Source organism: Lactuca serriola, chromosome 2, assembly GCF_051521515.1.
Source record: "Lactuca serriola cultivar US96UC23 chromosome 2, Lser_US96UC23_V15, whole genome shotgun sequence".
Lineage (NCBI taxonomy): Eukaryota > Viridiplantae > Streptophyta > Magnoliopsida > Asterales > Asteraceae > Lactuca > Lactuca serriola.
This window is the reverse complement of record NC_136409.1, coordinates 232,660,003-232,732,091: the sequence shown is the minus strand read 5'-3', so window position 1 is coordinate 232,732,091 and position 72,089 is coordinate 232,660,003. Positions and strand designations below refer to the sequence as shown.

Sequence of the window (72,089 nt, the reverse complement as noted above, 5' to 3'; positions counted from 1 at the left end):
GATTAGTAAAAAATAATTTTAACTTCGTACGAGTTTTTTAAATGTATTGGGGTGTTCAGCAAAAATAGTTGAAAATTGTAATTTTTATTTATATAAAAATGTTCGACATAAATAATTAAAACTTTTGAAATATATAAAATTACATATAAATATAAAGTTAAAACTGAAATATAATGATGATAAATTGATTCTTTCTAAACTATAGTTTTCAAAAGTTAAAACCCATCTAGATTATAATATCAAATACACCGGTTAAACTTCTGAATTGTTAAAAAAATTATACATATTAATAATAATAATGATGAATTTTTTACAAATAAAGTAAATAAGATTTTTCAATTTTGTAAAAATTTAGGCCAAATATTTTTTACATATTACAAATATTTCAATATTTCAATGTTCTAAAAAGATAATATTATCCTATAATATTAATTTTGATTTATAAATTCATATAATAAATATTTATTATTTATTAGATGAAGATTAATATATTATAAAATATGTTTATATGGTTTTTTCAAATAAATACAACATAATTGTTAAACTATATTTATATTTAATCGTATAAGATAACTTTAATCAAAATAAAGATATCATAATTATTAAAATATATTTATATTTAATCATATAAGATAATGACCAACATTATGGATATGATTTATTTGATTTAAAGTGTGTTTAAATCGATTTGTTAAATGCTAGTTGAGATATCTTTTGAGCTTGGACCTTTTTGCTTAACTTAAAAACTAAAATATCTTGTTGTTGAATGAAGCTTTTTTTTCGAGCTTTTTCTGAGAAGCTAAAATTTAAAAGATCCCAAAAGTTATCTGTTGACCACACCTTATATGCAAATACATGAATAAGTTCAAATAAAGCACTAAATTATATATATATATATATATATATATATATATATATATATATATATATATATATATATATATATCATATTGTAGTAAATTATAGTGTGAATATTAACATATGATTATTTATATATTCAATGTTGAATAATGACATAAAGTTGTATATATAAAATTCAAGTAGAACAATAACATAAATTAAAAACAATGTTCTTTCGTTCTCATTTTATTTGAATCATCTTCTGCAAATACATTATGTACTTGCAACCTTGTTTTCACAATAAGTAGTTAACTGTAACATCCTAAAATGGGGTTGTAAGGTCACACCTTATGATCTGATAAGTCAAACACTCTACACGTTATCTGTTAGCGTTAGCGTATACATCACTGTCAGCGCCAATGTATCAAGTCCATCAGCGACAACGTGAAGATAGTTTATTTTATTCAATCTTTTGTAAATTAGGTAATGATATAGATAACTATAGAATAAATAGCATATCTGATATCCTTGTAATGAGGATCAGTTCTTAGTATAGATTAGATACAATCCCTTCAATCAAGGGATATACTTGTATAAATTAGTATATAATATACATTAAGGTAAACCCTAATGTAAAGAGTTCGTGTTTGTGACTGTCTTTGTGACAAACCTTCTTCTTGGTGAACATAAGACCTTTCTTTGTGAAAGATAATTTGGAGAACTCTCGGTGTTATTTACTTTCTGTTCTTTGTTTGCTTAGATTAGTATACTTTTGTTCTTTATACTTGAAGCGTATCCGATCGATAAAAACTTTCAATTGGTATCAGAGCAAGTTTTTGATACACTCATGTAATCATGTCTACCTCTTTCAATCCAAAATCAACTATTGGCAACAAGATCCCTCCGTTTGATGAACAAAAATTCTCTGCTTGGAAATCAAAGGCCATAGAAGCTCTCGAGTTCATGGACTTTGATATGCTCGACATCATCTACAAATGTATTGTTGCCACTATGCATCAATTATCCAATGATGGTGCATCTGGTAGTAAGTTGAAAGGAAAATTTGTGCCTGGATATAAAAGGAAGAAAAAAGGATGCTGAATCTCGATGTAAATGCGAGAATTGCTATTGGTAACTCACTCCCTTATTTTGTCTATCGTTTGGTTCTAAACTGTTCAACCTTATAAGTGATGATGATTACACTATCATCTACTTTTGAAAAAGAAAACTCCTTGGGTGATAAAGGTAAGTGTCTCATGGCTCAGATCCTTGAATCTCATGCTGACACTTCAATTAACAGTTGCTGCAGACCTTATGACAGAATGGGACCCTACATCAGCGTATTAGGTGAAAAATTCGTTAACTACTCTCCTGTTAAACACATCGAAAAATATTGTAACGTCCTAAAAATAAGACCCAAAAACATCAACATAAATCTCAAAAGGATCAATTGTATCAAAACATCACAAATTATCAGAGTCATCAGGAACATGCAGAACTATATCGTTTGCGCACTACAATCACCCCAAGCTCTTCCTTTTTGCACCAGAAGTACCTGAAACATAAACTGAAAACCATAAGCACGATGCTTAGTAAGTTTCCCCCAAAGATCACATACCACACATATCAAACATGTAATGGCCCTCGCCCGATGAGTGTAACGGGTCTCACTTAACTCGCATAGTGGGCGCCGCCCACTGAGTATAATAGGCCTCACCCTAACTAGCAGAACGGGCCCCGCCCACTGAGTATAACGGGCCTCTCCCTAACTCTCACAACGGGCCCCGTCCAGCGTACAAACATACAAATAAAACAAGTAATGACATATATATTACCCATTAGGCCCCGCCCACTAAGCATACATGCACATGCAAGAGTCACACAGACATCTAGCACCTTAACATAACAACCATGGGTCGACATTGGTGCCTTCGACCCACTAAACACAACGAGGAAGACTCACCTCAGACTGTTGAATCTTACTGATAAATCTCTAGCTGATGGTCCAAAAATCTCAACTCTATCATCATAAAATAACATCCAATTAATAACTGGATTCCAATCCATAACCCCCAGTCTAAATTAGGGTAAAAAGACCATTTTACCCTTTACTTAGCTTGGTCCAAGGCCTAAACCAACTACACTAAAAAGGCCCAATTCCAAAATGGTCACCTAAAGCCCAATTGTGGCCCAATTTCCCAAATTGGGCCCAAGTCCCTTCGTGAGCCTTCATCCAAGTGAACCGAAAATAAAAGCATCAGCCTAAAATAGACCTGATGGCCTAACAAGGCCCTAATCACCTAAAGTCCAAACATGGCTATAACATCCCAAAAATATGGTCCAAAAGTTTCATTTTTATTATAATAATCATAAAATCATTTGTCTGAAAAAAATCATAATATCACTCATATCAAAAGCCAATGTATCGATAACCAAAATATGTGTCACACCCCCAAACCAGATGGCGAAAACGTCCGAGGGCTCTTGTGACTTAAATTAAATATCATCACAATGAATATACATGAATCATAACATAAATCATCACCAAGCATTGAAATGATACAACTGATATTGTTTACATCTAGTACAATGTTTTAAACATTACAATTTCATAACATAAACTGACTAATAGATATCATAAGCAAAACACCCTGACATTACTTGGTACTTATTCTCCGGTTTACCTGTTACCTGAGAATACAAGTTAATTTTGAAAAACGTCAACATATGAAATGTTGGTGAGTTCAAAAGCAATGTTGTGGTAAAATGATTTGGTGCAGTTTGTAAAACCCAGAAAATCCGATATTTTCTGAAAAGATCATTGTTTATAAAAAGTGTGAAGATCCGTGAATATATGCTTGTTGATTTTCAAAACGTGTATAATTGTTGAACTTCTGTAATAATCGCACAAGTGAAAATGTTGAACTTCCCAGGAAAACCCGATGTTTTCCCATTACATAAAACACAGTGAATTCACAATTTGTTATACCGTCACGACGATTGATTATTGATTTTTCGAGTGGCTTTGGATCAATTAGGGTTTGTGAGTCGTTATAATCATGCATTTGGAAATGTCTAGTTTATAACTACATGTTTCGAACGATCCTTAAAGGCGTCGCCCGTCACTACTCACTTAATCCAACAACCATGATTACTTTTGATTAACGCCCTAAATCTGTTTACCTTGATTACTCTTAAGCCTAACAAATGAGGAGAAAGGGAGTACGAAGTCCCGTTATATTCTGTGAGTTATTTAAGCTGTCGGGAATGCGAAAGGCACGTTGGCCCAACTCGCATTTGATTTCTTGACCTTACTAGAAATACTAATGGGCCACTAGGGCCCAATAGCACATTAGAGTTATTGAAAGTCCTTTTACATGAAATCGGGTCATAGGAGTCCCAATAGCACATAAGCATATTCCCTTTGGGCCCAAAGATCATGTTAATGGGCTAGCAAGGCCCAACAAGCATGATTTGAAACTTCCAAGCCCAAATTTTGTAAGTTTGCTCATCGTAGTTATCGCGTATTTATTTAGATGGTTTGGTTTAACGCTAGTTGTTTTGTATTGATTCGAAATCGAATCACTTCGTTTGTAACGATATTTGTTGTTGAGAGTGTATTTGTTTTCCGTTTCGTCATTAGTCATGGGTCTTGTATTTTTTATTAATGAATTAATTTGTTTAAAAGTGGAATTTGACCTTTACACTACCCTTCTTTTATAAAAATAACACTTTTGGTCCTTTTTTTATAAAAGAATTTCATTTTTAGTCCTTAAAACCTTTTCTTGACACTTTTGTATTATTTATTTGATGAAAACACGATTTTAACCCAAAATTTATTTTGTTGACAGCTTTAGTGTTTCTCGGTTAAAACCCCATTTTTCACAACTTTTACAGTTTTGGCCCAAAATCTAAAAACTTTACATTTTTGGTCCCTTTTGATAGTGAAAAGAATTTTTGACCCATAAAATGATTTTATCATGCTAATTACCCCCTGTTTTAAAGAAAGTTTCATTTCATCCCCTAAAATTTATCATTTTTCGCACTTTGAGGCTTATTGGGCCGAAAAGCCCAAAATTAGCCCATTAAGCTAAAAATTTACATTTTAAGTCCCTTGAAATTTCTAATGTTCAGAAAAATGATTATAGAAACTGTTTTGACCTTTTTGACCTTCAAGAAACCGTGACTTGTCGATTTGTACCCCAAGTTTTGTATTTTTGACAATTTAAGCCCAAAAATGGGTTTTATGTTAGAATATGTTCATCATGACCTTATAAGCTATTATTCTTGACTTGTTTAGTGTAAAATAGCTTAGATTATGTTTGTTTCCTTTCTCATGTCATACATCTTGGGTTTACACCCTTTTTGGTAACATATTCATCACAAAACACATGAAATCACACACATACATGCATCAAATCACACATAACATACACATACACATAGATCTACACATTTTCTCGTATTCTCCCCAATAAAACTCATAAAAACCGAAAAGAAAGGGGTATGACGCTTACCTTGAGTTGTGGTTTCGGTTTTGAAGAAGATTGGGAGAAGTTTGGTGCTATTTTCGGTCCTAGCAAGTTCCTTGGATGGATCTCGAACTTAGTGGGTTCTAAGATGCAAGATCATGAATTTGAATGGATTAAGAGGTGATTTTTGATGAAAAGAAGTGAGTTAGATCATAGATTTAAGCACCAACTTACCTTGAATGATGATTTTTGTGGAAGAAACTCCTTAAAAACCTCTTAGATCTCGAAAATTTGGAGAGAAATGGAGAGAGCTTCTTGAGAGAATTTTTGAGTGAAGTGTGGGTGTGTGTTTGTTTGGATTCGGCCGAGAGGAAGAAAGGGAGAAGAAGAGAGAGAGTGATGGGATTGTTGCATGGAAGTATGAGAGCTTGCATGGAAGTCCATTAGGTAAAAATGAGTTGGCACCACAAAGTCAACTCTTCTTTTCTTTGTGGGCTTGGGCCGAAAATGGAGAGGGAAAGAGAAAAAAATTTGGGCTTTGAATGATTAAGCCCATTTTATGGTTAAGTACGGTGATTTTTGGCCCAAATAAATATAAATATGATTTTTATGACCTATTAGGGCTAAATTAGGTTAGTTATGGCCCAATAAGGTCCATTTAGGTATTTTATTTCATTCTAGGCCCAATATGGCCCAAAATATTTAAAATATATGGAAGTGGGTCCAATTAGAGCCCATTTAATAGTTCTAAGCCCAAGATAGTCAAATTGGAAGCCTATTGGCCCATTGGGCCCAATAAGGAAATCCTAGTCCAAAATGGACTTAAACCGGGATTTCTAGGGTTTCCAATTCTTTGTTGACCATTTGCAGTGCTTGTATGAAGTGTTTGATTGAAATTTTGTTGTTATTGAATAAGCATCCTATATGCTTTCACATTGTTGGTTCACATTTGTTATCATTGTTCAATGTTTACAAGGCATCAAAATTCCTAGTTGTGACATCATCCCCCCGTTAGAGAGAATTTCGTCCCGAAATTCTTTTGAAAGCTAGATTTGAGAATGCTAGAATAGATGAGGATACTTCTGCTTCATTTGATCTTCGCGTTCCCATGTGAATTCTGGCCCGCTTTTCGCGTTCCACCGTACCTTCATAATCAGAATGTAACCTTGCTTAGTACGCTTCACCTCCCTGTCCGTGATTTCGACTGGTTCCTCAACGAACAGGAGATTCTCGTTGATTTCAATTTCATCAAGGGGAATGACGAGAGTTTCATTGGATAAACACTTCTTTAGGTTGGAAACATGGAACACGGGGTGTACGTTGTTGAGCTCAGCGGTAAGGGTGCAAACGAGCCGAGCCAGGCTCGGCTCGGTCTCGTTTAAGTTATATAAGGCTCGAGCTTGAGCTCAACTCGATTCGATCTTCCTTGTACTGAACTGGCTTGAGCTCGTAGAGAATTATACAAGCTCGGCTCGGGCTCGACTTGTTTTTTATATGACGTGTCTAAATGAGCTTAAGCTCCGCTCGAGCTCGTTAAGAAGCTCGTTTACTAATATCCTTAATCCATAATTCCTCTAATATGTTTTTAATTTAATATATATATATATATATATATATATAAATAATATTAAATTATATTATAGAAAGGCTCGTTTACGCTCGCAAGCCTAATCAAGCTTAACGACATAGGCTTGAGCTCGAGCTCGTTTAATAAACGAGCTTAATATTAAGCTCGAGCTCGGTTCGAGCTCGTTTAAAATTGATTTTGAGTCGAGCTTTTAACGATCCGATCTCGAGTAGCTCGCGAGTTGCTTGGCTCGTTTGCACCCCTACTCAGCGGGTAGCGGCAGTCTGTACGCCACTGGGCCAATTCGGGCAAGGATCTCGAAAGGTCCAATGTATCGTGGATTCAATTTTCCCCGTTTTCCAAAACGAATAACCCCTTTCCATGGAGAAAATTTTAACAGCACTGGATCCCGACCTGAAACTCCAAGGGCTTTCGCCGTTTATCAGCGTAGCTCTTCTGTCGGTCGCGTGATGCTTGTAGTCGAGCTCTGATTTGAACTATCTTTTCCGTGGTTTCACATATGATCTTCGGTCCCATTAACGCCTTGTCTGATGCTAGTTCCCTCGCTACCTGGGTGTCGCCTACCTCAGCCCAACACAATGGTGATCTACACTTACGTCCATACAGTGCCTCGAAAGGAGCAACTTTGATGCTCGAATGGTAACTGTTGTTGTATGAGAATTCAACTAAGGGTAAGTGGGTATCCCAGGACTTCCCAAAGTCTATCACACATGCACGAAGCATTTCTTCAAGCGTATGAATGGTTCGTTCGCTTTGACTATCCGTTTGTGGGTGATAAGCAGTGCTCATGTCGAGATGGGTTCCCAGTGTTTTCTGAAGTGATTGCCAAAAACGTGAAGTGAATCTACTATATATATCTGAGATGATAGACATTGGCACTCTGTAAAGTCTCACGATTTCTCGAATGTATATTCTTGTCAATCTCTCCATCTTGTAGGATTCTTTTATTGGCATGAAATGAGCGGATTTCGTCAGTCTGTCAACTATTACCCATATAGTGTCTAATCCATCTGACGACTTGGGCAACTTGGTCACAAAATCCATAGTAATCATTTCCCATTTCCACTCGGGAATTACTGGTTGCTGTAATAACCCTGAGGGCTTCTGGTATTCCACCTTTACTTTGGCGCAAGTAAGGCATTTGCTAACATAGGTGGCAATCTCTGCCTTCATGTTAGGCCACCAGTAATGTTGTTTAATGTCCAAGTACATTTTGTCCGAACCCGGATGGATGGAGTATCGCGTCTTGTGAGCTTCATTCATGAATACTTCCCTAAATCCTCCAAGTTTAGGAACCCAAATACGATTCATGAAATAATATACTCCGCCCTCTTTCACCTTGAGATTCTTCTCCATTCCGCGTAATGCTTCGCTTGTTTTGTTTTCCGCCTTCACGACATCTGACTGGGCTGCCCTGATCTGAGTGGTTAGGTGAGATTGGATGGTTATTGTGAGAGTTTTCACACGCCGATTAGAGTACTCTTTCCGACTCAAGGTATCAGCTACCACGTTAGCCTTGCCTGGGTGGTACTTGATTTCACACTCATAATCGTTTAATAGTTCAACCCATCTTCGTTGCCTCATATTCAGCTCTTTTTGATTCAAGATGTGTTGGAGACTCTTGAGGTCCATGAAGATGGTGCACTTCGTACAATAAAGGTAGTGCCTCCAAATCTTCAGGGCGAAGACCACTGCTCCCAATTCCAGATCGTGGTTTGTATAGTTCACTTCGTGTGTCTTTAGTTGCTGGGGCGCGTAAGCTATCACCTTTCCACGCTGCATGAGAATGCAACCTAAACCCTGATTTGACGCGTCACAGTAAACTACGAAATCTTCTGTTCCCTCTGGTAGTGATAGCAACGGGGCACTACAGAGTGCTTGCTTCAGAGTTTGGAATGCAGCTTCTTGTTTGTCCATCCATTTGAAGGGTACGCCCTTTTGTGTAAGCGAGGTAAGTGGCTTGGCGATCTTAGAGAAGTTTTGAATGAACCTCCTGTAGTAACCTGCAAGACCTAAGAATTGGCGAATTTATGTGGGTGTTGTTGGGACTGCCCATCCTTCGATGGCTTTGACCTTAGAAGGATCCACATGTATTCCTTCCTGACTAACAACATGACCCAAAAAGTTCACGCTACGGAGCCAGAACTCACACTTAGAGAGTTTTGCGTATAGCTTCTCAGTTCGCAAGGTTTCCAGGATTTGTCGGAGATGTTGGTGTTGGATTAGATGTCTAAGCCCATAACTATTATTGGTATGTACTTGAACCGAGAGTAGCATGGTCCATTTGGGTTGCATATCATCAGGACAATTTGTTAGGATGGACTTTTGAGAGAAGGTTATTTATGGTTTATTAATATATTATAAGTTATAATATATTAATATGAAATCATATGTTTTAATTAGTATCGATCAAGAATTAATTTGGAATTAATTTAGTGATCAAAATAGACTAATTAAATCTATGGGGACTAATTATGATAATTATTTATATTTATATGTGTTGGGGGTTATGACCCATGTTGGACCAAGTTTATGTATGGATACATAAAGAGTTGGGCCACATGAACCATGGATCATAAAACCCATGGGTATGGATTATGGGTTATACCCATGACCCTTGGAATCCTACATATAAATAGGTTACTCCATAGCCAAAATCACCACTTCTTTTCTTAGAGAAATATGGAGGTGTTTTGGTGCATGGAATTCTCTCTTAAGAGCCACCTTTGTCCTAGGTGTGTTGTGATTCCATTTGAGGCATTTCATACTATTGGTGCTAAGCTATTAAGGCCAAATACATCAAGACTCCAAGCCACATAAAAGGTATGTTTCCCTAACTAGTATATTATATGGTTTATGTCAAATGCATGCTAGTTATAGGTTTAATGCCTTGGAAACCATTTGCATGCATAATTAGTGAAAACATAGATCCAAAGTATTTAGGGTTGTATGTGCACCATAGGATGTTGTATTATACCAAAACCAAACAGTTGGCCATGCTCTTCTTCACTTCGAGAATAAACTAGAATGTCGTCAATGAAAACAATAACAAAGTTGTCGAGGAATGGTCGGCAGATTCGATTCATTAGGTCCATGAATGCGGCAGGGGCATTCTTTAGACCGAAGGGCATTACGACAAATTCATAATGTCCATAACGAGTTCGGAAAGCGGTTTTGGGGATATCCTCTTCCCGAACCTTGAGTTGATGGTACCCAGACCGCAGATCTATCTTAGAGAAGTAACTAGCTCCTTGGAGCTGGTCAAATAGATCGTTGATTCGTGGGAGTGGATAGCGATTTTTGACAGTGAGCTTATTCAGTTCTCTGTAATTGATGCACATCCGAAAAGATCCGTCCTTCTTCTTGACGAAGAGGAATGGAGCTCCCCATGGCGAGAAGCTGGGTCGGATGAATCCCTTGTCCAGGAGTTCACTAAGTTGGCTGGACAATTCCTGCATCTCAGCAGGAGCCAATCGGTAAGGCGATTTAGCGATGGGAGTCGCTCCTGGCACAAGATCAATTCGAAATTCAACTTGTCTTTCTGGGGGTACTCCAGGAAGATCTTCAGGAAATATGTCTGGGAATTCACATGCTACAGGAATGTCTTGAACATTAACCTCTTCCTTAGATTTATCCACTATGTGCGCCAGGTACGTCAAATCTTTCTTTCGCAGATGTTTATGTGCCCGGACGCACGAGATGAGACAAAGATTTGTGCTGGGTTTGTCTCCGTAAATAATTAGGGTTTCATGATTTGGAAGGTGAAGACGAACGGCCTTCTCGTGACACATAATTTCAACATGGTGGGGGCTTAACCAATCCATGCCAATAATCACATCAAAACTCCTAATGGAAACAAGCATTAAGTTTATTCGAAAGACGTGTTGATTAAGGGCTAGGGTACATACGATATAGATTTCCACAGTGGATTCTGTTTTCCCATTGGCCATTTCTATCGTAAAGGTTTCATTGAGCCTCTGGGGTTGTTGTTTTAACAATTGCTTAAAGTTATTGCTCATAAAACTTCGTTCTGCTCCGGTATCAAATAGGATGCATGCATAAGTGTGGTTTAGGAGGAACATACCGGTAACGACAACGGGATCCTAAACCGCTTCTCCCTGACCCATGGTCAGCACCCTTCCTGTTCCTTCATTTCCGGGATTGTTGTTGTTAGGGCAGCTTCGACGGAAATGCCCAGTCCTTCCACATCCATAGCAGGTGTGGCTTGGTCCTGCATTGTTGCCGCCATTATCGGTGTTGTTGTTGTTGCGGTTATTGTTGTTGTTGTTTCCTTGTTGTTGGTTCCGAGGAGGGTAGGTCCTGCAATACTTTGCTGTGTGCCCCTTCCGATTGCAACTGGTGCACTGCATATCCTTGCATTCTCCATTATGATGGAGACCGCACTTATTGCACTTAGGAAGATTACCGGAATAAGGCCTAGGAGCACTTGGAGCAGCTGAGGCTGGAGCATGTGGTGTGGGTGGAACTTGAGTGGTTGCAGCATTAACTGCCACTGTTTGCTGCTTCTTGGATGATTCGGAGCCTTGACGTCCCTTCCTCCTATTGTTCTTTCCCTTTTTGTTGTCATTTTCCTTCTTACCTTCTGTCTCCACTGGCTTCTCACCCTTCTTGTTGTTGTGGTCATACAACTTCTTGGCCAATCTCTTGGCACTGTCGAAAGTTTCGGGATTTGCAGCTATCACGTTTCCTTGGATCGGGGAGGTTAGTCCCCAGATGAATTGTTCGATCTTCTTTCCTTCTAAGGTGATCATGCCAGGGTGTGACAACCTGAAGTTCGTTCCGTCGTCGTAACTTGTTCCGTCATTAAAAATTCGTCGTTTTGAATTGTTTCCGTTTCATTTCTAAATTAAGTCATTAATTTTGAGTTTGCCCTTATGACTTAATTGTTATGCAAACACGTTAGAAATTCATGAAAACATCCCAAATTATTATTTAGAAAATTATTAGTTACGACCATGTTGAGTTACGACAAATTAATCGGGTACGACCAAAAGCTCCGTTTAACGTTGGTATCGGGTAGAATTTCTCCGGGCCATAAACTCAACCCCTATATAAGGGATTGAGTGACATCATTTTGAAGCTTTTTCTTTCTCTTAAAACACTTTCTCTCACTACTCTCTCTCTCTAAAAACTCGAGTTTGATCCAAAAACACCCTTTCAAGCTTCAATTTGGTAAGTAATCTATCCTAGCTTATTGTTAAGGTTTATTATCATGCAAATCTATGTTTGAATCACCCAAAACACTCAAGAACATGTGTTTAAGGTTTAAGAACCCTTCCAAAACCGTGAACACCCCTAAAGAGGGCTTTGAAGCCCCAAATCACTTCTAGTGCTTTGTTATGGCTTAGAAACTTGCATGCATGAGCTTAGGACCCCAAAATCTCACCAATTGAGGTTTGGACATGATTTTATGGCCCAAGAACATTCTTTGACTGTAAACCCTCATTCATGGACCATAAACACCTTTTTGAGGTGTTAAATTACCCTTAAACACCTCCAAAGGCTTCCATGAGCTTCCATGAGTGCATAGAACCATATATTCCTTCATGAGATGCACGAAAACATACACAAATGATTCACACTTGAGTTTACAGCCCAAGAACATTCTTGGACCGTAAACACCCCTCCTTAGACCATAAGCACCCCCAAAGGGTGTTAAAGTGCCTTTAACACCTTGTATGGCTTGGAATTGGACTTAGAACTTTGTATGCTTAACCTACAACCACTAAAACCCATGAATCATGGACAAACATGAGTTTACGGTTGTAAAATCATGTGTTTAATGTAGTAAACTCCCCAAGAACATCTTCATAAACCGTAAAATCCTTATCCAAGGTCATTTCAAGTCCCGTTCACTTCCTAAGACATGGAATCAACCCTAGAACCTTCTCGTGTGCATTGTAAGACCATTTGACATCCAAGAACACACCACCCATGAGTTTACGGTCGTAAACTCACAGGGATATGATCATTGGACCGTAAACTCCCTTAAGGGCTTATTCTTGAAGAGTAAACTCCATAATTACGCCCTACACACCCTTAGATGCCACCCGGGTCACTCCAAACACTTGAATTGAAGTGTTTTCGCACCTCGGAATGTTTATTCATTTTAAAGTAGTATATCAAGGCCTAATTAGATACAAATGTGTATCTTTTCATATTACATAGGAACCTCGCATGCGTTCAAGCCCCGAACTAACATTTAGCATCCAATCAGGCACATTCTTCGATCCGTGAGTTCATACCCCTACCCTTTTTCAAAGTTTTTCAATGTTTTCAGGGGGGAATACAAGCAAAAGTACAATGAAATATTGTACTCAAACTTATGATTTTATTTGATCTATTTCATATTTCGTATGCTTTTAACACGGAAAACTGTATTAACTAATCGTTCAACTTGCAGAGTAAATTGTCATGTTATTTGTGAAACTCGTTTTAAAATGTTATAATTTATATTTCACAAATGAATTTCCATATAATTGCTGTTAAAAGCATGAATCTTTAAGCATTAAAATGTTCTTGATATAACTCCCCGTAGATACGAGAGTGAAGGAATAATAACATTAAACTAAGAACTTTATCACTCCCCGTAGATACGAGAGTGCAGGACTAATAACATTAAACTTAGAACTTTACCACTCCCCGTAGATACGAGAGTGAAGGGATAATAACACACAGCTAGAAACAGAGCGAATACGAATACGAATACGAATACGAATAGGAGTAGGATTACGAATACGAATACGAATACGAATGTGAATGCGAATACGAATACGAATAGGAATAGGAATACGAATACGAATACGAATACGAATACGAATACAAATACGAATACGAATGCGAATGCGAATACGAATACGAATACGAATACGAATACGAATACGAAAGCACTCCTTTGGATACATTCGAGTGTAGGATAACTAGGACATCAGAATACCTAGCCAATACAACGAGTATGTTAGATACTTGTACATTACATTTGGATTCAATTACTAAACTTTACTTTTAGGAAAATAAGGGTTTTTCCTGGGATAACTGAACTATTCTTAACTAGACCGTGTAACTAATGGATAACTAAACATTACTTTTAAGGAAAATAAGGGTTTTTCCTGGGATAACAAACTGTATATAACCGGATCGTATAACAAACGAATGATTCAACTATACTTACAAGAAAATATGGGATTTTCTTGGATAACAAACTTTTCGGAAAACCAAAGGAAACTTGTACATTTTCAGAAAACAAACCTCTTATGAACTCACCAGCTTTATGCTGATTTTCAAACTGCTTGTATTCTCAGGTCCATATTAGATAGGTACCCGCGATCTATTGGAGAAGACGGAGCGCTTATCAGACTCGTCATAACTTTTGTTCATATGATATATATGTATGACACTTGTAACACTTTGATTTCAAACAAATGTAATAACTTTATGTAATGTATTGTTTTGTGTTTACTATGCTTACTATGTACATTGGTTGCGATATACATGATGTCCTCCGTCCCGGAACGTTTCCGCCTTAGGTTTCGGGGTGTGACACAGGGCATAGCAGAGACAGTTCGCTAAACCTTGATATGTAGGCATCTATATCAGCGTTTCGGACGGTGAGATTCCACAACTCTTGTTCCATTTTCTGAATTTCGCCACGAGGGCAGTACTCGACCATCAGCATTTCTTTCATCTCTACCCATGGCATGGAATTGGCTATGGGGAGTGTCATGGCTTCCACGTGTCCGTTCCACCAAGTGAGCGCTTGGTCAACGAAAGTGCATGCGGCAAACTTCACCTTCATCTCCTCAGGGCATTCACATATCTCGAACACCGATTCCACCTTTTTGATCCATCGTTTCAGGGTGATCATTCCTCCAGTGCCGTTAAAGGTTCGTGGTTTGGCGTTGGTGAAGTCTTTATAGGAGCATGTCTTGGTAGGTCCTTGATTTACCCCATTGTTCGAACTTCCAGCCCCTTGTCCGTTGACTCCTCCATTGTTCCCTTGGTGAATTTGTGCCATAGCCATGGTAACTGCAGTAGATACCGCTTCCTGAAAAGCAACAGGGTTGAATTGGGGCGGGTTTGGCTCAAGGTTTCTGCGGGTTGGTCGTCGAGGCATCTTTCTGCCAGGGAACGGAGAGATGTTGAGTGTCTATGCTTTTTGTGAGATTGTGATCCTATAAACTAGGTGTGTGGCATAAACTTAAGTAATTTCACAAATTAGCACACAATCATGGATATGTAACACATAGCAGATTAAAACATCACAGTAAACATATAAGATTTTTCATTAATATTATCCGCACTTTGATACATGAAAATTTTGCTCGAAGGAGCATACATAAGCAGTATAAGTTCAGCGGCATAACGACTCTATGAGTAGTGTAATCACTTAAACATAGAGTCGATGGTACATAGCATAGGTCATAGTACTAGTACTAAGGACTGATACGGCTAACCCTAGTCGCGGTGGGTTCTATATATGTGACATCCCCAAAATCACGGCCAGAAAAGACCGGTTTGTTTATGCTTTGTTTAAAAATCAGAGTTACATTTTAAATGAAAGTGTTGCGGAATTTGTCCCAAAACAAAAATATGATAAAGATTTATCAAAAGCATTTCCATAGAAATGTATTTCATTAAAAGACTCGGGATGTCATGTTCGTACAGATCAAAAGCATAAACGGTACAATATAAGCCTTACTACATTATTTCATATCTACAGGCCTATATCCGTAATCCCTCGTCCAAAACATCACACCTATGCTCATGCGCCACTACCTGTAATACATAAAACTGAGTGGGTCAGGCTTGGGAGCCTGGTGAGCACATAGGGTTTTCAACCCACAATAAATAAGTTTATTAATTTCATCGATCAACAATAACCCGATTACCCGTTCCCGTTATCCTCACTTTACGTCCCTAAACACCTATCATAAGGGACCTAGCCTAAGGATCATCATCGGGACGGACACTACTGCTAAGGGGATTCCTCAGCAATAAATGTCCTAAAGGCAACCATGTGGGGGATGGAGTACACCGGTGAACATATCGTTCACAAACACCTACAGGTTGCGAGCCTGCTAGTGTTCCACTGGACTGTCTAGAAGAGTCCGTGGTCGTCATTCATACTCCGCTAGATGACAGAATCAACAACATCAACATCGAAGCCTCTCATCATTTTATCACACATCACCTATTGCATCTACCCATGTTTTACCCCAACATTTTCGTAGATATAAAATACATATACAGTTTAAATCATTGAAAACATGTATAACAACGTTCATCTAGCATAGATAGCAAGTATTCAGATAATATGCACACATAGCACGTAATTTATATAAAATACTTCATATCTATGTGTAAGTTGAAAGTAACTATGCACTCACTTGTTAAGGTGATGATTCCAAAATCGGGCAGCGCTTGCTTCTAACGATTCTATTTTCCTTCGACGAAACCTAGCATTATTATCGCTAAATTTTAGTCTAATATTTACCGTGACCAACTATTAGTCTTAGTATTATTATTATTATATAAGCGTTAAACAATATTTTTCAACCACTATGTACAGACAGGGGCCAGACATAAAACACCGGAGGGCAGGACCATTTTGGCATATAGCACTTCTGAAATCCAACAACCCTATGCGGCCCTTTAAACCAGATTCCCTGTACCGCGAGTAGTTAAAAAAAATATTATAACGACACTTATATAAGTTATAATAATAGCTCAAATATTTATTATAAGTTCATAATAACAATACTAATTTTAAATATAAGCTATATTAAAATAAGGTAAGCATAACTTACTTACAAGGGGGTTTTAGCTAGGAGTCGGGCTCTGCAGGGGCAGAACTTCGTCGCTGAATTTTTCTAAGAAAGATCCTTGCAGCGCTTCAGCGCTCACCTTACTATACTAAGCTACAGAAAGAGAAGTCGAATCACGAAGGACCGAAATGCTCGGGGGATAAGGAGAGAAAGACTCTTGAATCAAGAGAATGATGCAAGAAATATGAGAGCCCAAGGCTCTTATTTATACTAATTGAATTTTCAAAAACTACCCTCCATAATTACTTAATGACCTTTTAGTTATATTGTAACAACGTAGATTTTCAAACAAATTTTTTCATTTCAAAACATAGTATTTTCATTCAAAACAAGGCATAAACATTTCAAGTGTCATGTAAAAATACAAATCATCTAAATCCCAAGATCACAAAACATCTTTCAGTGTGTACAGATCACGCCGGCGCCTTCCCACGGTCCTCGCTAGTACCTGAAACACATACATAACAACTGTAAGCATAAATGCTTAGTGAGTTCCCCAATATACAACTTACGTACATATGCCTTTCCAGGCCCTGACCTTCCAGTCCATGTGTCTCAGGGGACTTCCGTCCCTGCTGGGTAAACCTTCCGGTCCTACCCACGCCGACCTTCCGGTCTACAACACAACACCTTCCGGCCCATAACATAATCGCCTTCCGGCCCATAACATAATGCCTTCCGGCCCATAACATAATGCCTTCCGGCCCACATAACATACAAAGCACGTATAACAATTAACTTATCACATATAGCACATATATATCTCATATCATATCCGACCTTCCGGTCACAGTCAAACCCTTCCGGGTACAGTATAGTGAGAAGACTCACCTCGTGAATGTCGAAAGCTAGCAAATCCCGAAGTCACTCGTACTCGATACGCCGAGCTACAATCTCCCTATAACATCATACATCTCTTATTAACACTTTTATCTTCTAAGTTTGACTATCCCTAAGAGGTCAAACATAGGTCAACTCTGGTCAACGGTCAACGGTCAACTTGACCTGACTCGGCGAGTGCTAGGGCGACTCGGCGAGTCTAGACGTCCTCACCAATTCTCCAAGATTCCCTTTCTACTCGTCGAGTATCCTCCTTGACTCGACGAGTTCCTCCTAGAAGAATCGCGGGGCCACCCGGACTCAACTCGCCGAGTCTGAAGAACAACTCGACGAGTCCCAGTTGATCTTCAAGCTACTCGCTGAGTCTGTTCATCGGACTCGGCGAGTCCATGCCATGCAACCGCTCAAACTGCTTTCTAAGGTCAGAACTGCTCCGACCATTCATAGGTCTGGCCTTCTTAGACTGATTCATCACGTAAGGTCCTCATTTCGGTGCTCATAATACACCCCATGACTCATAATTTACATTTTGACCTAAGGCATAAGGATTCCAATCCAAAATCTCCATTGATTTCCGAAATGCTCAGGCATGGGACATTCTGGACTTCCAAAGATCCCAATACAGGGTTCCAATCGTTTGGGGGACTAAGGTAACACTCAATCTAGCTACAAAAGGGTTCAATAAACCCTAAATCCATATACACATCAACATAGGAGAATGCAACTCGAAATATTACCTGAATAACGTGCTCTCTGTGTCCCCAAATCCTCAGAACGTGGCTTCTCTTGTTGTTCCCTTAACCAAGCCTCCTCTTCCTTGCAAGACAATACTTCCAAAATCAATAATGGTCTTCTACTTTGCTCCAGATGCTCACAATCGAATTAGGGTTTCTCTCAGAGGACTAGGGTGAACAATGACGGCCATAAGGTCCCTCATATACGTCCCAAACCTGAACGGTTATGGTTTTCGCTAAACAGCGCAGACTCGCCGAGTCCATATCCGGACTCGTCGAGTCCAGTCGCGAACCCGCGAGCAGATCCGCGATCCTACTCGGCGAGTCTAGGCTCCAACTCGCCGAGTCCCCTCTTAAAACACCCAAAATCATAAATATAACAATACCTGAAATTCCGGGCTGTTACAACTCTCCCCCACTAGGACTAGACTTCGCCCTCGAAGTCTCACTCTGAAAATAGCTCCGGATGCTGCTCCCGCATCTCACGCTCCGGCTCCCAAGTCATTTCCGATCCCTTCCGGTGTTGCCACTGAACCAACACCAGAGGTACCTCCTTGTTCCTCAGAACCTTGATCTTCCGATCCCTGATGGCCACTGGTCTCTCGGCATAATTCAGGCTCGCATCCACCTTAATATCCTCTAATGGAACCACTGCCGACTCATCGGCCATACACTTCCTCAATTGCGACACATGAAAAGTGTCGTGGATCTGCCCCAACTCTGCTGGCAACTCCAAACGATAGGCTACCCGGCCTATCCTTGCAATCACACGAAATGGCCCAATATACCGGGGTCCCAACTTGCCCCTCTTCCTGAATCGAATCACTCCTTTCCAAGGAGAGACCTTCAGGAGAACGAAGTCGCCAACTTGAAACTCAAGCTCAGATCGGCGTCTGTCTGCATAACTCTTCTGTCTGCTCTGGGCGGTCAATAACCTCTGTCTAACCTGTTGAATCTGCTCTGTCGTCTGAAGCACGATCTCTGTACTGCCCATCACTCTCTGTCCCGCCTCTCCCCAGCAAATGGGGGTCCGACACCTCCTACCATACAACAGCTCAAAGGGTGGCATACCAATGCTCGAATGATGGCTGTTGTTGTAGGAAAACTCTGTCAAGGGTAAATACGCATCCCAGCTACCCCCGAAGTCTAACACACATTCTCGAAGCATGTCCTCCAGCGTCTGAATCGTTCGCTTGCTCTGACCGTCTGTCTGGGGATGGTATGCGGTACTAAAATGCAATTTAGTACCCAGCTCCTCATGGAATTTCTTCCAAAATCTGGAAGTGAAGCGCACATCACGGTCTGAAACAATCGAGATCGGCACCCCATGCCGAGATACCACTTCTCTCACATATATCTCCGCCAACTTCTCCGCTGAAGAACTCTCACTGATGGCAAGGAAGTGTGCACTCTTCGTCAACCTATCCACAATCACCCAAATTGCATCGACTCCTCTGGCAGTCCTCGGCAATTTGGTGATGAAATCCATAGTGATCTGTTCCCACTTCCACTCGGGAACCTCCAATGGCTGCAAATTGCCATGCGGTCTCTGGTGCTCGGCCTTAACCCTACGGCAGGTCAAGCACCTCTCAACGAACCATGCGACGTCCCTCTTCATACAGGGCCACCAATACTCTTTCCTCAAATCCAACTACATCTTCGTAGCCCCAGGATGGATCGAGAATTTCGATCGATGAGCCTCTTCCATCAAAGTAATACGCGTACCACCCACGAACGGTACCCAAATCCGACCCTGAAACGTCATAAGCCCTCGTCCATCCGTAACGAACTCCGAAACCAAACCAACGACCCGCTCTTTCTTCTGCATCTCTGGTCGCACAGCCTTGGCCTGTGCCCCACGAATAACATCCAATACTGGAGCTATCACAGTCAATCTCAAACATACATCTCGCAGTGGAGTGCTCTCCGCCCTGCGGCTCAATGCATCGGCTACCACATTAGCCTTGCCTGGGTGGTACAGGATCTCACAATCATAATCCTTGACCACATCCAACCACCTCCTCTGACGCATATTTAGGTTGGGCTGATCCATCAAATACTTTAAGCTCTTATGGTCCGTGTATATCGTACATCGAACCCCATACAAGTAGTGACGCCAAATCTTGAGAGCGAACACTACTGCCCCCAACTCTAAATCATGCGTGGGATATCTCGCCTCATGAGGCTTCAGCTGCCTCGACGCATAAGCTATCACATGACCCCTCTGCATCAACACTGCACCTAGCCCCGAAATCGATGCATCGCAATATACTACAAAATCCTCCATCCCTTCCGGGAGAGCTAACACTGGGGCTTCGCACAACCTTTGGCGAAGTGTCTCAAAGGAGGTCTGCTGCTCGGGTCCCCATGAGAATGCAACCCCCTTTCGGGTCAATCTAGTGAGTGGCACTGCAATTTTGGAGAAGTCCTTAATGAATCTCCGATAATACACTGCCAACCCAAGGAAGCTCCTGATCTCAGAGGGTGACTTCGGCACCTCCCAACTCATCACCGCCTCAACCTTGGCCGGATCGACCAATATCCCTCCCTGATTAACAACATGTCCTAGGAATTGGACCTCCCGCAACCAGAAGTCACATTTGGAGAACTTTGCATAAAGCTTCTCCGATCTCAATACCTCAAGGACCTCCCTCAAATGCTCCTCATGCTGCTATCTAGATCTCGAATACACTAGAATATCGTCGATAAATACAATCACTGACCGATCCAACATCGGCCTGCATACCCTGTTCATGAGATCCATGAACACAGCCGGGGCATTGGTGAGCCCGAAAGGCATCACCACAAACTCATAATGCCCATATCGTGTCCTAAATGCTATCTTCTGAACGTCCTCATCCCGCACTCTCACCTGATGGTACCCTGACCTCAGATCGATCTTGGAAAACCAAGATGCTCCCTGCAACTGATCGAATAAATCATCGATCCTCGGTAACGGGTAACGGTTCTTGACCGTCAACTTGTTCAACTCCCGGTAATCAATGCACATCCGGTGTGAACCATCCTTCTTCTTGACGAACAGAATAGGCGCTCCCCACGACGAACTGCTCGGCCAGATGAATCCCTTCCCCAGCAACTCCTGAAGCTGCGAGGACAACTCTTGCATCTTTGGAGGTGCAAGACGATAAGGCACCTTAGCGATAGGCGCGGCCCCCGGGACCAGATCGATACCAAACTCTACTTGCCTCATAGGAGGTACTCCCGGCAGCTCCTCAGGGAAAACATCTGGAAACTCACGCACCACTGGGACCTCCTCAACTGATCTCGGTCTCTCGGAAACCTCCCGCGTATCCATCACATACGCCACAAAACCCTTACAGCCCTGCTGTAGACACTGCCTCGCCCTAGCGGCCGAACAAAAAGCTGATCCCGAACGGGTACCCTCGCCGTACACCGAAAGAACTCCCCCACTAGGGTCTCGTATAGTCACCAGCTGACGCTCACAGTCGATGACGGCGCCGAATCGGCTCAACCAGTCCATGCCCACAATGACACAGACATCACCCATCGCAATAGGAATCAGGTCAATCGGAAACTCAACCCCGAAAATCTCTAACACACATCCCCGGAGAACCTCTGTGGCACAAATCAGTCTCTCGTCAGCTATAGAAACTCTCAGAGGCCTACTCATCAACTCACGACCAACGCTGATATGCTGACTAAAAGTCAAAGATACAAAGGACCTACTCGCACCCGAGTCAAATAACACTAAAGCAGACACAGAGTTCACAAGGAAAGTACCTACGCATATCATAACATAAGCATAACATCTCGACATCAAATAATTACAGGAAATAAAGCATACCTGCCACAACATCGGGCGCAGCGCGGACCTCCTCTGCAGTCAGCTGAAAGGCTCTCCCACGAGCCCTCGGGGCCTCGGCCTTCACCGGTCGAGTCGCAGTGGTCCTGGTAGTAGGTGCAGATCCCTGAAGAAGCTGAGGGCACTCGGCCTTCCGATGGCCTGTCTGGTTGCAATGAAAGCAAACCGTAAACCCCTTGGGGCAATCCCTAGCAATGTGCCCCTCCTTGCCACACTTGTAGCAAGCACCAGATCGACATGCCCCATCATGATTCTTGCCGCACTTTCCGCAAGTGCGGCCCTTTAGACCTCCCGTCCTTGAATCGGTGGACTTAGTCCGCTTGGCTGCCGGCTGAGACTGAGCCGGCCGCCGGTCCACCCGCTGAGACTCGGCCTCCTCCCTGGCCTGGGTCTCCAACTCGATCTAGCGCTTCCTGGCATTCGCCTGAAGCTCAGCAAAGGTATGATAGGTGGAGTTTGACACAAACTCCTGGATATCCCTCCTCAAAACACCCAAGTACCGGCTCATCCGAGCCTGCTCTGTGGACACCAGCTCGGGGCAGAACATAGCCCTCTCATGAAACTTCCGCGTGATCACCGCAACCGAATCAGTACCCTGCTTGAGGGTCAAGAACTCCTGAACCAATCGTTCCCTCTCCACCGGGGGAACGTACTCGTCTCTGAACATGGAGGTAAACCCCTCCCAAATCTAAAAACTTTACATTTTTGGTCCCTTTTGATAGTGAAAAGCATTTTTGACCCATAAAATGATTTTGTCATGCTAATTACCCCCTGTTTTACAGAAAGTTTCATTTCAGCCCCTAAAATTTATCATTTTTCGCATTTTGAGGCTTATTGGGCCGAAAAGCCCAAAATTAGCACATTAAGATAAAAATTTACATTTTAAGTCCCTTGAAATTTCTAATGTTCAGAAAAATGATTATAGAAACTTTTTTTTGACCCTTTTGACCTTCAAGAAACCGTGACTTGTCGATTTGTACCCCAAGTTTTGTATTTTTGAAAATTTAAGCCCAAAAATGGGTTTTATGTTAGAATATGTTCATCATGACCTTATAAGTTATTATTCTTGACTTGTTTAGTGTAAAATAGCTTAGATTATGTTTGTTTCCTTTCTCATGTCATAGATCTCGAGTTTACAACCCTTTTGGTAACATATTCATCACGAAACACATGAAATCACACATAGCATACACATACACATAGATCTACACATTTTCTTGTATTCTCCGCCATAAAACTCATAAAAACCAAAAAGAAAAGGGTATGAAGCTCACCTTGAGTTGTGGTTTCGGTTTTGAAGAAGATTGGGAAAAGTTTGGTGCTATTTTCGGTCCTAGCAAGTTCCTTGGATGGATCTCGAACTTAGTGGGTTCTAAGATGCAAGATCATGAATTTGAATGGATTAAGAGGTGATTTTTGATGAAAAGAAGTGAGTTGGATCATAGATTTAAGCACCAACTTACTTTGAATGATGATTTTTGTGGAAGAAACTCCTTGAAAACCTCTTAGATCTCGAAAATTTGGAGAGAAATGGAGAGAGCTTCTTGAGAGAATTTTTGAGTGAAGTGTGGGTGTGTGTTTGTTTGGATTCGGCCGAGAGGAATAAAAGGAGAAGAAGAGAGAGTGATGGGATTGTTGCATGGAAGTATGAGAGCTTGCATGGAAGTCCATTAGGTAAAAATGAGTTGGCACCACAAAGTCAACTTTTCCTTTCTTTGTGGGCTTGGGCCGAAAATGGAGAGGGAAAGAGAAAAAAATTTGGGCTTTGAATGATTAAGCCCATTTTATGGTTAAGTTAGGTGATTTTTGGCCCAAATAAATATAAATATGATTTTTATGACATATTAGGGCTAAATTAGGTTAGTTATGGCCCAATAAGGTCCATTTAGGTATTTATTTCATTCTAGGCCCAATATGGCCCAAAATATTTAAAATATATGGAAGTGGGTCCAACTAGAGCCCATTTAAGAGTTCTAAGCCCAAGATAGTCAAATTGGAAGCTTATTGGCCCATTGGGCCCAATAAGGAAATCCTAGTCCAGAATGGACTTAAACCGGGATTTCTAGGGTTTCCAATTCTTTGTTGACCATTTGCAGTGCTTGTATGAAGTGTTTGATTGAAATTCTGTTGTTATTGAATAAGCATCCTACATGCTTTCACATTGTTGGTTCATATTTGTTATCATTGCTCAATGTTTACAAGGCATCAAAATTCCTAGTTGTGACAATATGTCATGATAAAACATCATCAGAGTATAAATCCCTAAAGATCTCCAATGTGGAAAATGTAGTGTGATGTGTTGCGATCATGCCGACTCATTTCCCTTTGAAGAAGAGGTACCTGAAACCAAAACTAAAAACCACAAGCACAAAGCTTAGTGAGCTCCCCCATCATACCACATACCATATAATCACATAATGCCTAACATATCTGGGTTCTGGCCTCCCCTTCGGTCTCTTTCAACCGGTAACCGCCTAGCATATCTGGGTGCTGGCCTACCCCTTCGGTCTCGTTGAACCGGTAACTTCCTAGCATATCTGGGTTATGGCCTCTCATTTGGTCTCTTTCAACCGGTAACTGGGGACTATTTCACCTTTACCACTATCACATAATAATATAACATACTAGCACATAAAGCATAACAGATAGTGACATACCAGACAATTATCACGAAGACACCTCACTAAATCTTGCCTATACATCACCCTCGTAAGTAGATCAATCAGCATTTTGACATGGAATCACTGATATATCTTATTTATAGATTCATAATAACGACTATGAATATAAATATAAGTTACAGTACAATTAAGATAAGTGCAGCTTAACTTATAGAGATTTTAGCGAAACTGGGAAATTTCGCGGGCAGAACTCTGAAACCGAAAGACCTATTTCTCTGGGCTCTCAGATGCTCCAAAGCCTCGTTAAAGTAGTCGGGAACTTGGGAGTATAATAACTAGGGGTAAGGAAGGGACTCCAAAGGTTTTGGGAGTGAATGAGTAAGGAAAAGAGGCTGAAATTGAAGCATATATATAGAGTTACAGAGGGGCGTGTCACACACCTTTAGAGGCACCCCACACCCTCGCACAGTCGTGATTCCTCAGGTCGCTTGCCACATGTCAAAATCTGCCTGGTCCGCGTCGCTGTTTCTAGAAGCTTCTGGGCGCCCAAATTTTTAAGATTTTCAAAATTTTATATCTTCTTGATACGGTCCCCGTTTTGGACGTTTTTTATAAATGCACGTAGCTATAGACGAGTACTACAACTTTCATTTAGATTCACTCGGCTAATTCTCTATTTATTTTTAAGTTATATTTTTACTGGTTTAGGTTGTTAAAGTCCAAATAAAAATCATAACTTTTTCATACGAATTTCGTTCTCGACTGTCTTTATATCGATGGAATCATATTCACAAGATCTATAACTCTCGTTTAGATTGTTTTGGCTAAGTCATTTGATTTGAATTTTGATTACAGTGTCGCACACTGGTGCACTGAATCTTTGAAAAATCATAACTTCCTCATATTAAGTCAAATTTGGACGTTCTCTATATGTATGCTCTCATTTTTAAGATTATTACGATTTTCGTTTAGATTACTTAGGCTAACAATCATCTTACTTACTATTTACGACACACATAGATATGTTGGTTTAATCGCGAAACTTCGAAGAAGCATAACTTCTTCATACGAAGTCGAATTTAAGTGCTCCTTATATCATTGAGATAGTCATTACGACTACTACATCTTTAGCTAAGATTATCTATTATATTTTAAATGTCTAGGCCGAATCTACGGGTGTTACATTCTTACTCGACCAAGATATACAAGGGTGTCAAGAAAGACATAATAACCTAAAATAGATCTATCTTTGCATTTGAGAAACCTTTCATATTTAGACATGAAACATAGGTAGTGTTTGTTTTTTGTCTGCAGATCTGCGTGGCCTCTTCTGTCTGCGCCGCGCAGACCACGCGCATACATTAGCTTTCGTAGACTGTTTGTTTTTTTGAAGACTGCAGACCTAAAAATGTATGTGCGCCCTCTTCTTGGCGCAGATGTGGACCAGAGTCTTCTAACATCTCCAGACATATTCTAGCCTAAAAAAACATATATATATATATATATATATATATATATATATATATATATATATATATTTTTTTTTAATTTATATTTTTTCCAACTTTATTAATAACAAACAATTTGAAAAAAATTACAAAACTTAAAAAAAACGTTTAACGATACAAATATGATATTTTTGACAAATTTATAAATAAAAATTGATTACAATAATAGTCGTTGAAATTGTTTATATAAATATGAAAAAAAATCATAATATATTCTTATATTTTTTTTGCCAAATTTTATAAAAACATTATTTAATACAATATCGTCAATTTTTTGAGAAAATATTTATGATACGTTTTTAATGGATTTAATTTGAAAAAATCAAAGTTTATTTCCATCCATTTATGTATCAAATTCTTTGATCACTAATTATAATGTTTAGTTATAACTTTGCAACCAAAGTCGTTTGTTTTTATCAAATATATATATTAATTCATACCATTTTTATTTTTATTTTTTATACAATAATACATAAAAGTTGATCTAGATTCGTTAATTATTTATAACAAAGTCATAAAAATATTAAAAAAATCACTTTGAAGTTTAAAAAATCAGTTTATTTAAATTTCAGTTTATTTTAGTAGTCCGCAGATGTTAAAAAAACAAACAGTCTTTTTTTTTTCAGACTGCAGACGTTTGGTCCACCTCCTCTACTGCAGAAGTCTACAGATGTAGTCCGCAGACTGCAGACATTTTGCCTTAAAAAAACAGACAACACCATAGTGTCCTTGAGGTATCCAAGAATCTCTAGGACAAACACTAATAGTGATTTTTATACCCTAAGCAAGATCATCGTGTGATTGTAAGATACATTAGTGATCGATGATGGGAGCCTGGTACTTAACTTGTAAGATTTCAATAATTTCACAAATGTTGTTCAAGGTTCAAACCTTGTATGCCCAAAACTGATAGTGATATGGGATTTACCCCATGTTATAGGCACTCGGAGGGGTCTAATGATGATTGCCAGAAGGAATGAAATTTTATTTTTTTGTATAGGCAAGTCTTTTGGCTAATACCAAAAATGGTATCCAATGGACACTTTGCGCGACTTCAAAAATACATGTGGTTATTTTACAAGTTTCGTGAATCAAAAGCAGACAAACATACAAAAATAACAATTTTTTTTTCTCATACTTTCCTAACAAATAGACAAAATATAAAAAGATTTCAAATTTAACCGTCAAATTCATTGGGCTTGTACAAGACTAGGAGCTCACTGCAGAATATTCAAAACAATGTCGTCTTGAACATTTTGCATGAGTCCCCATTTCTCATACTTTCCTAACAAATAGACAAAATATAAAGATAATTATTTTTTAAAAAAAAAAATACAACGAGTGTATAATCTCTTCTAATAACTCTGTACTTGATCTTTTATAAATTTCCATTTAATATTGCTATTGAATTTTCACCAAATATTTGTACTAAAAAACTCAATACATAGTATTGTTGTTTATTATTTACTTTACTAAAACCCCCAATAAAATTATGAGTATTCTATAAGACTATAACCCATTGTCCGTTAATGATCTGTAAGTACAATCGACTTTGACTGTAACAAATAGTCAGTATGCATTGAATTCCAAGGGTACATCATACATGCATGTATGCCAAACCCAACCGTTTAATTATTTATTAATCCTTTTGACATAATGTATAGTCAATAGTGTAAACATAAATAAAATCTAATTTAAATTCTTAATTACAAGCATCAGTAATCACTGTTCTGTTTCCATATAAAGCCAGTTACACGTGAGTTCCCATTCTAAGCATCCGCATTAAATATGAAAAAAAGAGTTGTGTCGTCAAATGACATCAATATCCTTTGTTTATAATAACGTATCAACCACTTTTAGGGTTATTATAGTAAATCAACGAAGACCCAAATTTGTTTGACCGTCCAATTTCCATATCCATTTCACTTTTTGGTCCCACTTTAAAGTACATTTGACTTGAAACGACACCGTTCTTTCACGGTACACAAGACAAATTCGGGATTCCTAGAACTCTTTCATGTTCCCCACACACCCTCTATCCCCCGGTTGAGAAGGTTAAAACTTATTTTTTAAATGTTATAATCAATTTTAATGTAAATCTTATTTTATATATTCCATTGAAGTAAAACAAAGAGTATTTTTAAATAAATATGTGTAATTCTGTTTTAGTATATTATCTATTTATGTATCAGTTTATCAAATTATCTTTATAAACTGATAGCAAATTAAAAAATAGCAACATAAATTGTTAGAAAAGGTTATTTTATTGTCAAACTTGTTATAAGAAATTATAACCCATTGAATAAATTTTTACAAGAGATTATAACTCGTTGCATAGATGCATAGATTAGTGAGTATCATTTGATTTCAAATGTAGATATGTTATAAGCTTTTTAGATTATACAAAATAAAATAACATTTTTACTGAAATAAATACAAAACTATTTGAATATCTGAATTTCTAACAAATAGTTATTCAATTATTAAAACTGCAATACTCCTAAAATGCACATAAACGACTGGAAACCAAGTGACATGGGTATATTAAAAATATCAAGAAAATCACCATTGAAGTGTTCCTCTATATAATGCTACCTCGTCTTTTCACTTATTTGACTCTCTCTCTCTCTCTCTCTCTCTCTCTCTCTCTCTCTCTCAGGCTATGGTGTTCAAGTTTCTGCCCCTTTCATGCATACTATTTGGCTTCTTCTTCCTCAACAATGCCACCATTATCGATCAACACCCAGAAAAAGAGAGCTTGCTGTTCTTCAAGAACTCACTTTTGAACCCCAGTATACTCACCACCTGGAACCTCACCACCCCGCATTGTCAATGGGAAGGTATTATTTGCCAAAACGAACGAGTTACTTCACTCGTTCTCTCAACTCACTCACTCAAAGGCTCACTCCACATTTCTCTTTTTTCTCTGTCCAATCTCATCGTATTGGACCTTTCTTCAAATCTGTTCTACGGCGAACTTCCTCGAGAAATATCCCAACTCCGGCGGCTGCAAGTGTTGAATTTGGGTAATAATCAGTTTTCCGGTGAGTTACCAAGTGAACTCGGGGAGTTGACTCAGTTGCAAACGCTAGAGCTTGGACCCAATTTCTTTTCCGGCGTTATCCCTCCTGTTATTGGAAGATTATTAAATTTGGAGTCGCTTGACCTTTCATCCAACTCTTTTACTGGAATAATCCCACCGGAGATTGGAAACCTTACGAAACTCCGATCGCTCGGTCTCGGCAACAATTTTCTTTCAGGTTCTCTCTCTCCGTATCTTCTCACCAACCTTAGTAATCTAATCTTTTTGGATATCGCAAACAATACACTTTCTGGGCACATTCCCCCTGAAATCGGAAGCCTGTCGAAACTTACCGATCTTTTTCTTGGAATCAATCGTTTCTCCGGCGTACTGCCACCGGAAATTGGAAATCTTGAAAATTTACAGAACTTTTACTCTCCTTCTTGTTCATTACAAGGCCCGTTGCCGGACACCATCTCGAACCTCAAATCGTTATCAAAACTCGATCTTTCTTATAACCCATTAAAGTGCTCTATCCCAAAATCGTTTGGAAAATTGCAAAACTTGACAATCTTGAACCTTGTGTACGCCGAACTGAATGGTTCCATTCCCGGCGAGCTTGGAAACTGTCGTAATCTCATGACGTTGGTTCTTTCTTTCAATTCGTTATCGGGGCCTTTACCACAAGAGCTTTCACGGCTACCATTAATGTCGTTCTCCGCAGAAAATAATCAGCTTTCGGGTCCTTTTCCACATTGGGTTGGCAAATGGGATCGGGTGAACTCACTTCTGTTGGCCGGAAACCGGTTTACTGGCGTGATCCCTCCGGAGATTGGTAATTGTACGTTGCTTAATGTTTTGGGTTTAAGCAATAACTTGTTAACGGGTTTTGTTCCTAAGGAAATATGCAATGCGGTTTCATTATCGGAGCTTGATCTTGAAAGCAATCTCCTTACGGGTTCAATTGGGGATACTTTTATGGCCTGTAATAATCTTACTCAATTGGTGCTGTCTGAAAACCAGATTGTGGGGTCGATTCCTGATTACTTTTCTAAGCTTCCGTTAATGGTTCTTGATCTTGATTCAAATTACTTAACGGGTTCAATTCCGATAAGTTTATTTCAGTCAGTGAATTTAATGGAGTTTTCAGCTGCAAACAACAAGTTGGAGGGTAATCTCCCTGAAGAAATAGGGAATTCTGTCGCATTAGAAAGGCTGATTCTCAGTAACAACAGGTTCACAGGAGAAATCCCGAAAGAGATTCAAAAGCTCACGTCCCTTTCGGTTCTTAATCTGAATTCAAATCATTTCTCCGGCTCCATTCCTGTCGAACTTGGGGAATGCATCTCTCTTACGACCTTGGATCTTGGTGGAAACAAATTCAATGGCTCGATTCCGGAAGAAATCACTGGTTTATCGCAATTACAGTGTTTGGTACTTTCGAATAACAATCTTTCTGGTTCAATTCCGTTTTCAAACAAATCAAGTTACTTTAGCCAAGTTAGTATTCCGGATTCAAGTTTTGTTCAGCACCATGGGTTATATGATCTTTCACATAATCGTTTGAGTGGCACGATACCAGAGGAACTAGGAAAGTGTTTGGTTGTGGTGGATCTTTTGCTTAATGGTAATCTACTTTCCGGGAAGGTCCCTACATCTTTGACTAAGTTGACCAACCTCACGACGTTAGATTTATCAAACAATCTTTTATCCGGTGAGTTACCTGGTGAATTCGGCCACTCTTCAAAGCTTCAAGGTTTGTATATGGGGAATAATAATCTCACCGGCTCCATACCTATCGAACTAGGTCAACTCCAAAGTCTTGTGAAGCTTAATTTGACCGGAAATCGTCTTTCCGGCACAATTCCTTCCACATTTGAGGGATTAATTGGATTGACACATTTGGATTTAAGCAACAATTTGCTTGATGGTGAACTTTCCTCTTCTCTTTCAGACATGGTGAACCTTGTTGGGCTGTTCATACAAGAAAACAGATTGTCCGGTCATATTGATCAACTTTTCTTTGTCAACACGGATTGGCGGATCGAGATCATGAATTTGAGTGGTAACTTGTTTTCTGGTGCATTGCCTCCAGCGCTAGGGAATATGACGTATCTGACTTCCATGGATCTTCGAGGGAATGGATTTTCTGGTGAGATTCCACCGGAGCTTGGGAATCTGATCGAACTAGAGTACTTAGATTTTTCAAACAACAGGCTTTCGGGAAGAATTCCGGATAGTCTTTGTAATGTTTTGACTTTAAACCGTTTGAATTTGGGCGGAAACCGGTTAGAAGGTCTTGTTCCGAGGAACGGAATTTGCGGGAATGCATCAAGAATCTTGTTATCCGGGAACAAAGCGTTATGCGGTGGGATACTCAGTTTACAATGCCCAGACACAAGCTTCCGACGAAGTTCAAAGTTCTTCAATCTCTGGTCATTAGCTTCAATCGCCACAGGGACTTTGTTGATCACGATTTCCGTAACACTAATGGTGAAAAGACGCATTCAGTCAACCAAAAGGAGGACCGATTGTGAAGATCCCGGTGTTAGTAATAGCGGTTCAGTCGATCACAATTTGTATCTTTTGAGTAGCAGCAGGTCCAAAGAATCGTTAAGCATTAATGTAGCCATGTTTGAACAATCCCTCGTGAGGTTAACTCTCGTCGACATTCTTGAAGCCACCAACAATTTCTGTAAATCAAAAATTGTTGGCGATGGTGGATTTGGAACCGTTTACAAAGCCCAATTGCCAAACGGGAAAACCGTCGCAGTCAAGAAACTGAATCAATCAAAAACACAGGGCCAACGAGAATTTTTAGCCGAAATGGAAACCCTAGGAAAGGTGAAGCACCGGAATCTCGTATCGTTGCTTGGCTACTGTTCTTTTGGTGAAGAGAAACTTCTGGTTTATGATTATATGGAGAATGGAAGTTTGGATCATTGGCTTCGAGCTCGAACAGGTGACACCGGAATCTTGAATTGGACCCAACGATTCAAGATCGCGGTGGGTGCAGCTCGTGGGTTAGCTTTTTTGCACCATGGATTCACTCCACATATAATTCATAGAGATATTAAAGCGAGTAACATTCTACTTAATCAAGATTTCGAGCCGAAAGTTGCTGATTTTGGGTTAGCCAGGTTGATAAGTGCTTGCGAGACTCACGTAAGCACTGATCTCGCCGGAACATTTGGTTACATTCCGCCGGAGTATGGTCAAAGCTGGCGGTCAACGACGAAAGGAGATGTTTACAGCTTTGGAGTGATACTTCTTGAATTGGTTACCGGAAAAGAGCCGACGGGACCGGAGTTTAAAGATGTTGAAGGTGGGAATTTGGTGGGATGGGTTTGCTATAAGATCAAGAAAGGTCAGGCCGTCGATGTGCTTGATCCAACGGTTTTTAATGATGATTCGAAGCCGGCGATGCTTAAAACGGTTAAGTTTGCTGCGATTTGTGTCTCTGAAAATCCGGCTAATCGGCCGACGATGCTTCATGTGCTTAAGTTCTTGAAAGACATCAAACATGAAGCTTTGTGAGGGATTTCTTAAAGTCTTCAACTTTTTGATTTATGAAAAAGAATTATTAATTCGGAAAAAGTCTTTTCTTTTTTAGTTTGTGACATACTGACATCTCACATGTTTGTTTACTGTTTAATATGGTGTTTAATTAATACCTATCAAATATTTGTCAACGTAATGATTAGTTGCTAGTATAAGTAAGTTTTATCGACATTAAAACTGAATATAGAATGGGTTATTATTTTATTTGGTATTATAAATATATATATTGTCAGCTTATTTGTAAAGTAAATGATGAATACATCAAGAATTTGAATGTCCGACATGATATTTTAATGATTCATATTTGTAAAAAAAATGAGTAATTGGCTGTCAAAGATTGTCTCATTGATTCCTTGATGAATTTTATTTCTAAGAGTTCTAATAATCCATTCATTAATAATAGCCAAGCTCATTGTAGAGTTTTTTTTCTAAAAAAACTTACACCTCAAAGGACATACCTCTACGGCTCTACGGTCTACACTAGTGGTTGGTTATGTATGGGAATGTAGATACCAAGTTTTTTGTTTTTATAAACGAATCGAATATGTTTTTTTTCTGTCTTTACTGGGCCTCTTTTTGGGTCTGAGCCTAAAAATATTCAAACATTTTATGGGCTGTAGGCTGTAGGCTGTAGGCTAACTTTGTTTCATTAAGATGCATAGTTGGCAGTTGTAAGAAAAGCATCGTAATGTTTATAGAATTCATATACTTTCCGTCACATTATTGTGATCGAATGTATAATACTTCATCAAAATTGGATAAACCAAAGATTTGGGTAAAGCTAAGGCTATCAGGAGTGGAGGGACCTCCACGCGTGAACACCGCCCCTGGATTTAGTGGGTTGGTGGTGGGATGGCTCCCAGGAAGGACGAAGACGCGTACATTTATTGGTCCTTTAGTTTTGACCGTTGGCTGGGTTATTAAATAAAAAAAAAACTTTTTTCCTTTAATTTCCTTTCTCTATCAATATATAATACACAACTTTTTTAAAACAATCATACAAATTCTCTCAAATCAAACATACAAATTCAACAGAAAAAATGGATAGCGGTTCTGATGACGATTTGGTGTTGCACACACTTTTGTCTGCGACACAAGACGTGATTCGTCAGAGAGGCGAAACTTCACACCACGAGAAGAAACATAGAAAATATATCAATGGGGATCGAGAGGCGGCACGTGAACTTCTGGTACGTGATTATTTTGCCCCTGATAGTCTTTATGACCTTTCGAAATTCGAAGACCGTTTTCGTATTAGTAGAAATTTATTTTTATGTATAGCTTCAGATTTGGAACGTAATTATGAGTTTTTCCAATTACGATGGGATGCTAGAGGTAAACGTGGTTTTACCACAATACAAAAATGTACGGCCGCTCTTAGACAATTGGGATATGGTATAACCGCAGACGCATCAGATGAGTATCTGAAAATGTCTGAGAGGACGGGTCGAGATTGTACATATCTTTTATGTGAGTATGTTATAGAGTTTTACCGTGACATATACTTGCGGCATCCGACTAAAAGTGATGTCGAACAGTTGTATGTCGCGCATGAAGCTAAACATGGTTTTCTAGAGATGCTTGGTAGTATTGATTGTAGACATTGGGAGTGGGCAAATTGTCACAATGCGTGGCGTGGTCAATTCACATGAGGAGATCATGGGGTCTCGACTGTTATACTGGAGGCGGTTGTTTCAAACGACCTATGGTTTTGGCATGCATTCTTTGGTATGGCGGGGTCAAACAATGACATGAATGTGCTTCATGCGTTTCCATTATTTAATGATATTTTGCAGGGTAAAGCACCAGATATGTCATACGTTGTGAATGGAAATGAATACAAGTATGGATATTACCCAGGTGATGGGATATATCCTGAGTTTGCTACATTTGTTAAGTCTTTTTCGTTTCCAGTCGATGAGAAACGAAAATTGTTCAAGTTAGCACAGGAATCTGAACGGAAGGACGCTGAAAGAGCGTTTGGAGTCCTAAAACAAAGGTGTCACATAATCAAGCATCCAACACGAACATGGGATAGGGCAAAACTAACGACGGTGTTGACTGCCTGTGTGATTTTACATAACATGATAATAGAAGAAGAGGGCAGAGCTATTTGTTCATATACCGGGAACGATGTACTTAACCCACCTGCAGTAATACAAGTTGGCAGCTCGACATACTTCTCTAGGGTTTTGGAAATACAAAATCGTGAAAAACATCACAATCTATGGCACGATTTGACTGAGCATATATGGGGGAGACAACTCCAATGGGGAAATGGCGATGGAGACAAAAAGGATGAGGGCAATGATTACGATGAGAATGCAGACGATGACGACGAGGCGGATGAGGATGATGACAAGGAGTAGTATTTTTCTACGGTTTTTATGTTTTACTTTTTTTTAAATTAAGTAGTGTAGTATTTGATTTGTTACGTTTTGTGTGTGTTTTAGTAATTTTAGGTTTTAAATTTCTATGTTTTTAATTAATGAAATGTTTTTTTTTTTGTGTTTTCAAAAAAATTATTTATCTTATAAATTATGTTTTTTATTTCATATAGTGTTACAAAAAAAAGTTACCTATTTTATAAATTATGTTATTTATTTAACATAATGGTAAAAAAATAATAAATAATAAAAAAGTGAATGTTGTTAGTGGTGACCATTTCCTATGTGGAGTGGGTTGGTGGTGAAGGTGACATGGCGCAGATGTGGCACCACTTTTCTGGTGAATTGGTGGTGACCACTCCATATAGCCTAATACAAGCTGTAACAATGTTGATGAGATTGAAAAGAAACAATTGAGGGCAATGTTATTAAACAATTGAATTGTTAGAAGGAAAGGGCAACCTTGGAATATAGTCATTCAAATGGTGCTGGTGAGAGCTACTTAGTAAGTAGATACTAGATCCGCTAGTTGCTAACCCAATGTGAATGTATCTATGAATTCACATATGGACTACACCTTTTGATATGTTTAAAATATTTTCTTAGACCATTTGGACTAGAAAAGTTATGATATTTTTCTTCCCTTCTAGCCATGCAAGTTATCTTGGTTGTAACATCCTAAAACTTAAGACTAAGTTCTTAATTTAATAAGGTAAATAAATAAAGGGAGATTTATATAATTAATCATTATGGGATAATTATATCATAAGTTGAAGGATCTCATAATCTATGAGTGGTTCTAGTGATTGTTTGGCCATAAGGGCAATATGAGAAACTATGGAATGAATTTGGTAATTCCACAGTTGCACTAAGTACCTAGAATCCTTAGAATGTGTTTTAGCATGATGTTGTGCTCTTGTAACATTCATTTGGACACTTAATGACTTTGAAATGCTTCAATTGATGGTTTGGATCTAGCGTTGATGGAATCTCACGAATGGAATCCCTAATTCCATTCCATGGATTTCAATGTTTGAAGCTAGATAGCTTAATGGTATGTTATGTGACAAATTTACAGTTAATGACAGCAAATAAGTCTCTAGTTCTTATATGATCATTTTAGGTCATTATGAAATTTGAATAAGTTATGATGCTCATATAAGCAACCCCAAAACTTATACGACACTAGAATGTGTTAATGATCAAGTCTTCAAGAGCATATAGATTAATTGAGTATTTGAGAAGTTGATAACCTTTATTTAGTCATTAATAACCACTTGGCAAAGTTTGGTGGCAATTGGAATTCCAAGGAACAAGTTACAAAGCTTTTAGCAAAATGTTACACAAAATAGCGACCTGCAGTTTTGACACAGGGGCGTGTCAATCATTACACGGGGCGCATGTCCCTTTGACACGGGCTGTGTCAAAGGTTCTGTTAAATGTATGGTTTTTCATGAAAAACCTAGTAGACGACCACCGATTTCCCTCAAACTTTATATATAAGCTAATAAGAAGTAAATAAGCTTATGTGGAATATCTAAATGTTATAAATCTTAGAAGGGTATTTTGGTCATTTTCTTGACCTTTACCTTTACGTTATTATATTTGGTGTTTGAGAAGTGTTGATCTAAGCAAAGGAACTAGAAGATGACTAGCTAATCTACATTGGATAACTAGGTGAGTACGTGTTGGCATTTTTCCCACTTTGGGGTACATGGGAAAATTATTTTATAACAATTAAATGCAATGTTTTGATATATGAAATGTTCTGAAAAGAAAATGTTAAATGTTTTTGGAAAGAATGTTTTGAAAGAATGCCTTGAAGGCAACAATGTTTTAAGAGCAAAGAACATTTTTTAAATAAAGAATGTCTTGATAACATGTTTGAAATGTTTGAAGTATAGATGTCTTGCTTTTGGAATTATGATACGAAAGTATGAAATGTGCAAAGCATGGAAAGTAATGATAAGAAACGAAAGTAATTACAAGAATTGGAAAGTAAAGAAAGAACGAAAGATGTCCGTGCCATGATGCCTCGTAAGAGGTCTAGAGGAATCTACTGGGGTGTCGCCTCCCCTTCGCGAAGTAGATGTCTTAGTTAACACGATGCCTTGGTGGATTGATTTGTTCTTTCCACCTTGGTCTAGACTTGGGGTACCCTAAGTATAAAAATTGACAACAATTTAATACTGGAATCAGCCATTTGATAAAAGAGAAAGAAATGTAGAAAAATGTCTTTTGAAATGAAATGAAAATAAATGAAATAATAAGATATGAAATGATATTTATGGTGTGTATGAAAAGAGTTTTCCTTAAAAATGTTTTATGGTCTAAAACTATGTTTTGCAAAGATGAAATGTTTTTAATGAAAATATGATAAATGTTTTGGGTCACAAACCCGCATAGCTCACGAGACATTATTGTCTTACATATCTCTTGTAACACCTCAAATTTTAGACCAAAATTTTCATTTTTAAATTACCAAAGAATAGTTTCACAGCCAAGTTATCCAAATACAATCATCCCAAAATAACAAGTATCATAGTTATCAGAGTACATAAAAGATCATGTCCCAGTAGTAAATTCCCCAACGCATGTGTACAATCAGACATTCGCCTTTCTGCCGTCTTGCGAAATACCTGCCTAGGGGTGAGTGCGGTGCGGTTATTAGCCAAAACCTCACCACTAACCGCAAATGCGGTTAATCCATTTTCAAAACCGCTTGGTGCGGTTATTTTTGCGGTACGGTTTTGTTGTTGTGTGTTTTGGTTATTAACCGTATAGATTTGGTACGGTTATTTTGTGTGGTTTTTAACCGCACTTTAGAATTTAAACATTTTACTTGTAATAATAAAAAACCATAAGGTATAAAACGATTAACTTAAATTATAAACAACTAATATCTTAAAAACTTTAAATCACTAGTAATTAACAATAAATATCTTAAAATTATCACAATTTTCCAAAGTTAAACATATGAAAAAACCCACACTTTTGTCTTATTTTTAATATTTAGTATATTAAAAATTAACAAAAAAAATTGTATATAACATATGCGGCGCAATGCGTTTTTTTTTTTTTTTTTTTTTTTTTTTTTTTTTTTTTTTGCGGTTTTTGAAAACTAATAACCGCACTGCACCGTAAATTTGCGGTTTTTAAAAAACAGAGAACCTCACCATCGATTTTTATTGTGGTTGCGGTTAATCGGTTGTGGTTTATGTGGTTAATTTTAGTTGCGATGCGGTTTTTTTGCTCACCCTTGCCTGCCACATATAAATCAACAAATGTAAGCACAAAGTTAGGGAGTTCCTTAAAATACCACATATAACACAACATAAGTAAACAACTATGAGTTATCTACAACCCTGGGGCTATCAACAGTCACAGTGAGCTAACAACACGTTCGAAGGGTTATCAGCAACCCCGGTTGGCTATCAGCAGCCTCAGCCACATACAATTATCATATCGTAACATAACATAATAGCTTGACCCAGTTGGTCATCATAATACAGCTAGCCTACCATACATGTTAGAGTAAGTGAGGAGACTCACCTGATACCGATGACACTAAAAACCTAACACCTGAACTGTCGGATCTAGACTCCGCCTAATCAACAAAATAATTAACCTTAATTAAAAATTAAGGTCCAAAACCTCTCGCGAGTCCAAAACCCCATGACCAAACCTACTAAGGGCAAAAGGACCATTTTTCCCTTCCCTTGGTCCAAAAACCCTAAACTTTGTCCAAAGTTCAAAGTCAGCAAAAATTCAACGCACGACGAGTACACTGGGCGTACCACACCTTACGCAGGGCATACAACCTGGGTTAGCTTGCGTCGGGGGAAAATTGAACTACGTTGCGCGTAGTCAGGAGTAAGCACGATGTACCCCCCAAATTTCCAAATCCATCAATAAATGTCTTAATCTGTTAAGACAATCCACCCAACTATAGATATAAACTAATTTAAAGCTTCTTATTCCATAAAGTCATGGGCTTTAAGCCATTGCATGGCTAGGAGAGGCTCAAAGCATAATTTTACTCATTCTAGTCTACTTTACTCATGCATGAGTAAAAAGGGAAGATCTATCAAACATTTTTATCCATCTAGATGATTTAACATGCATGAAAGGACATCTTATACCCTATGGAGAGCCCCAAACTCAAAATGGTCCAAACTTGGGGACTTTAGCTCGTAAATCTTAAACTAAAGAGATCTAGAAAAACACTAGCCAAGGTATAATCTTTATACCTAAAAATGATGCACAAAGGTGGGAAGTTTCTGGATCTATAATCTTGCTAGCACTTTCTTCTTCTTCTCTAACCTCCATCTTCAACTACAAGAGCTAAGAACACTCAAAACTTGCAATAAAACATACATAAGCCACACACACGATATTAGGGTTTATGAGGGGGTTGGAGGCTGATAAGCCTGACTCCTGTGATCTTTGGTACGATCAAGGAGGGCATCATGGATCTTTTGGACCATGATGAGAGACTGAGTACATTCCACACCGAGGTGGCGACCATGATGGGGTCGCACACACTAATGTTCAGGGAGTTCCGAGCTTGCGGAGCTCCAGACTATCATGGGGTTGGGTACCCCATTGCTAGTAACAGATGGTTGGCGGATGTCGCCAACGCTTTTCGTACGTGCTGATTTCCCGAGGGGGACAAGGTCTGACTTGCATCTTGTCTTCTGAAGGACAAGGCACGTGACTAGTGGGAGGAGGTCGGACATGCCATTGGTGATGATGCAGCTCTTGATGCTATGACTTGGAGTGACTTTTCGGCCAGGTTCAGGGTCGAGTTTACACCTGTGATTGAGGTGCAACAGCTTGCTAGGGAGTTCGAGGATCTCTAGCAGACGATTGAGACTGTGACCGAGATCACCGTTATGTTCAGGGAGAGGGCCCTTCTCTTTCCACAGTACGTGGCGGATGAGGAGATGAAAAGGGCGATATCATGAGATGTTGCGGAGTGACATTCGACAGTTTATGAGCCGATCCAGCTACAGGACGCTAGAGGATATGATAGCGAGAGCTAGGGAGAGGGAGATTGATTTAGAGATGGAGAGGAAGAGGAAACCATATGTTGTGTCTGGTATAGAGGGTTCAGGCAAGAAGCCCAAGGTAGATTCCTGAGGGAAGGGCCAGCAAGGTTGAGGCTGCTGTGGCAAGTGTGGTAGGACACATGATTGATCTTGCAGGGCGGGTAGTTCAGGCTGCTTTAAGTGCGTCCGAATTGGACATGTTAGCAGGGATTGTACTGCTACCACCACCACCACTGCAGTATCTGATCTGATTTGCTTTCAGTGTAATTAGAGGGATCACAAGAAGGCCCAATTTATTAGTTTAGCAGCATCATCAGGACGAGTGGTGGACCCCTCCTGCTACATTGAGGATTACTAACGGCCGCCAGGGCCGGGCGGATGCGCCAGTGGCGAAGAACAGAGCCTTCCAGTTGACAACGAAGGAGGCACGTGCAACACCCGACGTGGTGATGGGTATGTATCTTCTCCTTGTTTCTTTATTTATATTGATTATTGCTTATGTTTATGTGTTTCATTATATGATCGTTCTTTGTGAACGGTATATCTGCTCTGGTATTGTTTAATTCGGGGGCTACCCGATCATTTATGTCGCTCGCGCTTAGGGGCTCCGGGGGATATGGATTGCCCGCTTGATGTGGAGATAGCAGATGATAGGACCGTTAGGGTGGCGAGGGTTCACCGAGGATGTACACTGGAGTTGTTTGATGAGCAGTTTTTTGTGGATCTAGTCCCTATTCCGCTGTGAGGGAATAAGGTTATAGTCGGTATGGACTGGTTGAGGCCCGATGGGGCAGTGATCGACTGCGAGCAGCAGCTAGTGAGGGTTTGGACTCCTAGTGGGGGAGGGTTAGTGATTCAGGGCGTGAGACCGTAGGGTGGGCCGACTCTATGTTCAACCGCGAGAGCGAGGCGCTACATTCAACAGGGTTGTGCAGGTTATGTCGCCTATGTCATGGATACCCGGGATAAGGCTAAGGCGACAGTCGATGACGTACCGATCGTGCGAGAGTACCCGGACGTATTCCTAGAGGAGCTGCTTGGGGTACCTCCGGAGACACAGGTTGACTTCAGGATTGACCTTGTCCCTGGTGTGGCTCAGATAGCCAAGGCACCATATCGGTTGGCTCCTCCCGAGATGCAGGAGTTGTCTACGCAACTATAAGAGCTGCTAGACAAGGGATTCATTAGGCCGAGTAGTTCGCCATGGGGAGCTCGGATCCTGTTTGTAAAGAAGAAGGAAGGGTCACATAGGATATGCATAGACTACTGACAGTTGAATAAGGTGACGGTGAAGAACCGTTACCCCCTCCCGAGAATTGATGATTTATTTGACTAGCTTCAGGGTGCATCTTGGTTCTCCAAGATTGATCTGCGATCGAGTTACCACTAGATTTGAGTCAGGGATGACGATGTGCAGAAGACATCTTTTAGGACTCGCTATGGTCACTATAAGTTCGTGGTGATACTGTTTGGTCTCACCAATGATCTATCCGCTTTCATGGACCTCATGAATTGCGTGTGCAGACCGATGCTGTACCGGTCTGTGATTGTTTTTATTGATGATATCTTGGTTTACTCCAAGACTCGGGAGCAACATGAGGAGCACCTGAGGGAGGTGCTGGAGACTCTGAGGAGGGAGAGACTTTTCGCAAAGTTCTCAAAATGTGAGTTATGGTTGCACGAGGTGCAGTTTCTGGGGCACTTTGTCAACCAGAAGGGTATTCTGGTCGATCCGGCCAAGATAGAGGTCGTGATGCAATGCGAGGTTCCGAGGTCTCCATCTAAGATTCTAAGTTTTCTTGGTTTAGCGGGTTACTACCAGAGATTCATCTAGCATTTCTCCAAGATCGTTGTTCCTTTGACCAGACTGACCAAGAAGTCAATGACATTCCGCTGGGGGCCTGAGCAGCAGGCAGCCTTCGAGACTCTCAGACAGCGGTTATGCGAGGCACCGATTCTGAATTTGTCGGAGGGAGTTCATGACTTCATGGTTTACTGTGATGCTTAGATCACAGGTATGGGCGTAATATTGATGCAACAGGGTCACGTGATAGCTTATGCTTTGAAGCAGTTGAAGCCTCACGAGGTGAACTATCCGACACACGATTTAGAGCTGGGGGCTATGGTTTTTGCCCTCAAGATTTGGCGACATTACGTCTATGGGGTCCATTGTACCATTTACACTAACCACAAGAGTTTGAGGTACCTCATGGATCAGTCGCAATCTGAACATGAGGCAGCATCAGTGGTTAGATGTGGTGAAGTACTATGACTGTGAGATCCTTTACCACCCGAGCAAGGCCAATGTGGTGGCTGATGCTCTGAGCCGCAAGGCAGTGGCGGCTCCGATTCGATACGTATGTATAAGGATGACAATGATTACTTCGTTGCTAGAGCATATTTGGGAGGTGTAGGTCGAGGGCCTGAAGGAGGAGCGCGTTTGACTATGTCAGTCGTGGATTGTTGACCCTGCATGGAAGGGTCTTGGTTCCGTACTTGGGCGGAGTACGATAGGTTCTAATGGATGAGGCCCATAAGTCGAGGTTCTCTATTCATCCTGGGGAGACGAAGATATATTGGGATCTTCGCCCTGATTACTAGTGGCCCTACATAAAGCGGGACGTAGCATGGTATGTAGAGTAGTGCTTGACATGCAAGAAGGTCAAGGCTGAGCAGTAGAGACCACATGGCAAAATGCAGCCTCTAGACATTCCCGTGTGGAAATGGTAAGATATCACTATTGACTTCATTACGAAGCTTCCCAGGACCGCACGTGGAGTAGATTCGATATGGGTCATCGTGGATCGGTTGACCACGAGTGATCACTTTACCTTGATCCAGGAGAGTATATCGGCTGAGAAGATGGTCGAGATCTACATGTGTGAGATAGTGGAACAACATGGAGTGCCTGTCTCGGTGGTGTCAGAGCGGGATGTTCTTTTCACTTCCCGATTTTGGAAGCGGTTTCACGCTGATATGGGTATTCGTCTCCACTTCAGCACCGCTTTCCACCCTCAAACGGATGGACAGAGCGATATGACGATTCAGACTCTCGAGGACATGCTACATGTGTATTGGATTTCGGTGGCGGTTGGGATACGTATCTTCTGTTAGCCAAATTTTCGTATAACAACAGCTACCACTCTAGCATAGATCGACCTCCTTTTGAGATGCTCTACGGGAGGAAGTGTAGGACCCCAATCTGTTGGGGCAAGGTCGGTCAGAGAGTCATGTGGAGTACTGAGGTAGTACTCAAGACCACTGAGAGGATCCAGCAGGTCCGGAGTGATAAGATTAGAACTTAATCTTGAAGATCGATTAGATCTTAAACAGGTATAATAAAGATTAAACAGCAAGAACACGAAAACAATAAACAACTCAAGAGTGAATCAAACGTGTCGAATGATTATAAAACAACCCTCAGAAGAGCTCGATCAAGAACATCAACTGTAGAGGGTTAAAAGGTTTACAGGAATGATAAAGAAAATCAAAGCTATCGTAATTCTCTCTATTGTATTCTAGATCGTTAACCTAATATGCATGCAAGCATATTGTTATATAGTAAACCTAACAGGCTCACGGTTGGACAGGCCCAAATCGGAGTACAAAATAATTGGACTATTAACTGAGCCCAATGACGCAATACTAAACGAATCTGCAACCCAACAATCTCCCCCTTTGCGTCAATTGGAGCGAGATCTTCACTTCATGCTTGGGCCAGCAGCAGCGGCAGGTACCTTCTTCTTTACAGTCTGAAACAGACGAGAGATAAGAGCAAGTATCGTTTGTCTGAATCGGATGTACCACTGAATCATATGATTGAAGTATTTGATATCATCCGCTGCATTCTCTTTACACCGATGGATGATCGACAGCACATGCTCTAGACAAGCAGTGGTATAAAGATGTTTATCCGCTAAGGCAAAGAGACATTTCTGTCCTTCTGCTCGAGTGAACATGACCGAATTACGCCTCGGGTCAATCTTGCCCATCTTCATCTGATTGAGATCACTGGCCGAGCCAACATGAGAGATCTTCGGTTTCTTCTTGAAGACAGTGGCTACCTCCTGATCCATCAAGGCGACCTCCATGATATAGCATACTAACATCCTTTTGAGATGGTCTATAATCGGACCATATTCAGCTTCATTCGTCAAGAGGATGTTATGTAGAACAATCCAGTCATGGGGGTTGAGGTTCGGTAGATCTGCTAAGGATATAAGATGTTCGGTTCTTGCAGACCCTCTGATCACCCTGAACCGAACGTTGATGAATCTCCCTTCGGTATATGGCTTCAAAACCCGAACATTAACGATCTTCTGAGCGCTCCATGTTTGGTACTGTGGTTGAGCAGCCTTCAGATAGAATTCGATTAACTCCCGATCAACCTCAGGATTAGGATGAGGGACTTCAAAAATGTTAGAGAAGGCGTGGAAGATAAACGCCTTTCGGGTTAAGGGCATGTCGAACTACGAGTCGACAGAGTTGTAGCAGTCGAAGGAGATCACCGGTTCGAGCCAAAGGATGCTCGGAGTATCGATAGCCTCCTTTATCATTCTCTCTCGAGTCCAAGCAGGGAAAAGAGTCTTCCTGCTCTCGAGGAGATCGTGGGCTTCTTTCTTCTTGCGTTCGGCTTCTTCAGCTTCTCGCGCCACACGAATGTTATCATTTTCAACATTGCGACTATTTTTGCGTTTCAGCAAGTCAGCAATGGTTTCTTTATCATCTTCATCTTCTTCCTCAACTATCTTCTTTCCTTTATTCTTCACACCCGAACCCGAAGTTTGACCAGTAGGAGGAGGTTCGGTTGTGTGAGCAGCTTTTGAGGAAGGAGGTGGTTGAGATTCGAACTCCTTTTCTCCCCCTTGTTTCGGAGTGTACACGAAACTAGGCAGCCCTTCTATTTTGCTGAGAAGATCTAGGGCAGGGGCGAGTTTTTCTGCAAGGGTTCGCCTCACAGAATGGTTCAGAATGGGATCGTGCGCTTCCAGGATGTTAGATATTGCGGAGTGTACATCCGAAACACACGTCCTTATCACTTCCTGTTCGGATCGAAGAGCGTCAATTTGTTGTTGAGAACTTGAAAGTTGAGCACTCTTGACCTTGAGGGCAGTGGTCTTCCTTGCGAGAGCATCCATCAATGAGTTATCATAAGCAAGATCCTCCTGGAGTTTAGAGAGGCGCTCATCGATAGATGTCCGAAGGGAAGAGTTGTCGTCACTGATTGTTTGGCGAATGGTAGCAAACGACTTTAACTCTGTTGAGACAAACGTGGCCAATCGTTGAACAATCGGTTCCAGCGTCGTCTTGGTTGCAGCAGCACTCTCCTGTAGAGATTGTAATAAGGCAGAGGCGTCGGAGAATAGTTTATCGACTTTTTCGGTCGTCGCCTCGCAAGCTTTTGTCGAAGCGTCAATTGCTGCAGTGGCAGAAGCAACATAATCATGTTGAGCCCTTGAAACGGCATCAAAGATCTTCTGAAGAGCGGCTTCAGAGAGAGAGGATTGTGAGTTGGAGGATGAAGCAATAAGCAGATCAACCTTCTCATGTAGCTCCTTAAGATGTTTCTTTGTTACTGGAGCTTCCTCATCGTCGTCGCTTTGGACCTGAAACGGACTGTAGTAGACCGAATCGAAGGTCATATTTTCCCCTCCAAGGAAAGGGTTATCTCCGTCAGAGGCATGACTAGGAGATGGGGGTAATGGTGAAACTGGAGGTGTAGTGGTTTGAGTAGGTTCAGGTTGAGTGTGAGTTGGGGTAGGTTCGGGTGGTTGTTGAGTATGGGTAGTTTCGGTTGTGTGAAGGGGTTCGTTTTGAGGTGGTGGTTCGGTTGCATCGGTATGAACCCCTGTATCAGATACGTTGGTTGTAACCTTTGCGGTGGCTGTTGTAGTTGTATCAGTGAAAATGGGTGGTGGTATAGGGAAAGAGGTTTTAGGAATGGTGGTAGAGGGGTTTATGGTGGGAATGGAAGTAGGAACTGTATGAGTAGCGGAAAGAATGGGTGAGATATGGATTTCCATGTCTGGGGTAGGTGAGCGGGGTGGGGTGTTGCCTCTTGGAGGGGTTTCGCCTCGTTGAGAGCCGTCCGAATCCGAACTCTCGCCTTCTGAGTCACTCGAAGAGGAAGCAATTATGAGTTTGCGCTTCGGTTGAGTCTTTCGCCTCTTCGGCTGCGGGGATTGTACGGCTGTGGTTGGTTTCCGCTTCCTGGGAGAAGGACCTTTAGCCCCTTTGGTCACTTGCTTCCCTTTATCTGCCTTTTTGCCTCGATGAACAGGCTTATCAGCATCATGGATGGACTTGAGCATTTCCTGTGTGAGTTCCCTCGGCCCTGACTGCTTGAACTCCTTAATAGTCCGGATGATCCGGCTGTCAGATGGAACATCGCCGTACATGGTCTCCGGAATAGAGCCAATGAAAGAAAACTTTGATGCATCTGAGACGATAGTCTTCGTGGTATGAAAAGTACCGATCGAAGACATCGATGCACCGGCAGCAGTGGGGACATCAAATTTATCCATTGCCCATTTTGTGATGAGAGCCCAAAACCTTGCATACGACACCTCAGAATGTCGTGAAGAAGAAAAGAGGCTTTGGATGAGTTGTTGCCAGAGAACCAACCCATAATCAACGTTGATCCCGTTGTAGACGCCGTACATGATCGACAGGAAGAGTCGACTAGAGCCGTCGGATCCTGAGCTCCGTTCAGATAAACCTTTAAAAAGAACAGTGAACATACCGTTCCACTGTAGCGGCAAGCAGGACTTTTTAAACTTTGCAACGGAGGTGAGCGTCTCCGTATACCCCATGTTGTAAAACATAGTATAGAGATGGCCAATCGGAATCGTCTCCGGATTAACCCTGGAAGGGTCAGCAGCAAACCCTAGCAATGCGCCAAATCGTTGCTTTGAAATCGAGGTCTTGTGATCAGAAATCTTGAAGAAAACCCTATCGACTACTTTATCGTATTGTGCAGTCGCATACACCTGCGAGAGGAGCTCCATAGGCACAGATTCAACCCTAGAAAGTGCAGGAGTGATCGGCGAGTACTTCAAGCACTCAATAATCGGGAACATGTAGGAATCGTACACCTGAGGGGTTAGATCGATCACCAAACATTGGTGAGGGCGAATGGGAAGGATGTGTGAGGTAGCATGAACAGATGATGATTCTGCCATTGTTGAAGTTGGGATGAAGAAGATGAACAGTAAGGGTTTTAGGGAATTGTTGCTCTCTTGGGAATTCGGATGCAGTAAAGAGGTAAATGGGAGTGGAGACTGCCTTTTATAGTGGATGAAAGGAGAGAGGAAAATCTGTTCAAATCTTCCTTCGAAATACGAAAGGGTCTCCTGGAATGACAGATGCGTGACAGTTAAGGCATGCGATGATCACGTAGGAGAGAGAGAGTGTCAGATTCCTTGTAAGACGCCGCATAAGAAGCGCCGTTTCTGAAGAAACCGTTTCAAATCCACACGCGCCTTTATGTGCCAGAGAGGAACCGCTTGAAATTCGCACACGCGTCCATTATGTCAGTTAAAGAATGGGCGTTTCAAATTCGCATGCGTCCCTTTTTACCGCCGTTTGAAATTCAATCCATTTATCTCCCGCCTGAGTCAGCAACCCTTCATCTTATCTTTTTAATGGCATCTTATGAATAAATCTCCCACGTGGATTATTTTTGACCACGACTTGTAAAAAAAAACCTCTAATTCAGTAAAACAGCCTGTAATTATTACTACCAGAATTTTGGAAAATCAAAGATTTTCGTGCTAAGAGTGTAAAAAGAAAAGAAATAAAGCAACTCTTTTTAGGAATAAATGTGATGTCAATAATGACACGAAACAAATGATCCCGGGCACGAATCTCTTCCTTCAAGGTCAAGAGAGACCTTAAAGTGTTGATGTGGTTTCCCGTTGAATGACGATCAAACACTTATTAATAAATGTTGAAAGTCTTCTTTTAATTAGGCTACTTAAGGGTGGCTTTCGCTTTGATGCAACAATTCTAATCTTGAAATAAGAAAGAAAGTGAACAAAGTACTTGTGAGACCGGTGTAGTCTGTTGAACAAGTAGGTAGGAATTAATTTTAAAGTGGCTTGGAAAATATGAAATCTCAACAAAAAACTGTAAAACTGGATCCCAAGGGAAGAAATGTTATGGGTTTAACAATTTCATAGGAATCACACAAAATAAAATTTGAGATTTCATCAAGGTACATTCGTCAATTCTTTGGTGAAAACTTGAGCAAATTAATTGTTCACCTTCAATTCAGATTTGGTGTTGAATTTTGGGTTTCACTTAGCTCGCAGTGGCACAAAACTAAGATCATAAACACAGTTGTTGTGTAACCATAAACCTCAGTGGTAATTTCTGAGAGTCTCAAGGGTTACGTTGAGGAAACGAATGTAATGGAGAAATGTAATGGAGATGGTGTAAGAAATTAAAGTACCTCAGCTGCAAAAATAAGGACCAAGCAGAAAACTCTTATCTCATATGAGAAGAGAGTGAGGTAGCTCACGATTAGAATAAATGTGGTAGCCTAATTGGGAAGACAAGGTTTGTGTATACCAGGTCATTAAGGCTCTTATCCAAAATCTTATGAGGCTTGGGACACATACAGCAGCATGCTTCTAGGGACACTTAACTAATCCAACAATTTTATCCCATAGACGAACGAACACACAAAGAAAATAAAAGAAAAAATATTTTTGGAGTTTTGGATATAAAAAAAAATAATAATAATAAAAAAAAAAAAAAGAGCAAGAAAAAAATGAGACTTAGAAAGATTAAAAAAAAACTTTGGAAAAATTTGGTAACCGAACCCGAACATTCGGTAGGTTTCGGTTTAGGAAAATTTTGAAAAACCGAACCCGAGCGTTCGGTTGGTTTCGGTTTTGGAAAATTTTGAAAAACCGAACCCGAGCGTTCGGTTGGTTTCGGTTTTGGAAAATTTTGAAAAACCAAGGAATTGAGGCTAGTAATAAGAAAAGAACTTTTGTCAATAAGATAAACGATTTTGTACATGAAATTTACAAGCAAGAAAACTACATTTGAAGTGATGAGCGAGGGAGATGATTCAACCGAACCTTAACGTTCGGTCAATTTCGCTTCTTACGATTGAGGTTGAGAGGTAGTTTGAGGTACTGACTCTGATTCCATCATACCTAGCCCTTGTAGTATTCTGTTGAATGACGCTTCAGGAAGAGCTTTGGTAAAGATATCAGCCAGTTGAGCAGTGGTTCTATCAAAGTGTACTTCGACGTTTCCATCTTCCACATGATCTTTGATAAAGTGATACCTCAGTGCTATGTGTTTGGTTTTGGAGTGTTGCACTGGATTATGACAGATCCTAATTGCACTTTCAGAGTCACAATATAATGGGATCTTCTTCATATTGAGTCCATAGTCTCGAAGTTGACTCTGGATCCAAATCACTTGAGAGGTGCAGTATGCAGCTGCTATGTATTCAGCTTCGGCAGTAGACAAAGACACGCACGTTTGTTTCTTTGACTGCCAGCTAACCAACTTTCCGTCAAGGAATTGGCAGCCACCAGTGGTGCTTTTCCTGTCGAGTCCATAGCCTCCAAGGTCTGCATCTGAATAGGCTTGAACGAAGAAACCTGAGTTGGAGGGATACCACAGACCTAAGGAGGCAGTTCGCTTGAGATATCGTAGGATGTTCTTCACTGCAAGCATGTGAGGTTCGCGTGGGTTTGCCTGAAATCTAGCACAGTAACACACAGAAAACATAATGTCAGGCCTGCTAGCAGTGAGATACATCAGTGAGCCTATCATTTGTCGATAGAGCGTGATATCAACAGCAGGTTTGTCCAGGGATGGGGTGAGCTTGGTGCCGAATGCCATTAGGACTTTGACTTTGGAATCTCCCATCATACCAAACTTTGCTAGGAGAGTCTTCGTGTAAGCTTCCTGATTAATAAAGATGCCTTTGGGTCCCTGTCTAATATTTAAGCCAAGGAAAAAGTTAATAGGATCCATTGAGCTCATTTCAAATTTAGTCTCCATCAGCTTTCTGAATTCAGCTGTTAGGCTGGGATTCATTGAGCCAAAAATGATATCATCGACATAAATTTGAACGATCATAAGTTGGTTACCTTCCTTTTTGCGAAAGAAGGTTGGGTTAACCGAACCTTGTTTGAATTTAGACATCTTTAAGAATTTAGTAAGCGTTTCATACCAGGCTCTCGGAGCTTGTTTCAATCCGTATACAGCTTTATCCAGAATGTAGCAATGATTTGGATATTTTTCGTTCACGAACCCAGGAGGTTGCTCCACATACACTGTTTCTTCGAGTTCCCCATTAAGAAATGCACACTTGACATCCATTTGGAAAACTTCAAAGTTTTTGTGGGCAGCATAGGCAAGGAATATTCTGACGGATTCAAGCCTAGCTACAGGAGCGAAAGTCTCTTCATAATCAATCCCTTCCTCTTGACAATATCCTTTCACTACTAGACGAGCTTTGTTCCTTATGACGTTTCCTTCCTTGTCCATTTTGTTCCTAAATACCCACTTGAGACCAACAACCGAGGCTTCTGGAGGAGTTGGAATGAGGCGCCGGACTTTGTTCCTTTCAAATTCGTTCAGTTCGTCTTGCATTGCTTGAACCCAATCGGAGTGATCAAGAGCAGTGTTAACTGTCTTCGGTTCAACTTTTGATACGAATGAGTTAAACATGCAAAATTCAACTTTGGAAAATAAGGATGTCTGTTTTGCCTTGAGTTGTGATCGGGTTAGAACCTTTTCAGAAACATCACCAACAACTTGAGAGATAGGATGATCTCTGGTCCATTTGGTGAGAGGAGGGTAGTTTGGATCAAAGGTTGGATCCAGTTCAGCATTGATCATTTCTTCTGGCTCGGATTGGCGTTCGTAGTCGAATGACATATCAGCTTGCTCCCCCTCGATAGATGAGCTTTTAGGAATACTTTGAGAATCTTGAGCTTCAGAGGTTTCTTGTGGTGCTGGGCTTTCAGGCGTTGATGCACCTTCGGATGGTGAAGCACTCTCGGTTAGCAAATTGCTTTCGGTTGGCAAAGTGCTTGGCTCCCCCTCAACTTGTGAGCTTGGCTGGGATGATGATGGTGGATTCTCCCCCTCGACAGAAGCATTGGGTGATGGAGGTTCGTCAGAGTTTGATCCTCCTTCATTTATTCTCCTGGCAGCTTCTTCGACAATTTGCCTCATGTGATCTACTTTATTATCTGCTGCACCTGCTTCTGAGAGAGTGGCTTTCTCTGGTTCGTCGAATAGCTCCAGAAACTTCTCGTATAGATTAGCGATCGAGACCGTAACCTGGCCAGTTTGAGGAAAGATTTCCCCTGCAGTGTTTTCACTGGCCTTTAGCCTTTTGACATAGCTATCATCGAAGGTCATGTAGTAAGTCTCTTCAATTTTCTTTGAACGCTTGTTTAAAACCCTGTACGCTTTAGAAATGAGAGAATAGCCCAGAAAGATTCCCTCGTCGGCTTTGACATCGAACTTGTTGCGGTGTTCCTTAGAGTTAAAGATGAAACACCGTGAACCGAACACGTGGAAAAATTTGACATTGGGCTTTCTGTTGTTGAGAATCTCATAAGGTGTGAGCGTGAATCGTTTGTTGAGATATGACCTGTTTTGTGTAAAACAAGCAGCAGAAATAGCATCAGCCCAAAAATAAAGAGGTAAGGAAGCAAAACTTAGCATGGTTCGTGCAACTTCACACAAAGATCGGTTTCGTCTTTCAACAATTCCGTTCTGTTGAGGTGTGTAGGGAGCTGAGAAGTTATGACTTATTCCCTTTTCTGTCAGGAATTCTTCAAATTCTCTATTTTTGAATTCCAGACCATTGTCGCTCCTGATGTTGCGAACGACCTTCTTCAGCTGTACTTCAATCTGCTTGAAAAACGCCTTCAGCTTGTGAGTCGCTTCAGATTTAAGCTTTAGAAAGAACACCCATGTAAAACGCGAAAAGTCATCAACAATAACAAGTACATACTTGCTACCACCAATGCTTTCGATAGATGATGGACCACACAAATCAACATGAAGTAATTCAAGTGGTTCAACAACTTTAGTGTTAATTATAGATGGATGACTTTGACGACTCTGCTTCCCCATTTCGCATGCAGCACACAAATGATCTCTATCATACTTGAGCAGTGGAAGACCTCGAACATGACCTCCAGTGACAAGTTTGTTGATGTCTTTAAAGTTGAGATGAGAGAGCCTTCGGTGCCACAACCAGCTTTCGTCAGATTGTGCTTTTGATAACAGGCAGATAGCTGGGTTTCCTTTGATAGGTTTGAGGTTTAGAGGAAACATTTCACCCTTACGCTCTGATTTGAGAATAACTTTCTTCGTCTTCTTCTCAATAGTTTCAGAACCCTCATTGTCGAATGAGAATTTGAGACCGGTACCTCCAACGAGCTGAGATACACTGATGAGGTTGTGTTGTAGTCCTTCCACGTATGCCACCTTCCTTATAGTGAAATCACCATTGGTAATCATTCCATAGCCTTTTATGATGCCAAAGGAGTTATTTCCAAATTTGACGTTTCCACCATTTGAAAGAGACTGGTATTCCCTGAGTTCTTCTTTCCTCCCTGTTATGTGACGCGAGCAGCCACTATCAATGTACCATTCTTCGTCAAACTGCTCGTCACTTATAACCTGCAAAAATTAAGCAGATTTAGGAACCCAAAGTTTCTTGGGTCCTCGTGAGCCTTTCACAGGTACAGGAACAGTAAGAGAGATGTCAACAAGATATGTTCGTTTTATTAGTGTTGTTTCATCTTTCTTTTTGATGGTAAAAACTTTGATTTTATTAGGATCAGTTGAGTTCGGTTTAGACTCAGGTTTAGACACCGAAACCTTTTGTTTCCCTTTTTGTTCAGCTGAAGATTGATATTTTTGAGAAGGAATAGAATGGAATTTAGAACGAGGTGGAGAGGAATTGGAAGAATTAGAAGAATTAGATGAGTGAGATTGAGAGGGCTTAGATTGAGATGACTTCTTGGCTGGAGACTCTAGGTGACCCTTTTGCTTTTGATCATTGGTGGGACTGACCTTAGAGTTTTGATCTCTTTTGATTTTAGAACTGAACCTTTTCTTGCGGTTGGTTTCATTCTCTGAACCGAACTTTTGCTTTCGGTTGGAGTTACTCTCAGAACCGAACCTTTGCTTTCGGTTGGTTTCGTTCTCTGAACCGAACCTTTGCTTTCGGTTGGAGTTATTCTCAGAACCGAACCTTTGCTTTCGGTTGGTTTCGTTCTCTGAACCGAACCTTTGCTTTCGGTTGGAGTTATTCTCAGAACCGAACCTTTGCTTTCGGTTGGTTTCGTTGTCGTGCATTTCAACAGGATTTTTCTCATACTTCAGGTTCTTGTCTTGATGTGAAAAATAAGCATTCTGGGATTGCCAGAATTGTTTCCTTTCAGAGAGATTCTTCCTGTATCTCTGATTCCTTTGACGTTTCTGATTCCTCATCTGCTTCGGTTGATGATGGATGTTGGCTTTCATTTTCGGTTTCTCTTTGGCTGGTTCACTTTGAACTGAGGAAGTTTCACTAGATGGAGTATCTTCTTTTGCCGGACTTCCATTTTCTTGAGGAATGTCTTTCGTACCACTAGTACTTGGCACATCAAAATTATCTGGCTTGTTCAAGGGTTCTGGTACGTATCTACCTTTACTTTTCCATGAGGTCCTTTCAGATAATCCTACCGTTTCATCAGCATTATCGATTGGAGCTGACCAGAAGAACTCATCGCATCCATCAGCATTGTCTTCGTTTACAATTGCTGTGAGTTCAGCAGTCTGATGTTCGGTTACTCCTGTGATCTTGTACACCTGATTTGGAGTGGTCCTAACCTTTTGATATACAACGGCTTTCTCTGCTAAGATCGGGGACTTTTGTTGGGACAATTCAGCGAAATCCACTGAATTTTCTGAAATCAGATTCTTGTGATTTTTAGGTTCGCTTTTCACAAATTCTGAGCAGTCAACCGTGTCCTCTACAGAAATTTCACTCATATTGTCATCCTCATTAAGCTCAGATGCATTTTCAACATCAATTTTGTTTTCTGTGCTCAAGTTGGAGTTTAAAGAGTCAAATTTTTGTATAGTTTCGGTTCTCAGTTTAAGTCTATCATTTTCATCCAAAAGGTTTTTAAGCATGTCCTTATGGTCTTTGGATTTAATGAAAGATTCTATTTTGTCCAGTCCATACATATAGGTCGGATTGACGTCATCAGATGATATCACACTCTCACAATTATAAGCTTCAGCATCAATTTCATCCTCCTTAAACTCAAGGAAGGGCAAAATCATGCGATGAATCTTTTGTCCTATTTCACAATCCAAGTGAAGCTGAGTAATATTAGTGTAAAGACGTTTAGCAATCAAACAAAAAACATTTCGCTGTTTCAAAAGCTTTAAATTGTCTCTTTGCAAACAAATGTTTTCATCTTTTATTTTGACTAATTCTGACTCCTTCAATTCGATCCACATGCGCCGTTCCTCACTCTTCGAAGACACCCTGCTTAATTGATCAGTTAGGTTAGAATTGGTGACTCGAGTTTGAGTTAAACTACTATCTAGATGAGAAATTTCTTGAATTAACGCTTTTTAGTTCTTTTTCATATGAGCATTGTGGGACTTTAAATGAAACAAAAACCGATTGTACCTTCTTGATGAGTTCATCGAGCTCGTTGAAATGCACGTTGAGCGGTTTGGCTGTAAAGCACATATCCTGCTGCTCCTTTGGTTCATTGCTTCCACCATCAGTGTTGTATCCCCTCATCTGAGATACGTCAGACACCATCAAGCACCTTCCTCCACTGCTTTCCTCTTTTGCCACACAAGCCTTTCCATGAGAGGGCTTCCTCACTTCATCGTCTTCAGAATCGGTTGACCAAACCTCCACGCCACCGAACTCGTCATCAACAACCGAACCCTGCACAATTAGAGCATTCATAGAAGGGTTAGCGGTAGATTTCTTCTTCTTTATCTCATCAAGCTTTTGCTGCAGCAAGGCTTCCTCATCCTTTTCAGCCATCTTTTTGAGGACACAATCCTTTGCATAGTGGTTCTTTCCCCCACAATAGTAGCAGCTTACTCCAGAATCACCTTCTGCCTTCGGTTCCTTCTTAGACTCTTCAACCTTCGGTTCATCTTTAACCTTTTCTGAGCTATAACTCCCCTGCCACTTTCGGTTTTTGTTGTTGGGGAATCTCTTCTTGATGAACCTCTTAGGGTTAGACACCATCATTGCATAATCTTCAGACGTGAGGTCATAATCCTCCAAGTTGAGGTCTTCGTCCTCCATTACAGCTTTACTTTTGGACAATAGAGCCAACGAACCTAGGCTTGAAACCACATTCTTTTCCTGCAACACAATCTTCTCCTGAGATTTGAGAATACCCACCAGTTTCGCCAAGGAATATGATTTAAATTGCTCATGAGCTTTAACTGTAGACACCACTGCTCTCCACTCTGATCTTAGACTATTTAAAAACGTAACCTTCTGCTCAATAAGCTTCCTTTCGATGTCATGTTTGATCATCTTGTTGAGAAGATGATTGAAGCGATCGAACGTTTGGGTCACAGTTTCTTCGGTTCCTTGCCTGAATTCTCCAAACTCAGACAAGAGTAAGGTTTGGATAGAGTGTTCAAGATCCTCGTCTGTAGAGTACAACTCACGAAGCCTATCCCAAATTCCTTTGTCGTCGTGCATGAGCTTACCAACCTGAAAGTGTCGGACTGAAGGGCGAATCTGATCAATCTTAACGCCTTAATATTACACTGAAATTTATCTTTTTCATCTTGCGCAATATCTTTAACATCTTTCAGAAGATCATTATACTCCTTTTGAGTTTTAATAATCCTTGAAGTTGCAGAATGAGAAAACGGACTAGAAATAATTGCTTCCCAGATGAGGTATCCATTATCCTTAGATCCTATAACGTAATCTTCAAAGTGATGCGCCCAAACTTCATAATCGTGGGTGTATAGGATGGGAATCTTCGTTATTGATCCAATGCTGTTTGAAATATTGATGGGATTCGATTGTGACTCGTCCATAATGATTGAATAACCTGTTCAAAGATCAGACTTGTAATAAATCAGATTAGGGCAAAACAATAAATATCAAGATACGTCAATAATGAGATGACGGCTCAATAAATATCAGTAATTGCGGAAAACCCTAATTGAAACCTTTTTCACAGAAAAGAAGTGTATCGTTACACAGCCTCCCGCTCTGATACCAATTGATAAGATTAGAACTTAATCTTGAAGTTCGATTAGATCTTAAACAAGTATAATAAAGATTAAACAGCAAGAACACGAAAACAATAAACAACTCAAGAGTGAATCAAATGTGTCGAATGATTATAAAACAACCCTCAGAAGAGCTCGATCAAGAACATCAACTGTATAAGGTTAAAAGGTTTACAGGAACGATAAAGAAAATCAAAGATATTGTAATTCTCTCTATTGTATTCTAGATCGTTAACCTAATATGCATGCAAGCATATTGTTATATAGTAAACCTAACAGGCTCACGGTTGGATAGGCCCAAACCGGAGTACAAAATGATTGGACTATTAACTGAGCCCAATGACGCAATACTAAACGAATCTGCAACCCAACACGGAGCAGGGTCCAAACTGCTCAGAGTCGGTAGAAGAGCTATGCCGACAAGCGGTATTCAGACTTGGAGTTTCATATGGGCGACATGGTCCTCCTGAAGGTGTCACCTTGGAAAGGTGTCATCCGGTTCAGGAAGCGGGGCAAGTTGGGCCCTAAATACATCGGTTCATTTAGGGTGTTGGGTCGAGTCGCTTACCGTTTGGATCTTCCAGCAGAGCTAGCCAGATCCAAATCACCTTCCATGTTTCTCAGTTACGGAAGTGCTTAGTGGATGACTCAACGGTTGTGCCCCTAGAGGATATTTAGGTTGATGACAGCCTGAATTATATCGAGAGACCGGTAGATATTCTCGACAAGAAAACGAAGGTGTAACGACCCAATTTTCACGCCCAAAAATTTCATTTAAAATAAGTGGTTTGTAAATCATTTGTAGTAAAACATCATCCGATCATATCATTTCATAAAACATATCTCGTGTCTAAAAACCCGAAACATGAAAATAATAATAATGTCAGAGTACAATCCCAGAACATCTCGTAATGCGGAAAACCAATGTGTGTGTATGATGTGCCACTACCGCGCCAGCTCATTCCCCTTCGCTGAAGAGGTAACTGAAACTAAAACTGAAAACTGTAAGCACGAAGCTTAGTGAGTTCCCCCATCGTACCACATACCATACAATCATATCACGTACATACTGCCAGACATTTCTGGGGTGCCGGACCTACCCTGTACGACCATTCTGGGTGCCGACCTACCCATGCGGCCATTCTGGGTGTCGTCCTTCCCGTGTCTAGCCATTTTGGGGCGCTGACCTACCCATGTTGAGCCATTATGGGGTGCTGACTACCCTTCGGTCCTAAGAACCGAACCTCGGGGACTATTTCACCCCTACTACTAATATCACATATAACATAACATAAACATATTATGTGACATATCTGGGGCGCCTGAACTACCCTTCGGTCCTAACAACCGAACTCGGGGACTGGTCCCCTCCTACTACCTCTATCGCATATAACATAACAAGCCAGCATGCATACATATCATCACATACTGTCAGACGTATCTGGGGTGTTTGACTACCCTTTGGTCCTAACAACCGAACTCTACTACTATCACATACAACATATCATGCTTGCATATAACATATCAGGTAGTAGCAAACCTAGATGATATCACAAAGACAATCGTCTATCATACGTCTCCTACTGGTGGGCCGGCATTGTGGCCTTAGACCCACCGCTACTGGAAGGTAACTCACCTCGTAGTAGCTGCTGAACTGTGCAGGAATCCTCCGACGGTCACTGCTGCTGCTCCGAAAATCCTTTGGCTAAAATTCCCACAAAACACTTAGTCAGAAACGGACATCTACTCTTAGGGTAAAATGACCATTTTACCCCTTGACCAAGTCAAAGTCAAAGTCAACTTCTAGTTGACCTGACTCGCCGAGTTGGCTCGCCAACTCGCCGAGTACCTATCCTTCCATTAGACCTCATACCCGTCTCTACTCGTCGAGTTAGGCGACTGACTCGCCGAGTTGTATAAATAACTCGTCGAGTTCATCATCAACTGATACGCATGTCCTGCCTCTGACTCGCTGAGTTATATGAACAACTCTTTGAGTTACTCTTCATCCTATGAACACGTTCTGTCCTTGACTCGCCGAGTTGATGAACAACTCGTCGAGTTCTATGAAGATTTCCTTGGACTCGTCGGGTCCGTTCATACACTCGGCGAGTACCATGAATTTCCAGAACAATTTTCTTAGTTCAGAATGTTGGGTCAACCCCCCCCCCCCCCCCCCCCCCGCCCCCGGGACTCCCTAAAACCTTTCCACACTCATCTGGTCCTTTTGACCCTCACTGATATGGGATAGAAACCTTGGACTCGCCGAGTCCAGGAATGGACTAGCCGAGTCGGTCACATCCCCCCCATTAAAACTTCGATTTTTGATGTACAACACTTGACCAAAAGATAGATCTAGCACGTAAAGTTACAAACATTACGTGCATGCATGGGACTTTTGAGCTTAAAAGGCTCTAAAATGGTTCTTTTGTTGCATGGGGCCTTCCTTGAGTGCAAAAGCAACCCAAATCTGTCTTGTGACTCCAAAAATGACATGATCCAGAAGCTCAAACCCCCAACCATGTTTGCAAACATGGCTGGCCACCAAAAATGGCTTATAAAAGCCCTAAATCCCCCCAAATAGGGATCTAACAAATGAATGAGCAAGGTTCAAACTTTATACCTTCTGTAGACTGCAAATGGTGAACCAAACTCGAATCCTTCAGTCTCCTCTTGATCCTTCAATGCTCTTCCTTCTTCCTTGAGGTCAAAACTCACAAGAATCACTCAAAAGCCTTGGATTTTCTCAAAAATGGCTAGGGTTTTCTATGAGAAGTGTTTGGGAACATAAAGGGGGAATGGAGGCTGCATAAAGTCGTTTAAATAGGGTGCAAACCCCTGGATTAGGGTTTTTGTCCAGACAGCGGCTACTCGCCGAGTTCGGGACCCGACTCGCCGAGTCCGGGACCCGACTCGCCGAGTCCGCAACTTAAACTCCGCGCCTCATCCTACTTCAACTCGGCGAGTCAGTCCTTCGACTCGCCGAGTCCAAGGCTAAAATGCAAAAATAAATGAAGATTTAATAACAGAATACGTACCAAGAACCAGGTGCTATAGAAGGAGCTAAGGAACAAGAGGTTTGAGCTAGTAAAGGTGCAGTGGTAGCACCGCAAGGGCTCAGAGCGGACTTGGGAGCCCGAGGAGGAAATGAGGGAGCACTACCCAAAGTTGTTTCCCAACGCACCAGACTTTGAGGACGAAGTCTAAGACAAGTGGGGGAAAATTGTAATGCCTGGTTCCTAGTACGCATTTAAATATAATTTATTCACTTTTAAAGAGCTACTCAACAAGTTGGGAGCCCCAGACTTGTCGAGTAGAAACGAGATTGGCCGCGGGATTTTAAGTTGCCTACTCGACGAGTTGGGAGCCTCGACTCAACGACCAGGTATGCCAGAATGAAACCCTAATTTCGGGGGTTTCTACCCTATTTAAGCATCTTAATCCCTACTTGCAAGCCTCATTTCCAGACTCCAAGTCCTAAACCTTAATCCATGAAACGCTAGTGCCTTGTATGAACTTGTGAGTTGTTTTGAGTGAAGATTGTGTGTTTTGAAGCTTGTTGAAGAAAGAGGAGCTTGGAGATTCAGAAGGAAGCTAGTAGATCCATAAATAACTTCTCATCCTCATTTTCTGGTAAGCAACTCTCAACCTTTCTTAGTAGCTTAATAGATCTCCTTCTTTTCACTTTATTGGGTTTTTGGTCCAATAAGCTTAGTCCTCAGGAAATGGACATCCCAAGTGATTTACCTTTCAAATCTAGGGTCTAGAAGGGGTTTCATGGCATAAAGGTGCAAACTTTAGGACCATGGAAACCCTATGCAAGCTTTAAGGTGTTGTTTTGGCCTTTTAAACCCCAAAAGGCCATGCATGGAAGGAAAGTCTGAGACTTTACGTGTTTATTTGGTGTCTAGGACCTAGATCTCAGTTTTCATGTTTTGGTTTGGAGTATTATGGCTTTTGGACCAAGATCTATGTCCTAAAGAACTAAGGTTTGAGCTAAACCCATTAAGAAGGACTACTAACGCGTAAAGTTGGAAACTTAACCCTTAAAAGGGCATTTCCAGTATGTAGATGAAGTATGGAGTTTGGATCTGAAGAGTAGGGGCTTAATCCTTTAAGATGGCCTAAATAGACCGAGGAACTCGGCGAGTCCAGAGAGGGACTTGATGAGTTGAGCCATGTTGTCCCGATTTAGTACAAGGTAGAACTCGACGAGTCTAAGAAGGGACTCGATGAGTTGATTTGCCAAATCGCGACTATGAGTAGCCAGGCAACTCAGCGAGTCAGGGGGATTACTCGACGAGCTGGATCACGATTTTAGGGTTTTTTATAGAACTCCGAGAGTTAATGAGTCAACTCGGCGAGTTGAGTCAGCCCATAACGTTTACTTTGACCAAAATGTTGACTTTGACCAGGGGTAAAATGGTCGTTTTACCCTAAGAAGGATTAGCAGATTTTGACTAAGTGTTATTGTGATAATGATAGTCGGGGAGTCGTTGGAGCACCCTTCAGAGATTCCTCACCGTGATATTTTACAGTCACCAAGGTCGGCCCATATAGAGTAGGTATGATGATTAGTAGCTAAGTGTGGGCAGGGCCCGTATCTTAGTTTTATCGGAGTATGATTATGAATTGGTAGATTATGGTATACTTGTTATCTGCATGATACTTGTATGTATGTTTAGATAACAGGGTGTGGACGGGGGATCGTATCCTCCAGATAGAGGAGTGTGGGCGAGGCCCGTACCTCCTTCCCAGCTGAGTGTGGGTGATGCCCGTATCTCATAGATAGTTGAGTGTGGGCGATTCGTGTATCTCATAGTTAGCCGAGTATGGGCGGGGGCTCGTATCTCCTTGTGTGTGGGCGAGGCTGATATCTCCTAGCTACATGTTATATGTTATGTGTATGATATGTGGTAGTTTAGGGAGACTCACTAAGCTTCATGCTTATAATTTTCAGTTTTGGTTTCAAGTACTTCCGGTAGCAAAGGGAAGAGCTCGGGATGATTGCAGTGCACACACCAGTTGTTAACCTGGGATGATTATACTCTGATATTTTGATATGTGACTTTGATACAACTTTTTGACATATTACCACTTATGTTTTTATGAGATGACTGGATTACTATGGCTTTATTATAAATAAAAACAAAATTTTTGGAACGTATTTTTGGGTTGTTTCAAAAAAAATTCTCTAACAAAAATCCATATGTCATGCAAGAACCCAACCTATGACTTTTCCCTTTTTACTCTTCGACCCAAAACACAATTCAAGGGTTAGATCTATCAACCATCATCACCTCCTTAAGGACAAAGATTTTACACTGAAATAAGAAATGACACAAAACAGGATGTTACATGTAGGTTAATACCCAAAAAGATTTTAAAACCATAGAATTTTAAAGTTTGAAAATTTTGGGGTGTTACAGTTTGGTATCTAAGCCATAGTTTAAGCAACTTAGGAGATGGAAAAAAATGTGAATGAGTCGTAAGAATGATATGCCTTAATGTAGGTAGTATATGATGCAATGAATGATGATAAGAATTACCTTAGTTAGATGGACTTGTAGAATGGTACATTGTGTGCTTCTAGAGTGAGTAACGAACAATCTAAACCGATGGATCAAAATCTCCTAAGTGGTGAAGTCAAGGTCGGATATGTATGATGTGGGTGTAATAGTACATGACCCACAGTATTATACACGCATGATGGATACCCAAACTTGGTGGAACCATGAAAGGGTTTTGTGAAATATGGTAAAGAATCGAGTGAGTTAGGGACTCAATGAACACATATCGTGTGTCAAATAAGAGTCATCAAGGATCTTAAAGCATTTTGATGGACAAAGGAATTTTTTTGACAACTTTGACTTTTTTGTCGAAGTCAAACAACTAGTATAAAATGAATATTACTTGGTTATATTTGATACATGTTGGAAATTGAGATTGTATCCATTAATTACTATTGGTAGTGAGTTAGAAACACCAAGGAACGAAACAACTTAAGTTGTTAACAAACAATTAGCTAAAAATGGACATAGTTGAATTTTGGTAAAAGTCTAAAATGTAACAAGAATCAAAATTCCAAATCTATGATTACTAGTTGATGTTAGTTATTTGGGACAAACTAATGTTATTACATAAGAGTGAGAATTTCAAATTACAAGAAAGTTGATTGAGAAAAGAATGGAATAAAATCATGAATTCCATCCTTAGATGAAAGATAATGCTTTAATATGATTGTCGACATGGGAAGGTGATCCAAAGACCACATTGGAGAAATGTAGATATGATAATGAAGGCAAAATAGTACAAAAAAGTGCAAAAAAGATAGCTTAGGAAGGAGCATGATGTTTTTGACTCAATGAGATCTTTTGGGATCCTAAGGAGTTGGCAACCAGATGACAATAATATCATATATAAAGTGTGATGGTAGTTGTAGAAGAAGGGTATCCTTGTAAAACCAAGAAATTAGTAAGAGGCATGCAATGATACGTTAACCTAATGCATTAGACTAGTGACTGAAATCACTACAAGGAAATAAGAGTAATGCGAGATACCATAAGCTATTTCTTGAGCCGGAAAGAAGAAAAAACAATATGAAGACTGTATCGAATTATAAAAATAATGTAAACTAAAAGGTGATGATGGTAAGTCCATGATAGTACCTTACCCTAGGTTACTAGACAATCGTGATGAACAATTTAATAGGAGGAACTTTGTAAGCGCTACATACAAGTTTTATGAACTGTGATGAAAAGTTAAGATTACACAGGGAACATGATAAAGGTTACTTGGACCTTAAAATAAATGCCCTTATTTATTTTAAGCGTTTGATGGTAAGAAGGATACAAACGTGTACTGATGTGATGTTAAAGATATCACATGACTCTAGAGGCTAAGTAAGAACAACTCATGGTGCTTGGAATTATGAGCAATGCAAACGAACCAAAGATACAAGATTTAGAGCTTCCAAGTTGTGCAACTTGATGGCATGGACCAAGCACACTCAACTACAACTGTTTACTAGGTTTGAGTATTGCTGCTAAATTGGACTCGACAAAGGACGGGGAAACTTATGATAATGACATCTTCTGTTATGAGTTCATTTAGAAGATAGGACGTTGACTCAGAGCATTATAGGTCATATAACTATGACTACGAGATGCAGAAATAATTTGATTCAAAATTTGGTTGTGTATTCATAAGGAAAAGGAAGGAAATAGAAAAATTTAAAGTTAGATGATACTTGAAAATTAAACTGGCGAAGTGCAAAATGGAGGAACCAGATACTCGAGCAATAATGTTAAAGGATATACGAATGATGAATTTATGATAGAAGCTTTATGCGATCGATGACGAAAGGAAAATGTGCAATTCGATGAGTTTCATAAGGAGTAAATGTGAGGCAACAAGTTTTCGTGAAGAAATAAACAAAACATCTTGCTACATGATAGGGATAATCTTTTCATTTAACCTTAAAAGAAACACCTTCATTTCTTTTAATGGGTAGATAATTGGAAAAATAAAATCAACTTTTAAGTGACAGGATAATTTGGACCCAACAATATTTTGAAGATTAAGTTGAAACTACATTGTGTGCCTTAGACCTTCTTGTCATGATATGCTTAGACTTACAAGCCTAAGAAATGCGTTAACTCATGAAATGAGATTTTCACACGTCAATGAAAGTGAATGAAAATGGATAGGGACAAGGCGGGAAGCGGATATGGACTGGGATGGTATGGTACCTTTTGGTAAAAAAAAAACTATAATATTTATAGCGATATATATGATTGGTTTGTGATATATATACATGTAGAAGGAGAAAATCACTAGTTAGAATGACTGACAAGATATCTTGTAACGACCCAAAATTATGTGGTAAGAGTTTCATTTTTAATTTAACCAAAACATTAATTATCTTTAAGTCAACATTTTGTATCCTTTTTCCAAATATTCAAACGTACTTTATAAGAAAACAGTTATCGGAGTACATTCCCAAAATCATCATAATGCGAAAACATGGGTGGATACGTTGTGATCAAGCCGGGCCCTTCCTTTTCGAACCAGAAGTACCTAAAACCATAACCATAAAAACTGTAAGCACAAAGCTTAGTGAGTTCCCAAAAATACCAAATACCATATGTATCTAACATATAATGGTCCTCGCCCACTCAATATAATCGGCCCCGCCCATTAAATATAACATGCATCAACCAAACTCGCATAACGGGCCCCACCCATTGAGTATAACGAGAAGCTCTACACTTCTACCAACTTATAACTACCTTAAAACATCCCTAAAAAATCTAATTTCCATAAAAGCCCGAACTGTCACTTCATCGATATACCCCTTGGCTCCAAAACACTAACCGAACTCCCAGATCATCTAAATTACATTACCCTAACATAATTGGGTCTAAATCTCTTTTCCCAAAAGGACCTAAGCCTGATGATAACTAATCTTCAGGCCACATCCCCGAATTAGAAAATGATTCGGAATAGGGCGTTACATATCTTCAAGGTAAAGTATCAATATTATGATTTGCAAATCAAGACCTATAGAAAAAGAAAGTATAAAAATGAGAGGTCATGAAGAGTGATTACACTTTAAGTAGAAAAACCTAGGAAAAGATTAATCATGATAATAGAAATAGAAATGAGACAATATGTGTACCATAGTGTGTTTTGGAAATTTTTCATGCCTAGTCGATGATAATATGTGATGATTGTGGCTCTAATTACAGGGAGGTCCAAAAAAGGGGAAGATGAAAAGATATAAATAAAAAGTTAAGTGTAAATAATGTCTTGCTAATGTAATTAATAAAGTATGGAATGTTGGTGACGTGCTTGAGCACAAAGGATCATACTTAGTCAAATTAGACCTTATTTAAGGAAATAGAAGGATGTTAACTTAAGGTTGGATAACCTTATTGCACGATGCTGTTAAAAGTTCAAAAATAGACAAAGGGGTAAAAGTGCACAACAGGATTAATAACCCCAAGTGACGTACTATTAATTACTGTGATGGATTAAAATTATTAAAAAGTAACCAAGGTGATGTGGCCATTGAGGAAATGGAAAAGTGACGAGATGAAATTCAAATGAGATGGCCCGTGATGTGATTCCGAGGACGGAATCCTTTTAAGGGGTAGATAATTGTAACATCCTAAAATTTAAGACTAGATTCTTAAATTAATAAGGTAAATAAATAAAGGGAGATTTATATAATTAATCATTAAGGGATAATAAGATCATTAGTTGATATGGAGTTTAGAATGTAAAAGCAAATACAATAACCTTACAAAAGTTAAAAGGACCAAAAATCTAAAGTTAGCAAAGTGAGTTTGACCAAAGTGTTGACTTAATTAATGTAAAGGACTTCACAAGTTATTAAGTTTATGAGGAAGGACTTAATATGTCTAATATTAAGTAAAGAATCATAAATACGGAGGTTTAGTGAGTTTTGGCCAAAACAAGTAAACTTGTGGGACCAAATGTGAACAAATGGGAAATAAGATGAACACTACTTTGATTTCTCTTACAGTTACGTATGATCATTCTAGAGAGCTTCAAATGGCTATTTTCTTCTCCCTTCCATCTAGGGTTCGGTCCAAGTGAAGAATTAAACAATAAAACAAAGGAGAAAAGGAATCAAGGCTTGCAAGGTGAAAATCTTACCATCTTTTAGATTAGAATTGGAATTTGTCAAGTGGGTCTAACCCCAATGTTGAAATTTACTTCTTAAAATTATTAGGGTTTAGTTTTCTAACCTCTACGTAGTAGTTTTGATGATCTTAATCTCAATCCAATCATCCCATTGATGGATTTGAGGATTTGGGTGAAGACCCTCATGAACCCTAGAAAACTGCAAATTAGGGACATTACTATCGATGATGAAGTAGTAATTGATTTTATGATTTAGATGATATTTGATAGCAAAAAATCCAATTAGAATGCTTAAATTCATCGATGATGGTAGAATCAAGTATAAGCATGTTTTGTATTGATTTTGGGGAAATTGGAATGAAAACAATGAAATCATTTGATATGAGCATTTTATGAGTATATGATAGTCATAAACATGATGTGATACTAATAATATGATTTAAATGCAAGAAAATGAAGTTTTAAGTGATCTATAGTTGAATTTATGGAATAATTGGCCATAAGGGCATTTTGGGAAATCTAGGGATAACCGCATGATGATTAACATCTAAGGGGTGAATGACATTCATTGATATGAATAGACACTTTAGAGATGGAATTGGAACATAAACATGAAGGATCTCTTGATCTATGAGTGGTTCTAGTGATTGTTTGGCCATAAGGACAATACGGGAAACTGTGGAATGAATTTGGTAATACCATAGTTGCACTAAGTGCCTAGAATCCTTAGAATGTGTTTTAGCATGATGTTATGCACTTGGAACATTCATTTGGACATTGAATGACTTTAAAATGATTCAATTTATGGTTTGGATCTAGCGTTGATGGAATCTCATGAATGGAATCCCTAATTCCATTCCATGGATTTAAATATTCGAAGCTAGATATCTTAATGGTATGTGATGTGATGAATTTATAGTTAGTTAATGAGTTCAAATAAATATCTGATGCTTATATGATCATTTGAGGTTATTATGAAATTTGAATAAGTTGCGATGCTCATATAAGCAATCTCCAAACTCATATGACATCTAGAATGTGTTAATGATTAAGTATTCATGAGGATATAGATTAATTGAGTATTTGAGAAGTTGATAACATTTATTTTGTCCTTAATAACCAATTGGTAAAGTTTTGTGGCAATTGGAAGTGTAAGGAACAAGTTACAAAGCTTCTAGCAAAATTCTGCACAAAATGGTGACCTGCAGTTTTGACACGGGGCATGTCATTTTGACACGGGGACGTGTCAGTCATGACACGAGGAACGTGTCCCTTTGACAGGGGCTATGTCAAAGGTTCTGTTAAGTGTATAGTTTTTCATGAAAAACCTAGTAAACGACCACCGATTGCCATCAAACTTTATATATAAGCTAATAGGAAGTAAATAAGCTTATGTGGAGTATCTAAATGTTAAAAATCTTAGAAGGGTATTTTGGTCATTTTGTTGACCTTTACTTTTATGTTATATAGGTGGTGTTTGAGAAGTGTTAATCTAAGAAAAGTAACTAGAAGATGACTAGCTAATCTACATTGGATAACTAGGTGAACACGTGTTGGCATTTTTCCCACTTTGGGATACATGGCAAAGTTATTTTATGACAATGAAATGTATTGGTTTTATTATATGAAATGTTTTAAAATAAAGTGTTAAATGTTTTTGGAAAGAATGTTTTGAAAGAATGCCTTGAAGGCAAGAATGTTTTTAGAGCAAAGAACATTTTTGAAATAAATAATCTTTTGATAACATGTTTGAAATGTTTGAAGTATAGATGCCTTGCGTTTGAAATGAGTATTGTGATACTAAAGTATGAAATGTGCAAAGCATGGAAAGTAATGATAACAAACGAAAGCAATGAAAAGAATTGGAAAGTAAAAAAATAAAAGTTGCCTTGGCCATGATGCCTCGTAAGAGGTCCAGAGGAATCTACTGGGATGGTGCCTCCCTTTCATGAAGTAAATGTCCTAGTTATCATGATGCCTTGGTGGATTTATTTGTTCTTTCCACCTTGGTCTAGACTTGGGGGTACCCTAAGTATAAAAATTGGCAACGGTTTAATACTAGAATCAACACTTGATAAAAGATAAATAAATATAGAAAGATTTCTTTTGAATTTAAATGAAAATAAATGAAATGATTAGATATGAAATGATACTTATGATGTGTATGAGAAGAGTTTTCCTTGAAAATCCTTGAAAATGTTTTATGGTCTGTAACCATGTTTTGCAAAGATGAAATGTTTTAGATGAAAACATGATAAATTTTTTGGGTCACAAACCCACGTAGCTCATGATACATTATTGTCTTACATATCTCTTTTAATTCCATTTATCTTGGGTTACAGTTAAGAACAGAGGATGATAGATAAAGTTAGAAGTCAAGAGATGGAGAATGGATAGGAACTTCTGAAGTTCCTTATTTATTGTATTGATGTAATTCTCATTTGTTTGCTATGGTTTATATGATGTCTAATGGTAACACCTAACGTTTGTAAATGTTTTTGTCGGACCGGTTTTTGTTAAATGTGGGTTAATACCCGAAAATATTTTAAAACCATAGCATTTTAAAGTGTGAAAATTTGGGGGTGTTACATTGGTCTTTTAGTCCATTTTGGTGTATTAAAGTTTAGATCTTGAATGGTTTAGGAATTATTATTGATAAAGTTGGAAACTTTAACCATCTAAACATCATGTTGATTCAGATCTGAAGGTTAGATACTCGGACTTAGTGGATTTAGCTAAGAAAGATGCATTGTTGCCCCCCTTGAGACTTAAAGACTAGATCTTGGTTGTTTGGACCATCCTAATGGATAAAGTTGGAAACTTTATCCATTATGAAACTATTTAGGAACTAGATCTGAGGTTATGGGCCTTGGTCTAAAGATATTAAGCACATAATGAAGATTTTGTCCTTCTGACCAGAATTCACGATGTGACATAGGATGTGTCACGACGTGACGGTGCCTAGAATGATGATTGTTTTGTCATTGAAATCTCACAACGTGAGTAAGGAATGGTCACAATGTAACGTTCACTTTGACTAAGCTGACCGTTGACCTTATGGACTTTGACATTGACTTTTTGGCCACTTTGACTATTGGTCAAACTTGGATAGAATGGAGTGTTTGAGTAAGGATTTGGTATCGGTTTGGTTTTAGGAAGTTTGTGTTGGCTATTCTGATGTTGAGGTAGCAATTGGGCTTCTGTCGAGTGATTCAAATGAATTTTCCTCACTGTACTTGTGGGTCAAAGGCACCAATGTCCGCCTACTGGATTATGTATTGTAGTATATTGGATTGATGTTATGTTGGTTATATGATAGACTGGTAGATCTATATGATTACATGTGTTCACTTAGTATGTGTTAGACTGGTAGATCTGTATGATTACCTGTACCTACTATTTATATGTTTTACTGTTACATATGTCGACATAGTGTGGGTGGGTTGAGGCTATATTGCTTTGTGCTATAGGCCAATAAACCCAGGGCAATCCAATTGGGAGATTGTAGGATAGAGTGGCAATCCATTCAGGAGATTGTGGGTCAAAATGGTAATCCAATCAGGAGATTGTGGGCCAGGGTGTCAATCCAATCGGGAGATTGTGGGCCAGGGTAATCTAGTCAAGAGATTGTGGACATGACATGCAATATGTATATTTTTTTGGTTGTGTGTTGTACTTTGGGGAAACTCACTATGCTTTGGCTTGCAGTTTGATTTTATGATTTCAGGTACATCAGAGGATTGGGGCAAGGCGAAGGCGTGATTGTGCAGATTATCCTGGTTTTTTATAGGATTTACGATTTTATGATACTCTGATTTATGTTTATGGTTTTGAGAAGCTATTTTTATATAAATTATGGATTTTAGAATGGTTTTAAAACTGAAAAAATTGGTCATGATTCTGGGATGTTATAGGCTTGATGTAGGAGTGAGGTTGACTTATCAAGGGGTTAATCGATGTGGCATTTGAGTTACTTTCTGATAGGGAAGTATGAAGAGGCGGGGTAGTTCATATGAACCAACATGGGTTATTAACTTAATTTGTTTGCCACCACCTCTTATAAGCTTGTTCCTCATTCCCTTACTTGTATCATTGTCGATTCCTCTCCTATCATAGGGCTATCTAGATTTATCACCAAACATATCACTATCTTTGTCATATCATATTTTACAAAAATTAATTTCATTATTATTTTTTTCACCTCACTTCATATCTTTGTGACTACATAATATTTGGCACTTTGGATGATGACGTTGTTGGGTTTCAGTATACAACAATATCCTATGGTGCACATACAACCCTAAATGCCTTGGATCTATGTTTTCTCTAATTATACATGTAATGGTGTTTCCAAAGCATTAAGCCTATAACTAGCATGCAGTTGACATAAATAATATGAAATACTAATTGGGATGACATACCTTTTATGTAGCTTGAAACCTTGTATTTGGCTTAAAGAGCTTAGCGCCAATAGTGTGGATGCCTCAAATGGAATCACAACACACCATGGACCAAGTTGGCTCTTGAGAGAGAATCTCCATGCACCAAAAACACATCCATGAACTCTAAAAACCAGTGTAGGCGTTTTTTAGCTATAGAGAACATATTTATATGTAGGATTCCAAGGGTCATGGGTATAACCCAAATCCATACCCATGGGTTTTATGATCCATGGTTCATGTGGCCCAACTCTTTATGTATGCATACATAAACTTGGTCCAACATGGATCATAAGCCCAACACATATAAATATTACTAATTACCATAATTAGTCCCCATAGATTTAATTAGTCTTTTTTGATCACTAAACTAATTCTTGATCAATACTAATTAAATCATATGATTTGATATTAATATATTATAACTTATAATATATTAATAAATCATAAAAAACCTCTTCTCTCAAAAGTCCATCCTAACAAATTGTCCTGATGATATGCAACCCAAATGGACCATGTTACTCTCGGGTCAAGTACATACCAATTATAGTTATGGGCTTAGACACCTAATCCAACAGTCTCCCACTTGGATAAGTCTAATAACTATTATTTCAAGTACGACTACAAAATCCGACTAGCAATCGTAGCTCTTACAAGCCGTTGTCGAACTCTGACCTTGTCAATGACGTGTCCATTAGATAAAGGATCATATATTCCTCCATTCTAGATATCATATTGTGACATCCCCAATTTCACGGCCCGAAAAGACCGATTTGTTTATGCTTCGTTTTAAAATCAGAGTAATCTTTTCAAAGAAAATAGTTGCGGAATTTGTTCCCAAAACAAAATATGATAAGAATTTATCAAAGCATTTCTTTAAAGAAATGTATTTTCATTAAATAAAAAAATATCGGGATGTCATGTTCTGATACAGACCAAAAGCATAAACAGTATAAAATAGATCTTACAACATTTATTTATAACTACTGATCTATAATCCAAAATTTCTCGTCAAGTCCACCAACTAATTATACTCTTCTGCCATTACCTGTAATGCAAAGATAAACTGAGTGGGTCAGGCTCGGGAGCCTGGTGAGCGTATAGGGTTTTCAACCCACAATAATATATTTATTATATTTAATCATCAAACAATCAACCCAATTGCCCATCTCCATTATCTTCTTTATTCCTAAGTACCTTTCCCAAGGATTTATCTTAAGGGTCATCTCCTACATCGTATTTACCTCTCATCTCCTTACATCACATTTCCTTATGTGTTTGTTCCTAAGGATCATCGCCTACATCACATAGACAATACTAATTCGGGGATCACTCCCTTAATATGTGTCTAATAAGGGTTTGGGTATCATCGCATGATTACGCA

At 39.7% G+C, this 72,089-nt stretch overlaps 3 protein-coding genes across 3 annotated transcripts; all 3 read left to right on the top strand.

Moving 5' to 3' along the window:
• Window positions 1-28,888: 28,888 nt before the first annotated feature.
• LOC145088880 (uncharacterized) lies at window positions 28,889-32,934 on the top strand. Its single transcript, XM_079027318.1, has one exon. It carries the CDS (start codon window positions 28,955-28,957, stop codon window positions 32,849-32,851), a length of 3,897 nt encoding a protein of 1,298 aa, XP_078883444.1. The 5' UTR covers window positions 28,889-28,954; the 3' UTR covers window positions 32,852-32,934.
• A 981-nt stretch (window positions 32,935-33,915) lies between these two features.
• LOC145090179 (uncharacterized) lies at window positions 33,916-34,527 on the top strand. The gene has a single exon (XM_079028508.1). It carries the CDS (start codon window positions 33,916-33,918, stop codon window positions 34,525-34,527), a length of 612 nt encoding a protein of 203 aa, XP_078884634.1.
• A 78-nt stretch (window positions 34,528-34,605) lies between these two features.
• On the top strand, window positions 34,606-35,244 carry LOC145090178 (uncharacterized). The gene has a single exon (XM_079028506.1). It carries the CDS (start codon window positions 34,606-34,608, stop codon window positions 35,242-35,244), a length of 639 nt encoding a protein of 212 aa, XP_078884632.1.
• Window positions 35,245-72,089: the final 36,845 nt, after the last annotated feature.

Excerpts from the sequence above, each read along its gene's own strand:
- LOC145090179 (XM_079028508.1), top strand. The coding sequence starts at position 33,916 with ATGGATAGCGGTTCTGATGACGATTTGGTGTTGCACACACTTTTGTCT.
- LOC145088880 (XM_079027318.1), top strand. The coding sequence starts at position 28,955 with ATGGTGTTCAAGTTTCTGCCCCTTTCATGCATACTATTTGGCTTCTTC.
- LOC145090178 (XM_079028506.1), top strand. The coding sequence starts at position 34,606 with ATGGCGGGGTCAAACAATGACATGAATGTGCTTCATGCGTTTCCATTA.